This window comes from Danio rerio, chromosome 14, assembly GCF_049306965.1.
Source record: "Danio rerio strain Tuebingen ecotype United States chromosome 14, GRCz12tu, whole genome shotgun sequence".
Lineage (NCBI taxonomy): Eukaryota > Metazoa > Chordata > Actinopteri > Cypriniformes > Danionidae > Danio > Danio rerio.
The window spans coordinates 10,876,861-10,948,949 of NC_133189.1; the positions used below are offsets into that span (position 1 = coordinate 10,876,861).

At 36.3% G+C, this 72,089-nt stretch overlaps 2 protein-coding genes across 7 annotated transcripts; both read right to left on the reverse strand.

The window, feature by feature from the left end:
• Nucleotides 1-9,775: 9,775 nt before the first annotated feature.
• On the reverse strand, nucleotides 9,776-43,000 carry fam199x (family with sequence similarity 199, X-linked). Of its 6 annotated transcripts, XR_012389481.1 has the most exons (9): nucleotides 42,874-42,992; nucleotides 36,702-36,875; nucleotides 28,026-28,245; nucleotides 27,761-27,913; nucleotides 23,684-23,845; nucleotides 19,249-19,497; nucleotides 14,998-15,824; nucleotides 13,849-14,809; nucleotides 9,776-10,871 (listed from the first exon to the last, which is right to left on the reverse strand). XR_012389481.1 is itself a non-coding variant. In NM_001003766.2 (7 exon segments), coding segments are annotated over 6 exon segments (1,125 nt in total). In that variant the 5' UTR covers nucleotides 36,869-36,875; nucleotides 42,874-43,000; the 3' UTR covers nucleotides 15,364-15,650.
• Nucleotides 43,001-45,905: 2,905 nt separating this feature from the next.
• Nucleotides 45,906-58,110, reverse strand: commd5 (COMM domain containing 5). The gene is given in 7 exon segments (NM_001003553.2): nucleotides 45,906-46,458; nucleotides 49,677-49,752; nucleotides 51,070-51,165; nucleotides 53,400-53,450; nucleotides 53,551-53,579; nucleotides 54,613-54,767; nucleotides 57,970-58,110. Coding segments are annotated over 7 exon segments (618 nt in total). The 5' UTR covers nucleotides 58,079-58,110; the 3' UTR covers nucleotides 45,906-46,356.
• Nucleotides 58,111-72,089: the final 13,979 nt, after the last annotated feature.

Here is a 72,089-nt window from a genome sequence, read left to right on the forward strand (position 1 = left end):
ATATGTATCTTTTGAAAGGTTACTGCCCCAGTGACAGCTCCTGCACCTTTATTTCTGAGAGTATACCATCTATGAAATATTGGCAAACATATCAATAAATCTAAATAAAAACATTGTAATGTGGCCATTTGATTGGATGACAATCGTCCACTCTCATGGACTGCAGTTTTTTAATTAAATGAAATGGTCAGGAACCACAAAAAACAGACATGTGATGTCCATTGTAATGGACACAGGGTGCGAATGGGTTAAATAAAAAATAAAAAAAAATTCAGGTTAATATTATCAGCCCCCGAAGCAATATTTTTCCTTGCTGTCTACCGAACAAACCACTGTTAAGGCCTTAAATTGCACTGAAAGCTGAATACTAGTATCTTGAAAATATCTAGTCTAATATTATGTACTGCCATCATGGCAAATTTAACAGGAGGGCAAATAATTCAGACTTCAACTGTATATAGGTTTTAAGTAGCTATTGAGCACTGAATAGTTTTAAATGGACATGATAGTAATGTCAAAATGTCTAGTGCCAAATTTATCAAGGCACTCTCATTACTACTCATGAACACTGCCACTGTAGGCTAGAAAAATTGGTGATTTAAACAACTGTCCTATTCTACATTCAGAATTCTGAAATTCAAGGGTAAAGATAATTGGATGACTGGTAAACCGTACGCTAGATAGACAGGCATGTGGTTTTATAGAAGTCACAGTTGTTTATTTGTACCTCCTATGGGACAGTAGATACAGTAGCAGCAATGTTGACGTGGTAGGCTGCTGTGGCAGAGATAGCCACGGTGGCTCTTGATGGCAGTTAAAGTACCACATTAAAGGTTGATGACTCAGTGTGCATTCGTAAGAGTAGTCTGAGATAGAGTATGCCGCTGAGACTGCCTGTGGCAACAGGTGGAATGCTGCAGTGGATGGTAGGTGATGGCTGAGGCATCCCAGGGTCATCAGGAAGAATCTCTTCAGCTGGACAGTATGGATGGTGTTCTAGCTGGTAACTGACAAGAGGGATGTTCACACAGAGGATAAAAGATGAGGATGTAGGGACTCATGTGGTTTAACCTTCTTTTAGTCATACCTTAAGCTTTTGATATTCAACATTGGCAAGTGAAATGGTGTAATGCCAACATAGGCTCATTCGCTATATACATTTCTAAAGATATAGAATTATGGAGCCAGAAGTATGCATGGCTGCATTTCCTCTTTAAAACGAACACTATGGAGCAGTATGATGCCTTTCCATTTCATGCTTACCAGCTGATTGCTTGCCTCCATTTACATTTCCCAGTTTGTCCAGTAGCTTGGCGCATACTTCGGTGGACTTTAGACGCAGAGAGGAGTTGAACGCAACGACGTGGTTTGAGTTTGGCGAAGAACGGTTCCAGAAAGCATGTAAAACAAAAACATTCATTCATTCATTTTCTTGTCGGCTTAGTCCCTTTATTAATCAGGGGACGCCATAGTGGAATGAACCGCCATCTTATCCAGCAAGTTTTATGCAGCGGATGTCCTTCCAGCCGCAACCCATCCCTGGGAAACATCCACACACACATTCAGACACACTCATACACTACAGCCAATTTAGCTTACCCAATTCACCTGTACCGCATGTCTTTGGACTGTGGGGAAAACCGGAGCACCCGGAGGAAACCCACGCAAAGGCAGGGAGAACATGCAAACTCCACACAGAAACGCCAACTGAGCCGAGGTTCGATCCAGCGACCTTCTTGCTGTGAGGCGACAGCACTACCTACTGCGCCACTGCCTCGCCATTAAAACAAAAACAAATAAAATGAAATAAGCAAGTAAATAACTTGGTTATTTGGTAAGATCTGCAAATGTGATCAAAATCAGGTAACTGCGAGTGCTTTTCTTTTTCTGGATTGCTTTTGGAAACACTGTCTGTTGGGTTTAGGGAAGTGGGTGGGCAGGTAAATCTGTGCTTTTAAAAACACTAATGGTTGGGTTTAGGTAAGGTTGTCACAATACTGAAATCCAATACCAATCGGTACTGAAATTCCATTTCCCGCAAACATTTGAGCGATGTTGATCATTCTTAAACAGCGCTGATTTGCAATTGCGTTCACGTGGTCAACAGAAAGTATGGCCTTGAAGGTCATCGGTTCACCAAACTCTCCGCTGTTTACTGAGTGTAACCACAGGAACGCTGAAGCTTTTTCAAACTACAGGGACATTGAAGCGTTTCAAAGTCACGCTGATTAGCTGGTTAGTCTTTAAGCTGAAATACAAGCGATCCTCTGATGAATCACGACTTTAAAACGCTCCAGTGTCCCTGTATCTTTGGTTACACTGAGTAAACAGCAGTGAGTTCTGTGAACCGATGACCTTCATGGTTAATCACAGTCATTTCTCTTGAGCACGTAAACGCAATAGCAAATCAACGCTGTTTAAGAACAGGCTCCACAGTGCTCAAATTTTCACAGGAAATTAACGTTTTTAAAATTTTTGTACTGATTGGTATCGAATTCCAATATCGTCACAACCCTAGGTTTGGGAAAGGAGGAGGGTAGGTCAGTCGGTCACTCGGCCATTTGGTGGATTTAACAGCAGGCACAAATGGCACTCACAAGAGAATTTTGAGATCTGAAAAACGTAAACAGCAGCCTCTGGTGGATTCGCGAAAACTAAAACTGCAAAAAAACATACCTCCTGGGTTGTACTTTGCGCTCTCCAGAAATGTATACAGGGCTACATTTTCAGAATGAGCCTGTCAAGTATATCATTTAACACTGCAGTCCTGATGATTCCTGCATATATGTTGTTACCTTTTTCCCTTTTTTTAAGTATAGACAAACATCCTAATAATATTGTGAAATATCCAATAGTCCGATTATGAAATATGTATGAAATATGTGTAAGAACATGACCTTCATTTTTTAAACAGGTTAAACTGCTTTTTTTGTTGTTTTAGTTGTTTGTTTTTCCCCGTTTCTGCAAGTATTGACAAACATTCCAATAATATTGTAAAATATCTGAAAGTCCGATTTTCAAATATGTGTGAGAATGTCACACAACCAGCGATCGCTTTCCAGAGGATCGCTGGTTCTCACACGAACTCTCATGACTACATTTCTGCATTTTCCAGGACTACATTTTCATACATGCACTGCTCCCAAACACGCACGCCTGCTCATTCATCTATCCTGATTGCAATCACCAGCTGGACCTTGTTCACAGACTGATATCACTCCATTCATAAGCCACTCTCTCATGCTTTCAGCTTGCCGAGTCTTGTTTGCTTTCTAGTAACATTACATAGCATTTCTCTGTCTTGTTTCTCCGTGTCTCGATCCTAGCCTTGTACCTTTGTTATCCTGTTTTTGTTATCCTGTTTAGCCACCTGCCTTTCGACCTTTTGCCTGTTTATATCGGCTACGATTCTGGACTGTCTATACATACCCGTTTGCACCTGATTTGACCACTGCTTGCCTGACATTGAATAAACTGCATATTGGATCTTACCTCCTGTTGTCCTCTGTCACTCCACCCAGTCGTAACAGAGAACATGACCTTCATCATATAAACAGCTTGATAATAGTCATATTGTTTGATCTATGATGGATGATAGGTGTCTCCATGTTAGTGGAGTGATCGGAGTTGCTGTATTTAAAACTTCTCCTCCATTACATTAAATTGGCTGTTTAACTAGAAGAAGAAGAATCATGCTAGTAACCTAAACATTGTGTATGTGATATGAAGAAAACACATCTGATTATGTGTAAAGTGATTAATATAGCCATCTCCACTGACATCAGCATGTATTTTACAAACCATAAACCTAATTTACAAACTATGTATGTGTATATTTGAAAACAAATATTTTAATTTATGACAAGGCTGTAATCACACCAGTGTGATTGTATGGATCAAAGGTTTAAAAGTGGCTTACTTTTTTTTTTTAGTCAATCCTCTGCATAACACTAGTAGGAAGCTCGTGTACCACTACACTGTATCAGTTAGTCATGACAGTGTATGTTTTTAGTTCATTGTAACATATTACAAGTTTATCATGTTATAACTTTTTTTAAGTTACATGACCTGTTTTAAGTCAGTTTAATATAATATAAGTTCAAAGGTCTCATAAAGTTTGTTTGATTCAGATTTAAAATGTAAGGCAACATGAATGTATGGAATGAGCTATAACTGAACATACTAGCAAATGATTGTCATGTTACTTTAAAATTGTTCTTGTTTTTTTCATTGTCACTCAATTTTGACAATTTTATTTTACCAGTCTCATCTGCAAAATAGTTTTGGCCATGGGAAAGACATTTTAACAGCTTGAATATTAGATGCAGTTTGGGACAAAGCTTCATGTGCCTGTCATCTCCTAATTAAAACCCAAAATGGGTAATTGTTAAGTCTGCTTTTTAAAACAAAGAAGCACGAAGATGCACATCTTAAACTAGCAGGGGCACTCAAACTGACATGCTGTGTGAACATGTCAAAAGTTCAAATCTGAAGGCTTTGACATATTAAATATTATGCACATAAATTTATTTTGCATTTACAGTACGTAAAGCATAAAAAATGTAGATCCTTCTGTAAAACTTATGTCTTTCCTAATGAAACAAAAGTGTCTATTGTTTAAAAAAAAAAAAAAAAACTATTTTATTAAAAGCAATTATTACTAATCACTATTGTCCTAATTACTAATCACTAATAATCATTCATATCACTAATAATCTCAAATAAATAATCGAGGGTCATTTTTTAAATGATTAGTTTAGGTTGATCATTCATGGTTCATCATTAGAACACATACAGTATATCATTTTCTGCTAACAAATGGTTGGCATAGTTTTAACAAAACCAGATTTTTTAGACCACAAGAGGGTACTATGACTTGATTTCTTATTTTATGACATTTCTTATTTTCCATAATTGAAAACAACAGTCAGCTAGTTACAATATCAGCATTGTTATTTGCTTAACTATATATTTCATAACAATATATCTCACATCAAACTGGATAAAATGACTGTATATAATGGCAGTCTTTTGGGTAAATGCTATTGAATAAGAAAAATACTACGCCCATGATGACTGTATCGCACATTCAAACAATATCATCTAAAAATAAGTGTATCTAATTAGGCAAATTTTAACTGAATGCTCTTACAACAGCACCAACAAATGAACTAACCAAATAAATGATTAGGTGAATGTCAGAGTCCAACTATTGCCGATTACCAGGTATTTATTGACTTTTGCCATTTCAATAAACTATTTACTTAATGAATATAACTGCATTTTATTTGTACACAAAGTTGTGTTCAGTGGTTAGAGTTCAAAACATGTAAGGTAATAATTAAGGATCTACAGGATTTTGGACATCATAGATTTCTTTTCAAAGTACAATACCATTTTTTTTTTTTAAATTAAACAACATTTTCCCAGTACTGGGTTGCAGCTGGAAGGGCATCTGCTGCGTAAAACATACGTTGGATAAGTTGGTGGTTCATTCCGCTGTGGCAACCCCTGATAAATAAAGTCACTAAGCCGAAGGAAATTGATTGAATGAATAATTAACAAAGTGCACAAAATACCCCAGAACCTGCTTATTTATTTAATTGTTATTTTTTTACTTGTTTATTCAATTAATTTATTCCCTCACTCTTAAATATAACAATCTACTACAATTCTAATTCTGAAAAAGTTCCAGGATATTATGCTGTAATATCAAGAATCTGTGATTTGGTAATTCTCTTTAACTCTTATTGACAAAAGTACAATGAAAAGACATCCAGTGTTTTCACTTTTGTAAATATCAGCCCATTTTAATTTTAACAAATGCAATACTGTCCAAAAAAGCTGAACTGAAAATGAGGAACTGTAATGGGTTTCATGTTTGGCTGTAAAAGGAGCATCTCAGTCTTGTGCTGCATCCATCAAAATGAAAACTGGCATATAATTATAAAACACATTTGAGTTTCTCAAAGTTTAAAATGACAGATTCTCGGTGAACTGCATTGTACAAAATATTTTTGGAATCTCAATGTTAAAAAAAAAAATCTGTGATCTCCAAAGACTTATTGTTATGTTTTTTCCTTGACTGCTATGTATCCTATTTTATGTAAACAGTTAAATAAATATTACTTATTTATATTGGCATACAATGTTTGCAAATTTCAATCATTCATTAAATCAGTCGTTTATTGGTGCTGTTTTATGAGTATAAATGTTATTATTTTTACATATATTATATGTATTGGGGCTAGTATTAACAACGAGTACTAGCCTATTATTAATATTAATTTATTATTATTATTTTGTTGCATTGACCGCAGTAAATGATTCTCTGCTGCCCTCATGTGTTTGGATATAAACTTACAGCCATTAAATGAACGGGAAAAAAATAAGATAAATGTCAGAAATCATTTTGCCTATTAAAGCGAGCCAAAAAAGAAAATAGTGTGGCTCCAGTGTAGCTCATAGGAAAAAAGTATTATTCAAAGACGATTCCTTGGATTTACTCAATTTTTTTTTACGTTAAGTGGTTGTAAACAATTTATTTGGGCTGAATTTAAACAAACAAATTAAGTTGAACATTATTAAACTTAATTTTGTTGTTTAAATTCAACACAAATAAATTGTTTACAACCACTTAACTTAAAAAAATTGAGTAAATCCAAACAACAGTTGCAACAGTTCTGCATGCAACACTTTTTTTCAGTGTCGACTCGCAGTTGTTTTGCTCTTTCCAATCAAAATACATATCTGTATTTTCATATGCATTTGTACATTAGAAAAACCTGGTCAAGATAAATTGATTTGTGCGAGTACCATTTTGTCGAGGTGGTTTCTAGTTCCCAGCATGCTTTATTGACACATGAATGAATCTCCATTATGAACGACTCCTTCACTTAGCCGACAATAATACAAGTTTCTGGCACCGCAGCCTCTAGTTGTCATATTTCTTTTGCATTGTTTGCTCATTTTTTTCAACAAAACTAACATAAGCTGAGTGTTTTAGTGTGAGTTGGTGATACTTTGCCTTATGATGAATGCTGTAAGTGACTGTATTATCATCAATAACGTTACCTGTTTAGCACAAAAGTTCATAACATGCGCTTGAATGACACTTGTCCAGGGAGCACTGTAAAAATATGGCAGCGCTATTGACGCATGCTCAGGGCCCCTATGCGATATCTTGTGTATGGAACAACATAATGTAATTTTAAGGCTTTTAGTCGAGAGTGTAGTTGTTTAAAATGCAACTATGTAGTTTATTTATAAGGATAGTGCCTATTTTACAATTTTTTTTAATTTCGGGGCATAGAATTCAGTGCATCGGCCACCATCAGCCTTTCTGAGCAGACCAAAGAAAGTGACCGTTGACGTTCTGGCAAAAGATGGTGACAGAGACCGTATAATAAGTGCTTAATGGAGAAAAACAGCACTTTCTCAGCGTAAATTTCAAACTACAGCTGAACAATTTATTATAAATTAGGTAAGTGACATTCCGAGTCCATCTCTCTCTTTTGTATATTGTAGTGCTGTATTTAAACCACAGAAACTGGTAGTGTTTGCTTTGCTCTGGCTTTTTCGGGGAAAGTATTTCCTCGTACAAAAAAGTTTTTGAGAGTCTCCGTGTTTGATTTTCTTTTTTATACACACAATTACGTCGTTGAGCTGTTGTATAAACACAATATCACACTCGTAGCTGTGCGATATGGCTGTATATCGACACTGGAGGGGAGCCTAAGGCACTCAGCCTAAGGCCTAGAGCCAACGCACGCCCCCCACCAGTGCTGATATGCAGCGATATATATTGTGTTTGTGAAGTATTTTAGGCTAAATCATTTAAATATATTTTACTGAAAGTAGGTTGTATTCCTCTTTAAAAAAAAAAAAAAAAAAAAAAAAAAAAAAAAAGGGAACTGGATGAGGCTCTTGTAGACATGGTGGTGAAGGATCTGTATCTCTTCACAATTGTGGAGGATATGGGTTTCAGGGCCTCTGTGAATGGTCACTGAAAGATACAACAGCACCAAAGAGAAGACTATGAGGGACCCCAGAAGGCACACTTTTTTTAGCATAACAGCAGATATGTGATCTTCTATTAATATGGATGGATACCTTGGTGTGACTTGTTACTATATTACACCAGAAGCAAAGATGGTAAGTGTTGTACACACACAGCACAGCATCTCATGGAGGCTAAAACTGAACTGTTCATGTGGGGTATTACCTCCAAAGTTCAGTGTATGGTAACTGATAATGCATCCACCATGATGTTAGGTGCCTGACTACCTAACCTATTTGACACATGTTTTGCACACAATCTTAATTTGATTGTAAAAAAGGCCCTAGATCAGTGGTCTTAAACTCAATTCCTGGGCCACAACTCTGCACAGTTTAGCTCCAACCACATCCAACTCACCTGCTTAATAGTCTCTAGTAGTCTTGAACACTTTTATTAGTTGGATCAGCTGTGTTTGATTAGGTTTGGAGAAAAATTGTGCAGTTGCGGCTTTCCAGTAATCGAGTTTGAGACCTATGCCCTAGATCAGGGGTGTCCAAACTCGATCCTGGAGCACCGGTGTCCTGCAGAGTTTAGCTCCAGCTTGCTTCAACACATCTGCTAGGTAGTTTCTAGTATGTCTAGAAAGAGCTTGATAAGCTGGTTCAGATGTGTTTGATTAGGTTTGGAGCGAAACTCTTCAGGACACCAGCCCTCCAGTACCAAGACACCCCTGCCCTAGATCAAACCCCACTAGTCAGTGAAATTCTTCAGCAAGCCAAAAAGATTGTGGGGCTGTTTAGATCAAGCTGCAAAGCAAAGGACAAACTTGCAGAAATGCAGGTCTTGATAGGTAGACCATCTCCAGAGGTGGAAACCAGATGGAACAGCACCTTAGACATGTTGCAACGCTTGCATTAAAAATTTTGTAGTTTAAATTCTGATACTGCTCTATTGTCGAGTTCAGAGTACGACATAGTTCAAGAAACCATAACATTACCCCAACTTTAACCTTGCAACAACAGAGCCGTCAGAGGAACAGAGAGTCCCCAAGCTAATACCACTGTACTGGATGTTGCAGCTCAAGCTAACTGAGAAAACAGGCCTTCCACAGCAGGAATGAGTTGTCTAATGAGGTAAGCCACAACAGTCATACTGTCACTAGCCATAAGTGTCATATCTTTGTCAGTAATATAATTAATATGCTTTGTTCCTGCTTTGCACAGACTCACACTTGCAAGAAGGTCTGCAGTCAAGATGTGGTCGGTCTTTCAAAGCGTTGGCGTTGTACTGCTTGACCCAAAGTTTAAAATCGTAGCATTTGGAAATACTGGAAAAGGCCAGAAGGCTGAAAAGACTCTCACGATGGAATGCGCTTCACTTATGCGTAACCAAACAAGTCATGGTGAGCCCTTTCAATGTGATGCAACTTCATATAGTTATGACATGAGTTTAGGCGTTGTAAGTAATTGCCATCAGCTGAAAGGCAGGACAGTTTATGGGAACTTTTTGATACTTGTCCTCATTTGTAAGTTTGTCCTCATTTGTAAGTCGCTTTGGATAAAAGCGTCTGCTAAATGACTAAATGTAAATGTAAATGATAATCGGGTCTGTGTATCCCAGTGCTTAATTTGTGTATTGCGAGGTCCCAGAACAGATCGGATTAATGGATCCGGCATGTTACCCTACGATGGAGAGGTGTCATTAAGGGAGGTTTTATTTTGTCGTAAAATACCGAACTCGATGAAATCGAACAACGATCAAGCTTCAACCACATCATATGTTCGTCACTACATTTTATTCAATGAAATAAGGAATATTCAGACATTTCAGCAAAGCATTTAAGTCATACTTAAATGTCAAGTCAGAGTTCACTTTATACATTTATATGTCTGGATCAATCTATGTAGTAGTCTTACAAATAGTGTTCCTAACAATGAAATGGTCTCCTTGACAAAATGTTATTTACTGCTACTAAACATTTTTGCAAAATAAAAAAAATGTCTGAATATCTGCACATTTAGAGATCAAAGAAAAAAAGCTTTTAGGATAACTTAAATTGTGATTTTTTTTTTCTGCGCATTGCAATAAAAGGAAGCTTCAATAGATAAAGCTTAAATAACATGTCAGGTTTAAGAAAAAGTTTTGCAAGCAAATTCTTACATTAATTGCAAAATGTAACAACCAAAAAGTGTGTATTTTTAAACTAAAAAAAGCATCACCGTCACCTCCGATCTAAAACACCGATTATATAAACCATCACAATAAAAATGAGGAAAATATTACTTTTCTCCAGCTTCATTTAAAGAGAAGATACTCTAATATTTTCAGGAAATATCTTTAAATAACTATTAGTGTTTTAAATCAAATGTAATTGTCAAATGGTTCTGAAACGTAACTTTACGACGTTTTTAAAATGAATTTAGAGTAGATACAAAATATATGATATGACGTCAGTGTTCCCTCTATGCCTGAGTTCAACATGTATGCACATTTACAAGCAATAATTTCACAATAAATTATATACATCTCATGAACAAATGATGAGAAAGGATGATGAAATACATTTGCAAATGTTTGTCCTCTCAATGTTTTTTAAATACTAATAATTTCTTATGGTAAAACACAAATATATAACAAATGTACAAAAAAAGGTGTAATAATGTTTAATCTCCTGGGCAAAAAATTTTGTTTTTTTTTTGTTATTCTTAATATATTTTTTATGTACATGCTCTCCACATTTACACGATTATCATCTTTACAGTATATACCTCTAGCTAAAATAAGATCATTAAAGGGGACCTATTATGCAAAAATCACTTTTTTTGAACACAGTTGATAAACTCAATCTGTGAACATGTATGAAGGATAAAACCTGCCATGAGAAACACTGCGCTAATTTTAGTTTGGGTTGAACACGAGCAGAGGTGAGTGGCTGTAGCGGTGAAAAACGAAAGTACTCGCCCCATTTTGTCAGTAGTGATTCCAGGTCCAGTGCTGACGTCATGGGGGCGGGTACTTTCACTTTTCACTGCTACACCCCCTCACTTCCGCTCGTGTTCAAACCAAACTAAAACGGCACGGTATTTCTTATGGCAGGTTTTATCCTTCATCCATGTTGAGAGATCGAGTTGATAAGGGAATATGTCTTGACATAACCCACACACAGACATAAATTAGTAAAGTGTGAAGTCATGTATGATTGTAATCGTTGCATTAGTCTGAATGTAAATGCTCTCATCAGGAAGAGCTGGAGCAGCGCGAGAGAGTGGACCACAGCGCATCAAAAGAAAGGTATTAACAAAAGAAAAATAGTCAACTGAAGACACTTAAATGCCTGCCTTTGTTGTATTTGCACCAGCTCTGTGATGCTCGTCCACAACTTCACGGATTAGGTCAATTTAGGTTGTCCAATGTCTGTGTTCAGTCCGTTACAATCACAGACAGGCAGTCAGGGAGCGTAATACAGCAAGTGGAGCTAAGCGCATCAAATGATCGATAATTAAAAGGAGAAAAAAAGAAAAATAGAATAAATATCTATACTTTTATATTAGACACACATCTAATGCTTGTATTTGCAGAAGCTCCACGTTCACAACTTCAAGCATTGGGATAAATTAGGCTTTACAGTTTCTTTTTCAGTCTCTTTACTTTCATTGTATCGGTTCTGCTAAGCGAACGGAACCAACCCTGTGACGTCAGACACAGCGACATTTCAAGGTGGCAGCACCCTAGGTCTAAAATCTATGGTAAAACACGCTGTTTTCTTCTAAATGGTTGCATTAATCGAGTTTGTTTATTATATTTTCATTAAAGTGGAATCCAATGTGCAAAATAAGGTAAACTTGACTGAGTGCTTCATTTCCCCTTTAAAGATCCAAACCCCTCACTGCACGACAGCTGCACCTTCAGCAAACCTAATTCCAGCAGATTGTTTAAAAGCGTCAAAAGTTGCTGATCTGTTCGGCAAAATATTTGACTGCGTCACTGCATCCCAAATGACTTAACAATATAACTAAAGAAATTTCCACTGTGCTGAGGGAAACCGCTTACTGAACAGCGCATCATCGATGACGCAAGCGTGCCCAGGCCCGAATGTAATGCGAGTGTGGGCTGTCAGGGGAGACGGGAGGTGGGACAAGCATGCTTGTGCCTGCTTCAAGGCAACTGTACATAGTGTGAGTACGCCCTTATTGCACCATCAGTCAAAAGTTTGGGGTCAGTAGGATTTTCAAAGGTTTTAAAATAAGCTTCTCCTGCTCATCAAAGCTGCATTTATTTAATCAAAAATACAGTACAAATAGTAAAATTGTGAAATGTTATTGCACTATAAAATTACTGTTCAAAAGTTTATAATTTAATTGAATCATTTATTCCTCTGATTTTAAAGATGAATTTTCAGCTTCGTTACTCCAGTCTTCAGAGTCACATGATCCTTTAGAAATCACTATAATATTATTATTATACAGGATGATGTAAAAAGAATACCACAACTTTGACAATCTGTATTTAATTGGAAAAAAAAACATGACAACAGCGTTTCTTGCAACCAAATGAGCAATTAAATGAAACTTCAGAGCGTCCTTAAATCAACAACAGAAAGAGCTTAGCTCTCCTTTTCTTTTTTGCAGAGTTCTCAATTTTCAAAGTTGTGTCATTCTTTTTGAATCACCCTGTTTTATTATTATTAATGGTAATAGTAATAAAAGCAATAATGACTGGAGTAATAATTTCATTTGAAACAACAAACAATAAGCAGTTATTTAAAATTTTGATACATATTTAACATTAACACTTTTATAAATGCCGCAATGATGAACAGAATTACTTTCTTTAAAAACAAGAAAAAGAATAAAAAACTGACTCCAACCCCCTGGTTGTAAGAGCAACAAATAATACATTGACTTCTAGTTGATAATTTAGAAAAGTGTCAGAAGCTAGATGTTTCCGATAAATCATCTGTTGAACTGCATCCCAATCATCACAAATACTGCAGAAGACCTATAGAAACCCGCATGGACCCAAGATTTTCACAGAAATCAGTCAAGTTTGGAGAAGTAAAAATTGTGATTTAGGGTTACATTTAGTATGGGGGTGTGCGAGAGATCTGCAGAGTGGATGTCAACATCAGCAGCCTGATGTATCAATACATTTGTGCTGCCCATTACATTACAAACCACAGGAGAGGGCAAATTCTTCAGCAGGAAGCTGCACCTCCTCAACAAAAATAGGTCAAGGTGCTGCAGGAGTGGCCAGCCCAAACACCAGATATGAACAATATTGAGCATGTCTGGGGTAAGATGAAGGAGGAGGCATTGAAGTTAAATCAAAAGAATCTTGATAAAGTTTGGGAGTCCTGCGAGAATGCTTTCTTTGCCAATCCAGAGACTTTATCTACAAGTTATTTGAGTCATTGCAGAGATGTATGAATGCAGTCCTCCAAGCTCATAGGACTCATACACAATATTGATTCTTTTTTCACTGCACCAAGACTTTATATTCTACACATTATGTACATTATTTCTGTTAAGGGACAAGACTTTTGTCTTAACATATTTGATCAGATTTGTCGGATCATATATTATTTTGGTATGATACGTAATCTAAAGGCCTTTGCCTTTCATATAAGCCCCTTCTGATACCAAATGATCAACTAGAAGTCAAGGTATTATTTGTTGTTCTTAAAACTTGGATAAGCGACAAGACTTTTGTCAGGTAGGGTGTTTCACCTGCAACAACAAAGTGAACTTTACTAAAGACAAAAGTTTTTGGCCATTAACATCTGTTTGTACAATTACGCAAACACCTATGGAGATTTCTCAGCATGACAGACTCACGGATGGCAGATTAACCTGCTGCTGCTTCTTCAATGTGCTAGCAAATTTAAGATGAAAGAAATGTGGATGATGTGACGAGATGATTGACAAGCCACGTAGATAACAACATTACCATACGTTAATGAAGAAGTAGTATGTTTTAGCCTGCACACTCTTCTGTTACACACTCAAAATGAAGTACTTTTTCTTTTAGGATGTCCTATAAAAACAGCAATTGGGATTCAGTATATGATTAGAACAAATGTATGCAAATTAAGATAGTAAAATAATAATAACTAGATTTGGGAAACTTATCTGGCACTAGTATTACTGTAACCGCTAGCATTTTGGTCCCCTTTTTAAAACACAAAGTTTTACATCTCTGAAGGCGGGTGCACCAGCTGTGGATTAAGTTACAGCTTTGTTTGATGTAAAAAGACTTATTTTTGAATTGCATGAATAAAGTTGTATAGACTGTAACTCTTAATATTCACAAAAGTGGAACAAAAGTTTAAATGAATTGCCTCAAATCTGTTTGACCTGAAAGACTTCATTCCTTTAACCATGTTTGATGCCAACTGTTGACATTTATACTACTCCGGAAGAACATTATGTGAGTTAATTAGCTTTGTATGAAGCACTTCAACATAAACCAGTCCTTAAGAGCGCACCTCTGTGTGCATCAGTCAAATAAAACTTTAAATCTTAACCATTAATGCCATTTCTTATGGGTTTTTTTTTACTTATTTGTCAGCAATTAAACAGAGCTTTTTCATTTTAAATACAGTTTTTGTATGTTGTTTACAGTACATCGGCCTATAATAACTACTGTGTAAATAAATCCTGATTAGGTACTGTCAAATTTCAATGGAAACATTTTTAGCATTAGATACGAGATAAGTTGGAATCAACTTTTGAAGGATACTATTGTATGGTAAATGTCACATTATGACTATGCATTACTTTTAGGGCTTACTCACACTATGCTATCCGAACCGTGCCCAGGCCCGTTTCCCGGATCGTTTGAGAAGTGCGAGTTCGTTGAATCGGGCACTAGCATGGTTCACTTGGCCGGCCCTGGCCTGGTTGGAAGAGGTGGGCCTGAGCACGGTTCACTTGGGCTTTGGTGCGGTACGCTTATGTGTAAGTGCAAAACATGCCAAAGCCCAAAACTGAAAGCAAGATGTGACTTTTAAGGGACTGTTTGATATGGATTTATTAATCATTCTTACTGTTTAATGAACGTAAACTGTCATAGATTATTAAAGACGCAAACCCCTCACTGCACGACAGCTGCGTGCGACAGAGAACTTTACAAGCGCCAAAAGTGGCCGATCTGTTTGGCAAAAAATTTGACTGCGTGTCACCGCATCCCAAACGATATAACTACAGAAATCTCCACTGTGCTGAGCGAGAGCGCTTACTGAACAGCGCAGCATCGATGACGTAATCGTGCCCAGGACCGAATGTAATGTGAGTGCGGGCCGTTGGGGGAGACGAAAGGGGGGACAATCGTGCTTTGGCCCTGTTCAAGGCAACTGTACATAGTGTGAGTACAGCCTTAAGAACAAATTGGCCAAACAATTTGTTTTTTACAAACTAGCTTGCAGTTACAAAGCCTCTAGTGTGGATATCCAAATTAAATCCACAGCAGTTACAAACAGCTGGTGCAACCCTAAACAATGTTTTCCTCATAACTGATTTTATGTGTATTTAATGTTTGGGTGTTTTCAGGCATGATGTTGCTTTAGACAAGCGAAACACGGAGTTTAGAACAGACAGAGTAAATAATGCTGCATGGAAGAGGCTTAAAAGGAACACTGAATAATTCACTCTCGTCACATCAACACATCAACATCATCACAATGGTCTTCCTCCTCTGTGACTTTGAGTGAAAGCACCTCCTCGTTCATGAAGAGGCCGCTCAATCTCTCCTTGCGAGCCTGTCTCTGCTCCTTCAGCTGTCGCTTGCGTAAAGCCTTCTGCTGCATTTTCCTCTGCTTGGAGCGTTTCTGTAAAAAAATAGGATGATCATATGATTAAGTTCTTATTTTTTAGAGAATAGAAATCAATTAATGTCAGGATGCACAGTTCGAATGGGCATCAATAGTCAATCTTTGGCTAGTACTAATTTTGAAGAGAAAATGGAATTCCCCTGCCCCGCCCACAAACACTGTAGAAAGAAAAAGACACTGTAGCAAATCCAGGTTGAATCATGTCGCGAAGACGCTGTGCTCTGAAGTGTGAGGTAGAGGTCTGCATTCCCGCAGCTGTCCCGATTTCTGCGCGCGGGAATAAATTTCCGAATATAGCGCGGGAGCGATCGGTAACGGGTTTAATTTGGGACAGAAGCGGGCTGTCTAGCAATATCGCGCCCAACTCCCGAGCGGCACGCATATGTATGTGTGTAAATGAAATGGTGCGATGCTGTGTTTAGCTTGTTTGTTGCTGTGTGTATGTGTGTGTGCGCACTCGCGAATGAGAGATGTGTGTGTGTGTATGTGTTAGTGCGCGCGTGAGAGAGAGCTTTGCCTGTGTGTGTGCTTGGTGCTTATGTGTGTGTGTGTGTGTGTGTGTGTTAGTGCGCGTGAATGAGAGAGAGAGAGAGCTTTGTCTGTGTGTGTGTGCTTGGTGCTATGCGTGTGTGTGCGTTTATACAGACAGCTTGTTATAGGCTGTCTGGACTCTGTATAGCTGGGTGGTTTTCGGTTTTGTTCTCCCCCCGCTCTTTCCAGCGGGATCTAGCGGGATCGGGCGCGGCGGGTAGAAAACGGGGTGGGTCGGGCAGCAGGACAACAAATGCTTAATATAAGTGGGTACGGGCGGGTGCGGGCGGGAGCGGGATTCAAAATTTAGTCCCGCGCAGATCTTATTATCAGTCATTTTCTTTTCCCAAAGATGAGGTTGTGAAGAATCAGTGGTTGAAGTTTATTTTTGCAAAAACACCTCAGCATTATAGCCCCAGCCTTGTGCTGTGTTCGTGCCATTTTTCTGATGAGTGCTTCAGCAATCTACACACTTTCAACAGGGCATTCGTCGGCCGTTTTTTTAAAGGAAGAACCAGAAAAGACTATTAATGTATGGGCCAGAGCTTGACAGGAACATTACAGTACACAGTTCATGGATCAGTTTCTTCCTCCAGTTCACAAGTGTAACTAAGTGCGATTAAAATGGTTGCCTCTTTGTTTTCTCTAGCTTTCAAATTGTGTATTTAATCGCATTTTGCTACTTGTGACTACTTGTACTGTATCAGGTCAACTTTTTATTTTCATATTGAGTCTCAAGCCACGTTGAAAACATGATGCGTGCCACTTTGTTTACGGATTTAAATGCATTTGTGAGCTCACGATCCACTTAGTATCACACTAAGAAAGGGTTTGGGAACAAATAAATGAGTCGTTTGGATTAGGAAAATATAAATACATATTATACGACAATGAAAGTGTTTTTTGATCCTACCACTTTTGAAAATCTTCACCCTGACAAGAGTTTTTAAAAATTTGGCTTTCAGTGACCTGATACTGTGTTTGTGTGCAGAAAAAAGCTGCAATACCCGTGTGTGGACAGCAGGGCCTACGGTTGACTGAATTTGGTCGTAGTTTTGTGTTTTTTTCCATTAACAGCAGTAGTTCAATGTTCTCTGTTCACTCAGCAATCTGTTTGAGAGTTATTTTAACACTTAGTAAGATCAGTGAGAGATGCTAATTTTACTCAGAGGATTTTGTGGTGTATCAATTTGGGTTCCAAAAAAGTCTACTTCAAATAAAGATATCAGTTAAATGGTTAGGTTATGTTTAGATGGGGTATTATGAAAGCAAAAATGAACAGTTAACAAAATATACAAAAAAACTATAGATCACTTGATAGAATTGTTTTATTTGGATGAATGTAAAGACCGCCATGAATATGTTGATATACGTTATATATATTATATATAACGTTTGTTGCGGTTGTGTGCTTGTTGCGATTATTAAGTTGTAGGTGGAGTTTTTCCACATGGCTCGTCCAGGATTGGATGACTACCATGACGTCACTGGGGATTCCCAGTATATAAGGCTGACGGCAATGGCAGTCTGGCTGGTGGTGCTCCGCATGCCAGGATCCATGTACATGCCACAGTGTTTTGTTCCTGTTAACTCTTTGATTCTTTAGTTTTCTAAATGTGATCTAGTTTGTTTATTTTGATACTTTGTTTGTTTTTCGTAGCAGGTAGTGGATTATTTTTCATAGTCACGTTTTGGTATTTATTTAGTTTAGTGAGGAGTGGCCCGGAAGAGTCACCTGTTTTTATTCCTTTAACGGGAGTTGTAGGTAAGATCTGTCCAATTAAAACAGTTATAGTCATGGACCTGTTTTTCTGAGCGGCCCTACCTGTCTACATGATTTTTGTTAAGGTTTTGTTGTCTCTTTTGTGGAAACATTTGATTTATGGAAATTAAAGAGTATCGACGGGACGTCAATTTCTTAATTCAAGCATCTGTGTTCAAATGTTCGGCTCAAACCTTGATGTTGTTATTCAAGCCAGTTTTGGGCCGTAACAATATGCTTTTGTGAATAAAAAGTAATTTTTAATATTGTAAAAAATTGTCTTTATTTGGGATGGTTTGCATCTATTTTGTATCCTGAAATCACTTGCTATATTTGTAGTTTATATATAAAATCAATGCTTAGCTTAGTTCACTGTGATCATTATGCAAGGATCGTTATGCATTGCATCCGCTTGTTAAGTGGTGACGTGTTTGTGACGCATGTAATACTGTTTCCGGGTCCAAGCCGCCATTCAGTTGAGTGGAGAAATCATTCGTTTATGATCACGTTTTATTCCTATCACACATTAAAGTTAACTTTATATAAAATCATAGTGTACACAACAATCTCTGGGCTTGCTGCATAACAAATACCAAAAATGTAACAATTTATAAAAAAATTAATCACTTTCTGGCCATCGGATATTAGGCATGGACATATATATTGCGATAGTGATTTTCGAAAGCCTTAAATTGCTTTGTAAACGTTTATTATTACCATTTCATGAGTCTCCCCATTCAGTTGAATAGAGCGCTTGGACCCGGAAGCCGCTTCGCGTGACGTCACACTTAACAAGGGGATAGGATACAGCTTATTCTTAAGTAGGCTATATTCTTTGATTCATAAATTATGTATTTTATAAATGGATTGTTTATAAGCACTAGTCTAAAAAAAAGGAGTGGGTGGTTTGTTAGCTGTAAATATTAAATCATTTAAAACCCTATCTATTGTGTTTATAATGGAGTGATGATTGACGTTTAATTGCTTGTTCGTTTAAATGATGATCGATTACAGGATTTTGTGGAAATTTACATCCCTAATGTTAAGACAGCTCAATAGAAGTCATGCTGCCTCTGTAGTCTCGTGTTATTTTTCTTGATGTCATAAAAGAAAAACAGCCTAAAGTACCTTTGAGTCTCGTATTCGCTCTGCGGCAGTGGCCAGGTTTCCATCGCTGTGTGCACGGCTAATATTTGTGGAGGAATTGGAGCCTGTGGAAGCAGTGCTACTGCTGGTACTGCTGACCATGCTGGCATTACTGCTGCTGTGGGCACTCACACCACTGGTGCTGCCATTGCTCGCCATGCTCCTCTTCCAGTTATCCCGTGTTATGTTTGGACGCTGCCGTGGACTGTGCTCACGGATGTAGCTCCTCACCTAAAAGATCAAAATTTTTAAAATGTTTTAAGATTACTACATCACTGCAAGAAATGCTTTTTCTACTTACGATTTTTTTTTTTTGTCTCGTTTCTACTCCAGATACACACAAATTCTTAAATCAAGACGCATTTATTAGACAAGCAAAACATATTGTCTCGTTTTAAGAAATAATATGTCAAAATTACATCTGTTTTTCCTCAAAACAAGCAAAATATCATGTCAACAGAGTAAGCAAAATAATCTTATGTCTATTGTTAGGTAAGTTATTTTTAAAAGTAATAGATTTACGCATGGGACGATAACCGTTTTTAAGGTATACCACGGTTTGGAAAAGTCAAGATTTAAAACCGTCAAAATTTTCTGCAATAAAGCCCGTAAGGTAGGTAAAAGATTTTTTTTATTGAGTTTTTTTTGTTTGTTTGTTTTTTTTTTTTTTTTTAGGACAACAGTATCTCCAGCAGTAAAGATGTTGTTTTAAATTGTAAAAAAAAAAATCAAATGAAGCAAATCTGTCTTCATTTCAAACAAATGAAGACAGCAAAAGTCAATAATTAATTTAGCCTGACATGTTTACGGCTCCAAAATATTTAAAATGTTTATCAAAATAAAATATACTGAGGTGAAAAGGGAAAAAAGGTTTTTGTTTTTTTACCCAGACATTTAAAAAGAATATATTTTAGAGCAGTAATTGTAATACTGTGAAACCGTGATATTTTTATCCAAGGTTATCATACCGTCAGATTGCAAGTTACTGACTCTTACTGGAAAATTGTAATCTGATTACATTACTAATTACTTTAAAATAAAGCAGTTGGTAATCTGATTACTTTCTACATGAAGCTACTTTGAAAACATAAAAATATACCTATAAAAATACTAAATAAACTGCAGCTCTTTCAGTAACTTAATTTAGTGTCACTGAAAAGCAATACAATGGGTTGATCACAACAGCTTGACATATTCGAAAGACTTAAAGAGTTCACCTAAAACTTAAAATTCAGTTGTGCCGTCTTTTTTTTTACACAACAGAAGACATGGAGAAAACTGGATACCTGCAACCATGTATGCAAAAGCACTGCAGTGTTTGGGTGTTCCGTGTTTGTCTGAGGTAATTAGTCTTACGAAATGAGTATATTCCATACAAAGCATAAAGCGGATCGGTCAGTAACTGCTTAAGGCTGATTTATACTTCTGCGTCAAGCACACGCGTATGCTACGGGGCAGCCTACGCATTGACGCATAGCCCTATGCCTTGGCCGTCGCTGACGCGCACCTCTCAAAAAATTTAACTACACATTGTAATGAAGTGTACTGCAAGCTCTGTGATTGGCCAGCTTGGTAGTGCTGACGAGTCAGGGCGGGACGAGAGCCGCGCGAGCCCGATGGAGCATTTGTTTAAATGTGTGGAGTCCTGTGACGGAGCTCCGGATGGAAAGTTTTGTTTTGTGTTTACCTCATGGTTAAAGTTACTGCACGTCCGCCAGTTCCTTCCTCAAAATGAGCATGTTTGAGCCACTTGTACATTAAGGAAGCATTCAGAAAAAACAAAACACCAGCGAAGAAACTCGACACAGAGGAACATTAACACCTCAACTAGTGTTTCGGAAGTGTTATTGCAGAACAACAGAAACAGCGCGCAGAAGTATAAATGCACAGCTAGGCGCGTTGCATGGGCCGTGGGTCACGCCGATCACTTGACACAGAAGTATAAACCAGGCTTAACACTTTAGTATCTGTAATCAAATTACCCAAATTTAAAATGTAATACCTTACATTACTGCGATCCTCAAAAATTAAACTTTTTGTTACTGTGGAACGCGTTACACCTAGCTTTGCTTATGTCAAAAGGAAAAACAAGATTAATTTGTTGATTTAATAATTTTAGCATATGGTTTCTTAAGACAATATTTTTTGCTTTCTAGAAAATGCTTCTTGATTTAAACTTTTTTTTTTTTTTTGATGATGATGATGATATTTTTGAATTGGAAAGAAACATGACAATAAAAAAATGTAAGTAAAAAAACATTTTTTTTATGCATTACTATTTAGCATTACTATTACTGATGACCGCTGCTCAAATGAATTGTTCATTTCATGTTTAATTGCGTGATTGATTGAGATAACTGGCAAATATTAAGACTGGAATACACACTACACATCTTTTGCAAAGACATGATGAACAAATTACATAAGAGGAAAAAACAATTACTCTGCACAAGAGCATCACAAATAATCCTTGTTTTCTAAAATATAGATTTATATGCTTTGTGTTAACATTATGAACAAATCACAAGACACAAACACAAACTGAATTGAACATTGAATGGTTTATTAATCACTAGGCCCACAGAGAATCTGCAAGTGCAGAAATTCACAAATTTCCGCAGATTTTTAGGCCATCGAGTTTATTTCTATACTAAAGTAAAAGTGTGTATATATTAATAAAAAAGTCTTTAAAAGACAGAACAAAATAGATTCGATATCCACTATTTAGATTTATTTTTAACACTAAACACACAGGACAACAGCATCTATGGTGTTTGTTTTATTTGAACAAAACCAAAGTCAAATCTGAACAAACAGTCGAATCTGGGAGATTTGCAAATGTTGGATAAGATGCAAACATTAATGGATATAACTCATTAACAGAATGAGATCATTCTGTGAACAAAGGGAAAAAGGCAATGTTGTTCTAAACTGTGGTCATTTAATACCACAAAGTATAAAGTTGGCTCCAAATGGCAAATAATTGGTCCATATGCACGTTGCTAAGCACAACTGTGCATCGTGGGGAGGAATGCCCATAACAATTTACCAGTTATTAAAAGACGTTATTAAAGGACAGAAATGATTATTAAAAATGTATTATTAAATAGCCCCTATTATGGGTTTTTGAGAATGACCTTCCATGTAGTGTGTAACACAGCTCTATGTGATGTGAAATATCCAGCTTAAATCTGAAAGAGGACAGTGTTTTAAACTATTGATTCATTTATAAAAGAGTCGACTCATAGTGCTTCAAATGAATCATCTTGATATCGTTCCTACAGACGTGCGGTGGTCAAGTTTCAAAATAGTTCAGCTTTTGCCACTGTGTGGATTAATACTGAATGTGTGTCATGGTTAATAATATAGCAATATGCTGGTGTTTACGATCACGCCGCCCTCAACCCGAAAGTGGAAAAGTAAGTGACTGGGAGGGAGGGGGTGGGTGTCGCCAATTGAAAGTGAGGCTCCCTCACTATTCATCCGCCTATGGACGCGCCGGCCCGGAAAACATTGGAGAGAACTGGGTACTGTGTACTATGGTGTTAGAAACTATTATGTAGAGTTTTTCGGGTGGCCGCCTGGAAGTTTTCCAGGATAAATAACAAAATAAGTGGGGTTTGGTTGAAATAATGGGAGTTTTGGTTGAAATTACAGGAGCTGAATAGACAGTTTGATTGAAATTACAGGAGTTTTGTAGAATAAATAACAAAATGGGTGGGTGGCTGGAGATAGGTCTGAAATACAGGAGACTCCTGGGTAAAACAGGAGTATTGGCAGGTATGCTCGCACATACACTATGCACTCTGACAACTTCTATATTGTTTATAAGCTGTGCTGGTTATTTCACTCAGTCTCATGCTGAACGCTGTTAGTGTCAACCAATCGCAACAGGCTGTCATCGGTCCGATCAGCGCAGATTAGCTTCGCACTAACGAGGGGTTTGGGAACAAATGAATCACTAAACGAATCACATGGGAGTCGCTGGGATAATTAGGTAAAATAAATGCATTTTATAAGACAATGAAAGTGTTTTGATCTTACATGCATATTAGGATGTTGTTGGAGACCCTAACAACCAACATATGACCCTATTTAATATATAATAGGGGCCCTTTAATATCAGAATACGGTTTGTAAAATTTGGGGGAGAAAAGACACAAAAAAGAACAATTGGTTATCTGTCAAATTTTACAAATACAAAAATGTTTCGCCCTGATGCAGTCTTTTACATCTGAGTGCAACTTGACCGCATGAAGAAATTCTTACAAATGCACAAACACCTCATTCAAACACATCGGACATGGCATCATGCGGGATAGTTTTTTTTTTTTTTGTGAGAACTTAGTAGGCTTAACTGAGTCACATGCCCTAACTAATTTAGAAAAGCATTAGTGTAATTAATGCAATTCATTACCTGTTTGAGCTTTTCATCTGTGAGGCAGTTCAGTTCAATGATGAACTCGCTGTCTGTCGGCAATATCTGTGCACTCGGGTCGATGATTTTGATTATATCAAGTTGTTCCCGAAGCCCCATCTCTGTGCTCACTTTTCGACTCAGATATTCAATATATTCCACCTGAAAAACAATCAACAGATGAGTGATTTCGCAACAGTACAATTCACTTAAAAAATAGAATAATACAAACAAAATACAGAGAAAACCAAGGCTAATTTTAAACCATATCATATTATATTATAATTGTGTAATCAAGTCATATTAAAGCCGTTCACATATTGCATCTAAAAAACTATGAAAAGCAAATGGAAAGCTCGAGGCGCATTGCTTCCTTCACCATCTTCAACCCACTCCAGTGGTGTCTGTCATTGCTAAGCAGCCATCAACCATTTTCTCAGAGGATGAAAAACTGAAAAACCATTGCTGCAATTCTGATATCAGTTTTAATGATGGAGAACATTAAAAAACACTGCAGCACACAAAAGCACTGTTTGGGTGCACTGTGTTTTTCTGAGGTAATTATTCTGCCATTATTACTGAAATGAGTAGATTCTATACAGAGTATTGACCTTATTCTTCGTCGACGAGCGGGCGCTGCCATTTGAATCTTTTTGGCTCGAGACTTCAGGTCTCATTCACTTCCATTCATTTTTAGACATTAAAAACTGCTCATTACGCTGCTTGATGTTGCAATTTGATATTTCCTTGTTATATTATTCTACTTTGTCTGTATAGTCATGCAAACATTTGTTTGTAGAGCAAGTAGTTTGACCGTTTTCTGCCGTTTATTATTCCTAGTCATTTCTCCCATAGGCGACTGAATCGGAAGTTCTAAGACAATCGCGAAAACAGGCGCACTTCCGCATTTTAGAATAAGGTCAATAATGCTGATTGGTTAGTTCTAGTCACATAATTCACGGTGCACTCACTGCATTCTGAAAAGTTGACAAGTTGAACCATTTTCTCAGAGGATGACAGACTGACAAACCATTGCTGCAGCTCTGATACAAGTTTTATTTATGGAGAACTGCAGTATTTAGGTGTTCTGTGTTTGTCTGAGATAATTAGTCTACTGTTATTACTGAAACATGTATATTCCATATAAAGTATAAAGCTGATTGGATAGTTCTAGTCACATGACCTAGGTGCGCTCGCTACATTTTAAAAAAGTTGAGATGTTTTCATGTAGGTGTGCCTGGAAAACACATGCGCATCGCTTTGAATTTGCCTCCATTGGGAATAACTTTTCCCATAACTTTTGCAAGCGCAAAACATGCAATATGTGAACAGCTTCTTAGTCATATTATTCATATTTTTCTAATCAAATCAAGGTATTTTGTTTGAATTATAGAGGTGTCTCATGGTTCAGTATCGATTATCATGCCATCGATTCAGTTCGATATCTCTGTGCATCACGGGTGCATTGACGATGCTTTCCATAAACAATTTTATATTTTTCTTCACAGCACAAGAAAAAGGCATGCATATATTTATATTTATCTATTATTTGTGATACAATTTTGTCCTTTTGTACAAGTAGTCAGATATATGAACTGTACCTTTAAAAAGTCAAGTACAGGCACAGAACAACATGAGCATTCATAGCAAATAAACAAATAGAAATATTCCGCTACCTTACTGAGCCATGTCAAGCGAGCTCTTACACCCCTATGGTTGGTCACGCGCTCAACAGAAAGAGCTGCGATTGGCTCTAATGTTCTGGCGCTGTTTACTGATGATAAACACTGATAAACAGCATCGGCTATCACAGCTGATACACGATAGATGCGCAGGGCCGGAATAACGTAAGGGCTAGGTGGGGCTGAAGCCCCAGGGCCAACGGAAGAAGGGGGCCCTTGATTGGCTGAAGATTTAATTTGCGCTATGATGTGGGAAATGCCTCTTTGTGTTATGCTTTCTCTCATTGATAATGCAACGTTTTCCTTTCGGTTCGCTGCTGTTCAAAAACAGTGACGATAGTGCTAAACAGGGGCTCAGAGTGGCTGTAGCCCAATCAGAATATTGAATAGGTAGGCTAACCAAGCTCGTCATAGAACAAAAAATACAATTCAAACAGTCTTCATCATTAATACACTTGTACTTGTAGTAACAGAAGCTTGGATAGGCGGAATCATGCTGAATAGACTCAAAACTGAAGCGCTGTCTAGGCTGGATGGATACTTTTTATAACTGTCCGTTATATTGTGTGATGGAAGGATTGTGCGGGCGCGCGCCGGTTTGAGTCCAGCTGTAACCGACGCGCGCCCGCAAAATCCTTCCATCGCACAATATATTGGACAGTTAAAAAATATCCATCGTTGCGGCGTATCTCTCAAGTAAACACTCGGTTATGTTTTACAGTAAGTCTAACTGAACCAGTAAGAAGGAAAACTTTTTTTAATGAATGTTTACTTTGCCCCTTTTATGAAAATGACATTAATAATATGAAGCAATGACTTTCATCAGACAATACATCTGATTAAAAAATAAATAAAAATAAATAAATTAATTAATTAAATAAGGATGCTAGGCTTCTATAACCCAGAAGACCACAATAGGCTATTTTGGATATTTGAAGCATGGATATTAAAGATATTATATCATGAGGAATTTACGGTCAGCTAAAGTTCTAAAGAAACGTTTTAAAGATAAACCCCTATTTAAAATATTTATTATAAAGCACTAATTTAGGAAGTATTGCAAACGTTTTTTGATTTGCTGATTTTTGCAGCTTGTTTGAACTTTAAAGTTCATATTATGTCATTACTTAATGTTGTATACTTGCAGGCCTATTTTAATAAAATAGAAAAATATATATTATAATCAAATATAAATTAAATGGTGTAAAATTAGATAATAATATTAATTAGTAAATTATTATTATTATTATTATTATTATTATTATTATTATTATTATTATTATTATTATTAATCATAATAATAATAATAATAATTATTATTATTATTATAAACAACAACAATTTATAAATATGTACTTTTGTGAGGTAAAAAAATTTAAAGGAGGGCCCTTGGATTTGCTATAGATCCAGGGCTTAATCTGCTCAGTCCTCAGCAGACATGCTCGTGTGTGTATCCAGAAGTAACGCTGTAACAGCCGAGAAGTGAGGAAAAAGTCACGCCAACAGGTCAGAGGTCCAAAGCGAGAGAAAGAGAGAAAGGGAGTTTACCTTCATTTTCTCAATCGCAGTGAAATAGGGGCTACTGCTGTTCAGAGTCAGTAAAAAGACTGTCCAGCAAACTCAATAGCAGCTCACAAGAGTTTCTGCGTTTTTAAATGTTTTAATGACTCGCGCTCGCCTCCCTCGCCATAGTAAGCTGCCGCGACATAGCGCATATGAGATAACTGACGTCAATACGTGATAACCGGTTATGATTATTACTGAACCGATACCGAATTGTCCACATCTGCATCACGGTGCACCGAAGAAACAATTCATTTTGACAACCGTAATGAATTAAGAAATTGCTGAGAACGTCTGAGTAGAATCATAAAAAAAAAAAAAAAGATTTGAGCTTATAAGAACAAGCAATTCTATGTCCAATGATTGTGATTTATAATTCTTTTAAATGTTTGTAATAATTAAAACTTTTATCATTATTCAAATGTATTTTATTATTTATTTACATATTATTTATATACTTATGCAAATAGCTTCTATAATGTTTGATTTATATATATAATAAAATAAAGAAATCTTGCTTGGTTAAGTTTTTTTTTTTTGTAATATTTCGATACAACATTGAATCGTATCGCTGTAACCCTTTAAGATTAACAAAAAACAATAACTAAAATTAAATTTCTCAGCCTCTGATATGTCCCATGTTTAATTATCCATTCATTTATAATTAATTAATTTATTTATTTTAATTAGTAACAGATGCACTATACAGCACTACAAAATAAAAAAAATATTTTTTTGTTCAATAATGGTAAAAACGTACAGACTCTCACATAAGATAACACATACTGTTGCATTTCATATTCTTCACTATCTATAAATGAAATAAACCAACCTGTTCATCATTAGTCATGGCACTCCAGGGCAGCTCGTCCAGATTTCGATGGGGTTTACTTTTTCTTTTGGAAACAAGGCAGGGTGAACTGGGAACGCTGGGTATGATGTCTGACAACACATCACTGCCACTGGCGATGTCACTGCCTGGTAACTACAAAAGACAGTGTTTTATTTAGCAAAGTCTTCAACATAATAACCAACGGCTATTCTATAAGTTAAGAAAATAACATCAAGCTATATATGAACAAAAACATTTGGCTTACCTGCCACTCAAATTCACTGTCTGACCAATCCCAGTAAGTGCTAATGGAGGAGGACACATCACTGCAGACACTGCCTTCCGGGAACAGGTCGAAGGATGTGAGTTCCTGATCATCCAGGAGTGAGTAGCAGTCATCCTGATCGCCCACAGAAACAGAGGAGAAGAGCTCCTCGCTGCACTCTGAACTAGCAACACTGGTGCCGCACGATGTCAGGTTCCATCTGCAAAAAGGTGACCAATGTTGACGAAGCTGTTCACACATGACACTGACAGCTCATTTTTATTCATTTTACTGACTAAATAAGTCTATACAATACACAAGACATGTCACTCGTATTGTTTTAAATGGGGAAAAGTGTAACAGTTAATATGGTGAATGAAGCCCCTCCTACTAGTACAGGAGCCAATCAGGGATTGTTTTAAACTGACGTTGCTCGGGGGGGACACCTCAGACCAGACATGTGCTTTTACGATAGCTGGGTGGTCAACAAACACAGTAGAATCTCAGCGAATACTTGATTCACAGACATAAGAAATATATCAACATAAGCTTGAAATCTGTGCTTTTCAAAGAAACAATTACACTTGAAAACAAAAGTTTTTTGCGTTTGTAATCTGTATGAAATGAACGTGAGGTACAGTCCATCCTGTCAAACGCACATCACATGACAGCAATAACTACTCAAACGGCCACAAACTTGTAAACAAAGAGTCACTGTCATTTCTGGAGGAGATTCGCCATCAAGAGCAAGTTGTGAATTACTTCAGAAAAGGAAGTGGATCAAAATCTTTCATTAAAGTTACTTTAATTTGGTCTGTTACTTGCTGGTTTCTGTACGTTTCAAAGTTTAAGGAGATTACGTATTCAATCAATATTATAGATTAATACTGGAGTAATTTAAACCCTTTTCAAACTCACTTTCTAGATGCTCCTAAGACCTTATTTAGCATTCTCCGGTGTCTTTGATTAGGGCTGAAGAGCTAATCCCAGAAGAGCAGTTGACCGCATTTGTTAAACCTTGAGCCTTTAAGTGTCTAATGCTATGTCTCGCTGCAAAGGCTGTACCCTCCAGAGAGTTGAGCTGATGTTATCCCTATAGGATTTGTAGGGTACCTTTATTCACAAACGCTGCCAGCAGAGCAACTGCCTGAAGAGACAGTGATGCAAAAAGTTAGCTGCTTAAGCTTTGGAACAAAGGCCTGAAATGGATCAGAGGTGCAAACTACTCAGGGGTGAAACAAAAACAGACAAACATTACAAAAAGGAAGGCAACATGTTTTAACTTCATCTATCAATATGTATGTATTGTATGTACTGTGTGTTTGTGTTTAAAAATCAGACATTGCAAAATCTTGTTTTTCTCTGATATCTACTCACTGGCCACTTTATTAAGTACACCTTAATAGTACCGGGTTGGACCTCCTTTGGGCTTCAGAACTGCCTTAATACTTTGTGGCATAGATTCAACAAGGTACTGGAAATATTCCTCAGAGATTTCGGTCCATATTGACATGATAGCATCACGCAGTTGCTGAAGATTTGTTGGCTGCACATCCACTATGCGAATCTCCAGTTCCATCACATCCCAAAGGTGCACTATTGGATTGAGTTCTGGTGACTGTGGAGGCCATTTAAGCACAGTGAACTCATTGTCATGTTCAAAAAACCAGTCTGAGATGATTTGCGCTTTATGACATGGTGCGTAGGGCTGTGAAGGTCACCGTGCCAACCGCGTTACCTTGGTGGTCATTTGCCACCGCGTTTTTTTTTTTTTTTGAACAGCAAATATACAATTTAAACATGACATCCAAAAATACAAAAGTAACTAATGACATAAACTAAAAAATAAATTACATAAATCAAACAAATAAAAAGACAATTCAACATGGAGATCTTTACAATGATAATATTTTAACTTAGCCAATTGACAGCAAGAATACTAATCAATTAACTTCAGCTCCTTTGCCACAATAATTGTATTTATACATTTTTCACTCTTAATATATTGGAGCGATTCTATATACAAATGAAAATCTGTAATAGCAACATTTAAACAAGGTTGAGTGTCGTTTAACCTGCATTTATGAACATGAAATTTACTGAACAAAATCAAAAGATTCAATAAAAATTCCACAGATATATTGTTTGAAACAAAATAAAAAAATAACGTCAAATTGCAACTAAAACCTGATTTTTTTTTGACATACAATGAAAGACCTTCCCAAAATGTTTTGGAATATTCAAATCATAAAAAAAGATGAATCGCCACCGCGGTTGTCCATTGCCACCGGCGGTAGTACGTGACATCACGCACTTTAAAACACAAATTACCGTTATGTTGCCAAGTATTACATATCTGTTAAAATATCAATAGGCACAAGAGATTCAGAGATTAACATTAGATTCAGCAGGTTCAAGTTCAACCATTAATCTTGTTAGAAAACAAAATCTTATATCTGGGAACATTTTGGATTTGTGCCGACCCAGAAAGGTGAATGAATTAATTTGGATTAAGCTTTTTGTACGTTTTTTTAAGTGTTAAAGTGTGTTTTAATATTTACTGCTTAGAATCCAAACACTGAAGAGCAAATCCATCAATACGCAGATCCACGGGTCCCGAACCATGCAAGCCAGTGGCGATTGATGGCGAGGGAAAAAAAGCCACGCAGGCTTTAATCAACTCCTGTCTTCTAAACGCTAAAGCCCAGCTCAGCCAGGTATGGCAAAGCATTTCCAAAATTGGCCAGATACAAAAGAGAAAGTGATAAATGGAAGACATTGACGAGAAATGGAGCAACATATTTGGTAACTAGTTAAGCCGCTATGCAGTGTAGAGAAACCTGCTTTGCGAGAAATGCAGGCGGCGGAACAGAAGCAAGAAACCCTCTCTCGCATGGTTGTGAAAAAGTAGCCTATATGTGCATTTGCGCTACAAGCACACCATCTGACAGTGTTTTGCTGGAAACATTATAACCCCATTCTTCAGTTAAACCGGACAAAGTCAACATGTTAGTTTTTCTGGCAAATAATTTAAAATATGAATACAAAAGGTGGAGAGAACCTACGCTGTTTAAACATCTGACTTATATTGTTACTAGTAGGTTAATATTTTTTTTTACTTATAATTATTAATATTTATATTATTAGTGATTAGTAAAGTGCCATTTAGGCTATTTGGTAAGTTCTTAAAAATGTAACGTTTAATTGTTATTATTATACGGTTTCAGACCAGTGGTTTAAATTATATTTTATTTTACTGATTTCTTTTTGTTTTACTTCAAAAAACATAAATGTTTAAAGTTTTGTATTGCATATATATTTTTAAAGATTATCCTTCAGCCTACCTGCAGTGCATAGAGGTTGTGTGCTGGGCAAATCCCCTTAACTCATGCTACCCATTTTATTTATGACACTGTAAACTTGACTTCGCAGGCTGATCATCTTTAGACTCAAAAGCTATTTTTAACTTGAGACGGCTTCTGCTTTATGGGATGTTTCTTATTACAACTTGTTAGCGAAAATGAAAATGAAGTCAAAATGAAAGCAAACATAAAAAAGGGTTTTGTTTCATCAATTGTATAGTTTAGTTTTAATAATAATGAATATAATAAATTATAATATTGATTATAGTGTAGACTACTGTGCAGAGTCCAACAAAACATTTTTATTAGGTTACTCTAATGGACCTAATCCCTAACTAAAAAGGAAGTTTTTAGTTTTCGCGTGCGCATTTTAAAGGCTTCAGGTGCACCCTGACCTGACGTGGGGACCAGGGGCCTCATGTACGAAGACTTGCGTGGAAATCATACTAAAACATTGCGTACGCACAAAGCTGTAAATGTGCGTACGCAGAAAAAAATTCAGATGTATGAAACACTGCGTACGCCGAATCTCACGCATATGCTTTTGTACATCCGAGTGAACGTGAAACTGAGCGCGCAACATGCACGAGCGCAAAACCCCTCCCTGCCTCCTCCCCCGTATGAATATGCTAATGACTATGTAATGGTAAAACCCAACGAAAAAGCAATGGCAACAGCAAGCAAAAAGAGAAACTTTGAACAGAATGTGAATTGGAGGTGCTGCTTACGGAGGTAGACCGGAGAAAAGCGGTGTTATTTGCAAGTTTGTTCTCCAGAATTAACAACAAAAGAAAAAAAATAGAGTGGGAGAGTTTAGCTGATGCGGTTAACACAGTTGGGTCTGAACATCGCACTGAGTGAATTAAAGAAGAAATATTGTGGTTTATAAATGTAAAATGTTGCGGCACCCGTAACAGTCTCAGTGGTGCAGCTTGTAAGACACATGCCAACATATTTTGACACGTTCAAGCATGAACTCGGTTCGAATCCAGCGTCTGATGAACTCTTTCTTCTTTTTTCCCCTGCTACATATCAGATTTTGCCAACTATTTATCACGAGAAAGACAAGTAGGAATCATTAATAAGTTTGTGCATCATATTTTATTTGCACATCTATTGAATGGAAATGTTTCTGATTCACGCATGCAAATTCATCTTCAGATAGTGTCTTTATAGCAATGTGCGTGCAGTAGATCGGTCTGATTACATTGGGAAAACAGGCGACCGCTGCAAATTGTGCTTTAATGTTTAGCTGGTCAACTGTATGGTATGGAAACCTTATATACCTGCTAGATGAACCCGTCTCATACAGCTGCCATTGCAAGGCTCAAAGACACTTTGTAGAGAGGAATTTAACACAACTGCCTATAGGAGTCGCCAATGGAAATAAAACAGACACACACAAAAAATGTGCGTACGCCAGCCAGAAAGCTGCCGTGAAGCTGCGCACATTCCCACGTTCAGTTCATTGTTAGTAAATCCAAACGTGAGCGATTCTGAGCGTGAAACCTGGCGTACGCAAAGTTTTTGTGCGTACGCAGCATTGATACATGAGGCCCCAGGTCTGCACTATTGCTTTAATTTCATAATTGCATTGCATTTTCATAAGGTTAAATATCAAATTTTATGTTCTAAAAGTAGTAGGAATGACGGGAGTGTTAGTAATTAATGACAGAAAGAACTTTCACTTTTGAGTGAACTTCTGTCACGTGTTATTTTAGTATGATAAAATAGAATAGATTTTATTGAATAGAATAAAATTATGAAAAACGCATTCAAGACTACACACATGAAATAAAACATTCTTAAAACTTCAGCAAGCCAATTTCAGAAATCTCATTTGCAGTCAAATAAGCATTTATTTTTGCAAATAGAAAAAAGATTAAAGCTATCTGGATTGACAAGAGAGCCTTCTACTTTATAATCTTTTAACTTTCACAACAAAGTTTAAATCTGTCTTTACAGCATTAATGAACAAGTGGCTTTATCAGATCTGTTTAGCAATCTGTCCAATGCATTTGATAGCATAAACATTATTGAGCAAGTCTGGGGTAAGATGGAGAAGGAGGCATTAAAGATGAATTCAAAGAAACTTGATGAAGACTGGAAGTCCTGCAAGAATGCTTTCATTGCCATTCCAGATGACTTTATTAATAAGTTATTTTTAGTCATTGCAGAGATGTATGGATGCAGACGTCCAATCTAATGAAGGTCATAGACAATAGTTTTTTTCACTGCACCATGCCTTTATAAAAATCAAGCCATGATCACATTTTGTTTTAGTAAAAAAAAGCTTACTCTAGAGGCCTTTTCCTTTCATATAAGCCACTTCTGATACCAAATGATTGACTAGAAGTCAGGTTATTATTTAGTTTCCTAAAACTTGGATAAGCAACAAGACTTTTGTCAAGTAGTGAATGGGGTATATGCCGAGCTAGTGTGTTTCACATATTGATAAACTTCCGGTGACCTGTTATTGTGAGTTTTTTTTTTCAAATTCATACAATTCCTTTTACACCATCGATGTTGTAATGTAATTCAAATACAATCAGTTAAATAGACTTTGGCATTCATTTAGTTGCTCAAGCGTAAAACAAGACAAAAAGCCGTTGGCTCACACCCGCCTGTCAGAATCGGCAAGCTAGCGCAGAAGCTCCATTGAATACACTGGGGTAAAATAAATGGTCATAATTCAAAGACATGGCAGGGGAAAATGTAATTTAATAAAGTGCTTTTTGTACAATCTGAAACCCACTTTATATCGGACATCACGTGGCCAGTGGAGATCGCTGATTTTTAAAGAAAACAGACCTTAAACGTGCTGATTTTGCATTGGCACACAATTCACCAGAAACGATTAACCCAGGTTACTGGCAAATTAAAAGTCCTATTAGCATGCTTCGGCATATACCCTATACCCCACTAAGTCTATGATCTTGTAACCACAACCTTCTTCAAATTTCGCAAAGGATTATAATAGGTTTGAATGATGCTCAATTTATTGTTGGTTTTATTTTGAAATTGTATGCTTCGTACTGAGAAACTTTTATTTTGAAACTTACCTCCCTGCATTGTTAGTTCCGGTGAGAAAGCTCAGAAAAAAGTGTGCAAAAGAACGGAAAGAGATTGCTACTTTACTGATGACAGAAAGTCTCATTTCATGAGAAAAGGGTCATCATTGAATGCTTTAGCACTCTCCGAAGACGCACAAGGTTAGTGTTGGCAGAATGTTTTGTGTGTGTTTTAGCCTTGTGTGGAAGTATTTAGAATATAATGGTGAGCAGCTAATGCCGAGTTCAGACTGCATGATTTTCAAAGTAGTCGTGTCACAGATATTTTCACACTGCATGACTATCTGGGCTAGCGTTTCGTCGCTGCTTTGCTTACACTGCAAGATGGATCTGCGACAGGGGGTTTCACATTGCATCACTTTACAATAGGAAAAATCGCCGACAACTACGTTCAAACTATGTCTCACAGCCAAAAACACGTAATATCTTTTGTTATTAACTACATAGCAAGAAAGAAGCCTTTAGTAGGGTAGAAAATTTACATTGTTTGCTCACCTGGGTTTCAAGGGAATTATCATATTTCTCCTCAACTTATTTTTATTACTTTCTGTATAAAACGTCAAACAGACACAGATGGTCCTGTCAAACCTCCATTTCTTGGTTCCAAATAAACCGAAAATTAGCGCTTTTAACTTCTCCCTCAACCTCCCGCTGTGATTTCAGGCACTTGTCGGCGATTTCTCAAAACCTGTCGGTGAGTCAAAATCGGGGCTAAAATCATGCAGTCTGAACTCGGCATAAGTTTACATTAAGCTAATACATTAACTATTGTAATAATGTATTTTTTGTTGTATTCTGTTTAGCTCTTACGTTGGTGTTTTATTTAATAAAACAATAAAACTATCAGTTAAATTCTTGACCATCTATTGGGGAGGACGCTACAACCACTGATCAACACAATTTAATCGAATGACCTATTTACAGCCGGAAATGGAATATTTCGCCTAAAGGTGACAAGCTTGCACCCCTGTAGATGAGTCAGATAAGGAAGTCATTCAAAATCTGTACTGTTAAGATGCTTCAAAGAACAAGGTTGGGCAACACCGGTCTGTCCTGTTATTCCCAAAATAAAAGAGATCTCTAACCCAGCTACAATCTTGCATGCCTCGGTTTCAACCTTACTCTAACACAGCTCATCAAAGTGCAAAATACAAAGACTACAACATACACAAGACTTGTCACACGTATAGTTTTAAATAAGGAAAAGTGTAACAGTCAATATGGTGAATAAAGCCCCACCTTCTTGTACAGGAGCCAAACATTGAGCACTATAGACTGAAGGCTGATTTATACTTCTGCATCAAACGCCGGTGTATGCTACGGCGCTGACGCATAGCCCTTCGCCGTGGCCGTCGGCGTCGCTGACGTGCACCTCTCAAAAAAATGTAACTACACGTCGCAATGACGCATAGCGCAAGCTCTGTGATTGGTCGGCTTGGTAGCGCTGACAAGTCTGGGCAGGACCGAGAGCCGCGTGAATGGTGCGAGCCTGATGGAGCGATTGTTTACAAGTGTGGAGTCCTGTGAAGGAGCTCTGGATGGAAAGATTTGTTTTGTGTTTACCTCATAGTTAAAGTTGTTGCACGTCCGCCGGTTCCTGCCTCAAAATGAGCGAGTTTGAGCCACTTGTACATCACGGAAGTGTTTAGGAAAAGCAAAACAGCACCGAAGAAATTCGACACAGAGGAACATTAACACCTCACTGCCAACTAGCATTTCGGAAGTGTTAATGCAGACCAACAGAGACAGCGCGCAGAAGTATAAATGCACAGCCACGCGCGTTGCATGCGCCGTGGGTTACGCCGGTCACTTGACGCAGAAGTATAAACCAGGCTTAACAATTCTCCGGGGGAGGGGCTTGGATTTGAAAGTTTATTATTAAAATTAAAGTGACAATTGCTTAATTTTATTGGCGATTCCTAATATGAAATTTAATCAAAAGCTTGGCAAAAAAATTTGGTTAATTTGATGTTTCCACATTCAAACAGAATGCTCAAGTATTCTGCCTGAGAGGCGTTTCAAAGATACCTGCCGAGTGAAATGACTTGCCTCACAGGGACTTTAGTATTAATCAATAACCCTGAACATCTTCATTCACATGTTCTTGACTTGGGTTGAAGCTAAAATTGTCTGTAGCTCTTCAACAGCCAGGTTGGAAACCCAATGTAAAAGAACATCTGTACAGTACCAACATATTCATGGACATTACTAATATATTCCAACCTAAATAACCAGTGTCTTACCTGCTGCTGTGAAAGCGGTGCAATGGGTCAGTCCGGTGGCATGATGACAACTGACATCCAAAGTCACTAACATCCAATGTGGCATCCTCGCTGAAGTTTCCTCTCTGTGAGAGCAGTGGAAATGGCTCTTCCGGAGCAAGAAACTTCTCATAGACGCCCTCAGACATCTGTAAGCTACATCACAGATACTAGCATTAGGAATTCATGTCTTCCAACAGACAGCCATCAAGCATTAAAGCACATGAGATTGTTAGATGTATTTTGGCATAATTATTCTTAAAATTATGCTGTTATGGGAGATTTGCATACTTTGATACAGTAACAGTATTCAGATTGGATAGTTAAAGGCACAATAAGTAAGAATTTTCCATTAAAATATACAAAAACCACAAGAACAGTGTTATATTTTTAGGTGATGTATGTACATAATATTCTCCCAAATGTTTCAAACATTGTTCAAACTAAGGTTAGGTCGATAGACGATGCCATCGTTGATGGCCGATAGACATCACGATGCTGAGCCGGCATCGCAATCCTCTGCCCCGTCAGCAGCAGCAACCCGCTCGCAAAAAAATACACACTAAAGGCTCATACACACTGGGACGCTTTTTGTCTGCATTTATTGCCAGCGTTTTTTGAGATGCTTTTCCAGATTTAAGTCCGAGATTTTCACTGGCGACGAGCAGAGGAGTATGCAAAATCACTCCTTGACGTTAGATGCCGCTCAATGAGAAACTGAAAGACCCCGTTGCACAGGTTGCTGCTACACAACTTTAAGCTTCTGACACCCGCTTGTAACACAGAAGAAGAAGAGAGAAAGTTGACACGCTTGTTAAAGTTACTGGCGATTCGTTTGCATTGAAAGTTTTGCACTTGAGCGGCTCAAAGTGGTGTGTACTGTAACTTCAGCAGCTCAGTGCACGTGAACATTAGTGCCAGTCTGATTTTACACCTGACGCTTTGTGAGTTGGTGTGCACGATCGCATTGGTGCCCTTTATTTAGTCACGAGTCATCAAACGTCAACAAAAAACATAAGCAAAAAGCATTCCGGTGTGAACGGGCCTTTAGGCCCTGTATACACTAATACGTCTTAGTTTTAAAACGGCATTTTAGAACGAAAATAATCAATGTCCACACTGGTGTTTCACTTAGCATTTCTGAAAAGCCCTCCTTCTACACCAGGGGTGTCCAAACTTGGCCCTGGAGGGCTGGTGTCCTGTTGAGTTGCTAGCTCCAACTTGTTTCAACACACCTGCCAAGAGGTTTCTAGTATATCTAGTGAGGAGCGTTTAATCAGGTTTGGAGCTAAACTCTCGAGGACCTCCAGGACTGAGTGTGGACACCCCTGTTCTACACTATACCATTGAAAATGAACATTACATGGCCACACACACCAACGCACGCATGCACGCACGCATGGACTGCAGCATACATGCAAGCAGTCAGCCGGTGCTTGGAGCACAAAACCACAAAGAGCAGTGCACCTCAGACAGTAGGGCTAGGCGGTATATAGGGTTCTGGGGATATGTAGATATGATTCCACAACGCGATGCGGTATTATCCAATATCATTTTTATCGATATAGTTTGAGGCCACATGTGCGCATTCTGCGCGAAACAGACCACTCCAAGGTAGCACGCAAGCTAAACTTACACAAAAGTTCGCATGCGCAAATAATTGATTCACTCTATGAGTCATAAAAACGATTTGTCCAAAATGCTATCACAGCGTTTTTTCAGAAACCTTTCATCGATCATGCTGCAATTGACAATTGACTACAAGAACGAAAATAGAAGCCTTGTCAAATTGACAAGCAGCACCTGAATAGAAAGTGAAACCAGCTCATACTCACTGATTATAAGTTCAGTATTTATTACATGACGGTCTCATCTTTACATTTACGCTTTAACACATTTACCGTTCTGGTCTGTTATAATGACTGTTTACATTTATATGCTTAACCAGCATTTCATTACAGTTGAAAGATTACGTGCATTTTAGTTCAGTTGCATTTACATTGATTAAACTCTGATGTGATATGATGGGTTGACCTGTGCCTCAACCCCCACAAACTGATGGGTGTGAACTAAATGACCCTTTAACAATCTCAATAGCCGCGTTTCCACTATCGCGCCTAAAGCGAGCGAGCCAGGGCGAGCCAAGGCCAGTGGCGTTTCCACTGTCACTTCCGGGGCAAAGCGGGGCTTTCTTGGGGCCAGCGGCCGGCTTTTTTCGGCCCGCCGAATACCTTGGGCCAAAGAGGGCCAGCCGGGGCTTCAGGGCGGAGTGAAAGGAGAGGCGGGCACAGTTTACCGATCGCACACGAGAACAAATAAATAAGAGAAAGAAAACATCTGGAACAAATTATAGGCTGGGGTCTTTTTTGCATATGATCGCCCTTATGTTTCTCTTTTAAATGTAAGGTTGTTGCATAAAATGATAGTTTTAATAAGTCACTTTTCTTTGCTGCATCTCTTTGATGTTTCAATAACGCATACTAATCTTTACACCATATTAAAGACACAGCAGACAGTAAAGGATTTCAATAGGTTTTGCCAAGTTTAATAAGTGTGTTTTTGCGCGATTAGATGCCTGTGCGTGTGTGAGACCGAGGAAAAGAGCGCTCCATTCATAGCTGATGCCGCGATCGGCTTTTTTCTTTTCTTTTTATTGTTTTAATTTATTTTGGAGATAATACACTATATGAATACAACAGAAAGACATTAAACTTTACAATTTTCATGTCCGCTTTTGTAGGCTCAAAACAATAGTGTCATATCTAGATAAAATAGCCTAAGCTATATTTAAATAATTTAAAGAATTACAAATTTTAGATAGGCCTATAATAAAATCACATTAAATAAATAAACCAATATAAAACTAACAAAAGCTATAGCTATAACAATTAGGTACTATATCAAACTGTTTCAAATTTATATTAAACTTTCATTTTTCAAAAGCCTCTTTGAAAAAAAGATTTTCTAAAAAATAAATAAATAAATAAACACCGGAAAATGTTTTAAATATTATTTATAAAGTATTTGGATACGATGAAATTAATTAAATCATGCAAACAGAGCATTTTTGGGGTGAGTGAACGCAGAAATAGGCAACCTTTTTTTCTGTCTGCAGCTGCGCAGCACTTTTTTAGACGGGGAAAACTGCAAGTTCAAAATGTGTTCTGTGTCCTCAAACAAGTGTGTATGTTTTTATATATTGTGGTAAAATTAAAAAAGGAAATTTAAAATACATAAAGAGCTTTATTAGTGCATTGCTGCTGAGCGCAACGAAATATAGGCAATATTTTATTACGTGCTGCTCTTATGTGCTGAAACACTGAACACTTTCCTTTACTTTAGATATAATAAGCAACATCTTTAAATAAAGGGAATCACCTATTAAGTGTCATAAAGCCTATAGGGGAAAAAAATCATGTTTCAGTTCTCTCCGAGCATTTGGGATGAATGTTGGACACCGTCTGTCTAGAGGATGTTATAAAATACATTTTATATCGAGTTATTAACGGAGAATTTTATATATGTGGTTTTATATTATGGATGTGTGCGCTCCCTGTGCTGGGTCCCTCCGTTGGTGGCAAGACCACTGGATTTCGATGCGAGTCGGTCGGCGAGTAAATGAATATGATGAATGAAAACACACAGGCATGTGCGTATAGACATGCGTTGTACTGCTGTACAGTAACGTGTCATTTGTTTGTTTTGGTTGTCCTAATTTTAATAGTTTCGTGACGATTTGCTTTATCTGCATGATTCTCGCTGAAGTGGGCGGTTTGAGTGACGTTCGATTCGGGGGATGTTCTGGGGGCGGGGTTTGCGTGACGCGCTGCAAGCTACTAGCCCCACAGTGGAAACGCGACATGATTTCGGCCTCACTGCTCAACCTCCCGGGCGATTGGCCCGGCCTGGCCCGATATAAGCCCTGGCTCGCACTGGCCTGATAGTGGAAATGCGGCTAATGGGTATTAGCAAAACAGCTGAAACATCTGAAGAGGGTCCTGCTGAGCCTCGTAAACAGAATGGTTTGTTTGATGCTAGTATAAAGTACTGTCTCACAGACAGTACTTTGGGGATAAGTTACTTGAAGACCGACGGGTTAACATCACTGCTGAGGAACTGCACTATTGATTGTCTTCAATAAAGTCTTCTCTCCGTAAGAACTTTGGTCAGCTTACTTATTTTATGTATTAGAGTAATCTAATACATTGGCGAGCCACCCAAGAACGGTTAAGCCAAATACAGCAAAATCTAACACAGTACTCAACAATTTCATTACTTCTCATATTGATAGTCTATTCATTTTCATCTCCGTATTGAATATTTAGTAAAACAAGTTTAGTGAACATAAAAGAAAAAGTGTAGGATTTTTTACATGGAATGAAAGACTTATCTTTAGATATTTTCAATAAGTGCAGTGTTTAATAATTGTGCGCAATACATGTAAATTTGTAACTAAAAAACACATATGCAGCTGATTTAATCGTTTATAAATCACACAACTGTGGTATACAGAATTACTTATACCAACACTGTAATTGTGACATAAAATACTGCGTGTTTCATTTTTACATTTGTTGTGGTTGTTTTCTATCATATAATATTTTTTGTTGCGTCATTATTCAAAGATTTTGTGCAGCTGTTATTTTTTGTGCAGCTGTTTATTTGTAAACAGGGAGGGAAATCCCTGTGTTTGTGGGTAAAACAGACACTCCCACTAACCACTTCGGCTGGTTGTAAATAATTTTACCAGATAAAAATTCTTAAACGCAGGGTTCAACAATAAGGATGGTTCAATATGCATGCAAAGGCGATCTTAGAATTGAGAAGCAACACGACTGACAAAAATAATTTAGTTCACGCGAGCAATAGAAAGCAGGTGAATACAGAATGAGAGGATGATCACTCGCGCTAACAGTGATTTAAAACATGTGCGCGCTCCCGTTTCCTTGCATGAAGCAACCGTGCCTAAAAACACAACTGATGTGATCATTTCTCTTTCAAATAGACTACACAAAAAGTGATGAACATGCACCCACATTCTTCCTGTGTTAAAGAGTTCCAAATTTGTATTTTTGTAGGCAGCAATGATTGCTTTCGCTTTAAATATTCTTTGAACAGATTATTTATGGGTCTAACGTTAACCGTGTTTGTGTGATCATTCTTTCATTATCACACGGTATGTTTTCTTTACCTGCTCATTTTTTTACAATAACATTGCTTTAATGGGAGATAAACTCAGCAGCATTTTGTGTGTAGTTAACTGGTGATCTAGGACCTTTAGCCAGGACAAAACAGATTACTGTGCATATGTTTTTTTAATAAAAAGAATAGTATACAGGGCTATTTTGCTTGTTTTGACACATTTAAACTTTGTGGCTAAGAAATAATTAATTGTTTATATTTGGTGTGGTCAGAGATAAATTTGATAAATCCTTCATTTTGAGCTCTGAAAATTATGTGAAATAAAAACTAATGTGTAATACTATGAAACCATGACCCATTTGCTTATGATTATTAAGCAAGCCCATACGAGACATACAAAAAAGTTAAATGAATGAGAAGGCATGTGGAGATATTGTAAAATGTAAATCAAGTCATTTTAGCAGGTCAAAGTCATATTTATGTGTATAAAATATATTTTCCTAACAATAAAATTGTGGCTAACGTTAGTGAAAATGGCGAGTGGCTAGTTATGTTGGAAAACTACTAGCCCCATTGGCTGGTGATCAAAAAAAAGTTAATGTCAAGCCCTGGTAATAACACATAACGTTACATACTTAGTACAATTCTGTGATGTTTTAAATTAAATTGTGATACCAGTAACTTAAGTTACATACAATCAGAACTCTAAGTTAACCAACGTTACTAAAATTAGCAGGCCAGCTATCATGCTAAGGTACACCACAGCCTCTCTAAATAGGAATTAGGCCTTTATCGAAATACGATATTCTCTGTTGCAGGGAGATAAACGAACTCCTTTATTTAATGTAGGGGGGAGTTAAATAACACCAGTACACGTATTCGTTGTTAGCAACTCGCATCGTTAGCGTTTAACCACCGTAAACCACTTCACTTTGTAATCTGCCTAAAAGCTGATCCCGGAATAAAACAAGCATTGAATTCAATTATATTAGTCGTTATATCTCACACATACCTGTCGTGTTATCTATTTTAAGGGTTTAATATGACCAAAACGAACATCGGATCTCAATCCTCTTCCGCTGTTTGCTGTTTTCCTCCGATGTTGTCATTCCTTTTTCTTCTTCTTCTACTTCATCCTCTTTTTGTTTGACGGTAATCCATATCTAAATGCACTGTCGCCACCTACATTACAAGCCAGCGAACCGCATTTGTTACAGGGTGAGGTGATGATCAGGGGCCGTTCACAAAACATTACAAAACTCCCATTTCCTTTTTATTTTCGAAAAGGGTGTATTTTGACTTGCTGAAAAAAACGTCTTAAGAAAATGCATTATATTTTTAAACTTCTTAAAAGCATTCTTTAAATTCAAAACTAAATCCATGGCTGTCCACAGGGTGAGATTGAAATGAAAGGAGTCTATTTCTTTTTTAAATACTTATCATTACACATTTATAAAACTATCTAACTACTACATTATTTTACTTATCTAAATTAAAATTTAGAACATACCTGTCAACATTGGAATGTGAAAATAGCTAAGGCAGGGGAGGCCAAACCTGTCAAGTAGGTATCGCTGCAGCCTGGAGACCTGCAAGTGGGAGGGATTACACCGCAAGTAGGTTGGGTGGCCTCCAAGTGGAAGGGACTTAAACCACAAGTAGGTTGGGTTTAGGGTTGGGTTTAGGTGTAGACGTTCATAAAAATACAACAGGTTACTGTGAGGTTGGGTTTAGGGTTAGGTGTACACATTCATAAACCACAATTTTGAACTCTAAATACGACTAAATTAGGTTTGCACAGCCCACTTGGAGCTTTAAGGTTCACCCACTTGGAGCTGGCTCCGACCTCCGTTTATACCCTTCTCACCCCTGAGCTAGGGTATACACTTTAAAAATGCACAGATCTATAATGAAAGCATTTGACTGCTTTCCTAACTTATTGCTCATTTAAGCTAAATTTGTTGTGTTTAAAAGAAATCCCAAGATAGACATGTTTAGATATTATTATTATGATGATTATGATGATTATTATTATTATTATTATTATTATGTGTGTGTATGTGTTCAAACATGCACCCAAAACCCAGCGTCCACTTTTGCTGCGCTTCAAATCACATCACAGCAACGGCACCTGAAATAGAAAGGAGGAGAATTCCACTATTTTTATATTTATTTTTTATTATTATTTTAAAGTTTTTTTTATGACTAAATAAAATTAAAGCACAGAACAGACTTACATTTAAAAGCAAGAAGCGTCCTCTGGTGGTTCAGCGGTATGGGTTGCGCACAGGGAGGATCTGCTCTTTAATGTTTTTTGCCACCCTTCATAGAAAAAGGATTTAAAATACGGGAGAAATATGGGGGAAAAAATCTTTATGGGATGATATCGGGATAGAATTGCAAAATACAGGAGATTCCATGGGAAAAACGGGAGGGTTGACAGATATGATTTAGATGTCTGTGTTCCAGATACTATCGTCATCCATGTTTATGCTGAAACGTTTTCCTGTGAGTAAATTCAAATTTGATGATAATAATGCTTTAAACTTTACATTAAAAATGCAGCTGTGATATAGCTGCTACTTTAAAATGTATAGTAATTTAATAATGAAAAATAAATAAATACATTTTAGAAGTAACACTGTCTGAAAATGTATGTACTGTTAGTTTTTATACACCGGACACTATATACACTAGTTGGACCCACATTTGATATAAGAACTACCTCAATCCTTCGTGGCATAGATTCAACAAGGTACTGGAAATATTCCTTAGAGATTTTGGTCCATATTGACATGTTAGCATCCCGTAGTTGCTGCAGATTTGTTGGCTGCACATCCATGATGCGAATCTCCCTTTCCACCACATCCCAAAGGTGCTCTATTGGTTTGAGGTCTGGTGACTGTGGAGGCCATTTGAGGACAGTGAACTCATTGTCATTTTCAAGGAAAGATGATTTATGACAGGGTGCATTATCCTGCTGGAACTGGCCATCAGAAGATGGGTTCAATGTTGTCATTAATGCATGGACTTGGTCAGCAGCAATACTCAGGTAGGCTGTAGCATTGACTCGATGCTCAATTGGTACTAACGGGCCCAAAGTGTACCAAGAAAATATCCTCCACATCATTAAACCATCACTACCAGCCTTAACTGTTCATGAAAAGCAGGACGGATTCATACTTTTATATTGTGGACACTAAATTCTGACCCTACTAACCGAATGTCGCAGCAGAAATCGAGACTCATCAGACCAAGCAGGTGAGTCTGTGCGAATTGTAGCCTCAGTTTCATGTTATTAGCTGACAGAAGTGGCACCCAGTGTGGTTTTCCGCTGCTGTAGCCCATCTGCCTCAAGGTTCGGCGTGTTGCGTGTTCACAGATGCTCTTCTGCATACCTCAGTTGTAATGAGGTTTTTTGAGTTACTGTTGCCTTTCTATCAGCTCGAACCAGTCGGGCCATTCTCCTCTGACATCAACAAGGCATTTGCGCCCACAGAACTGCCGCTCACTGGATATTTTCTTTTTTTTACACCATTATCTGTAAACCCTAGAGATGGTTGTGCGTGAAAATCCCAGTAGATCAGCAGTTTTTGACATACTCCAGCTCTGGCACTGTCTATCCATGACTAAAAAGGGCATGTGCACTGCATATGTTGAGCCCTCTGTGTGCACTTGCCTGAGCCTTGGTTTAATCCAGGATTAGAATGGAATAATAATTATCAATCAGGAAAGTGAGTCGATAATTTACGTTTAAATTACTTAAATTTAAATCGAGTTAGTGTGTAAACAAAGTCTTGTGAACACTTTATGAAGACAACATGCTATTATCTGATTTGTGATGTCTGGTGATTGAATAGTATGTTATGATATTTTGCAAATGTACTTTGCTTTTGATGTTTTGAAGAAAATTAAAGAATAAATTTTAACCTCTCTCTCACACACACACACACACACACACACACACACACACACACACACACACACACATGACTTCCAGTCAGAGTAACAATGATAAAAAATATTAAGATACAGAGAAGCCACCATAAAAAAGTCATATTTATTTTGAAAGAATAATGACAACAAAAATGTGATAATTTTATATTTGTTTGCTGTCAAAAGTGAGCCATTAATCAACTTATGACACCTTAAATGTATTACTGCAAACTGCAACAAATGCAACAAAGGAAGTGATCCTTTGGTTCACTTTTTGACAGCACATTGTGGCAAGACAGACCAAGTGCAAAACTGAAACAGTTAGTAAAAAATGATTCCGTACAATTAATCACATTTTCTAAATATTAGAAAAAAGTAGAAAGATTCTGAAAAACTTTACAAAGAATTTTCACATATTAGAAATACATTTAGAGTTATGAAAATGGTTTTTACTGTGGCAGAAATAGACTATTATTATTTTGTACACATAAACATGCAACATGATAAACAATAGATGTCTTGTTTTTAATAGAAAATGACAATTTGCTAAAATGATCTATCAGTCCTGTATTTTGAGAATACTTCTCTTCTCTATGTCATTCATCTCCTTTAAAATTAGAGAAACATTGTACCGAAGCTCCTGAAACTTAGCAACTGGAACCTAGAAAATAGAAGAAGAAAAAAATAACAATATTAATAATAAATCACACAGAAGTTTCAAATCTCAATAGACAAACAAGCATATGCACTAGATATAATAGAGAAATAGAATAACAAAGGGATTCTGCAGGTTTCTTCAAATCAAATTTAAAACTTTTTAAGGCCCTTTTAAGATCATGTTATAAAGTTGAGAAACTGTTGAGAAACATTGATATGAAGGGATGCATTGCTTTAGTTTTTCTTCCCTGATTAGAGAATTTAATTTGGAGAATTTGCTGTAAAAATTCTAACAGCTGTTTATTGTCTCTTTGCTATAGAAAACTTTAATATTTATTAAAATAAGTTTTAAGATCGGAATAAAGCCCACACAATTCATCTCAACTACTCAATCGATAAATATTTGATTTATTTATTTTACATTTGGTGAATACTATGTACTTGCTTAAATCTATCTGTACATTTCTGAATTCGTAGCTGCATTACAAAACAAACTTTTCATTCTTTAAAGGGCACCTATGATAAAAATCAACTTTAATAAGCTGTTTGGACATAACTATGTGTATGTATAATGTATCCACAGTCATATATACATGTATACACGTCAATTAAATATTCATCAAAGGCGGCAATACCAAAGCTCCAAAAATACAAATTAAATTCAAAAAACGTTTCGAGCCGCACGGCTCTTCATCAGACAGTGACTGTCTGATGAAGAGCCGTGTGGCTCAAAACGTTACACGCTTTGTGTCAGCTTTTTTTTTGGAGCTTTGGTGTTGCCACTTTGATGAATATTTAATTTGCACCTTTTGGGTTTTTTGGCTAAGCACCCAGTTAAGAGGTATGTGCGTGCTTTTGTACAGTTTTATCATGTATACACAGGTTCACGGAACATTTCTTTTTGCAAATAAACCAGTATTTAAACGTTAAAAGTTTATGGGTAACTTTTTAAAACAGCATGTTTGTAATAAAGACAGCAAAATCCGTATGTAATTCTTCACTGCTATAATCACCACGGCCACACGCTTTCAGTAAACACTAATATGTGTGTACTGCAAACAGCATTTGTGTGTCTCATCATATCAGAAAGGTTTGAATAAACATTTGAATTGTTACTTTGATTACAGTGAATATTGTAATTAGGGATGCACTAATATGGATTCATTGGCCGATACCGATAAGTCTTTAGACTTCGAGGCCGATAGCCGATATGTATAGGCTAATTATAAAAATTTCAAAATGTTATATTTTTATACAGCAAACTTCATAAAAGATAGAACTGCTCTTATGAACTGAATAGTCTATACTCAAAGTAAAAAAGCTATCATTTCAAAACTGCAAGGTGATTATATAGACCTATATTCATGAATTCACATATATCAGCATGCCAAAAAATACATTATTCGCTTTTCTTCATAGCAAATGAACATGCAACTGAAAAATAGGTTAAAAAATAATAGGTTAAATAACAAAATGGGATTTAATCAACAAGCAAGTTAAATATATTTTAAATAAAATGAAAGAACTACGGACAGAAATCAGCTCAAACTATCTTGAATAAAACGTGTTACAGTAATGTACATATGTACATATGTCATGTCCGAAAAAACTTTTTTTAGAGGTGTTTTGACAGTTCAGAGCCACTGTACAAGCGAAAAGCTAGATACAGAATGTATTACTTAACATGCGGCATAGATTCATCCTATTAGCCGTTTTAGATTCTTTTGAACACATGTAGCTGCTGCTTGTCAATCAGACAACGCTTCTGTGTTTGATCTTGTTGTCAATTGCAAGAAAAATGATCGGTGAAAAGTTTATGATAAACCGCTGTGAGTTTATTTTGACTTATTTTAAAGATTATGACTTGAGAATATGATTTTTGACCTTAGCGCTTCACTTTTCTCCTAAACTCCTTCTCCCTTGCACTGAGTTCAGGTGACGAAGTGTTGTGGAGTAGTTAAACTATCCACAGTTTAATTTACAGTGTCAAACTGGCACAGGAATATGCATATATTAATAAAGGCTTTGCTAAAAGGCTGGTCAAATAGGTCAAATGTAGGTCTTTTTTTTACAGAAGGCAGAAGCTATAAACAGACACGCACGCTGCGACTGCAGTGATGAGACAATCATCGCATATATGTTGACTTATTTAAACTAGGCTATAAGCTATAGCATATAATAATTTTGTATAAAGAATTTTATAAAAAAAAAAAAGTAGCCAGGGGTTTGTGTAGCAGCAATTACAATGGAGCATTAATTAAATCATTTTTTCCCGAAAATTAAATCATCTACAAAATAAACAAGAATAAAAAAATAAAAAAAGACCTACATTTGACCAGCCTTTTACCAAAGCCTATATTAATATACTGATATTCCTGTGCCAGTTATACATTGTAAATTAAACTGGGGATAGTTTAACTACTTCACAACACTCTGTCACCTGAACTCAGCACGAGGGAGAAGGAGAAAAGGAGAAAAGAGCAGCGCTGAGGAAAAATCATATTCTCTAGTCATAATCTTTAAAATAACGACTTTTATTAAAAATATTAATAAAGGGTTTGAAATATAGAAATTACAGCAGTGCATAAAAATGCTCATTTTCCGTAGAGCGATTGATTTAGTAAGTAGGCCTGCTTTATTAAAATAAACTTTAAATAAAAACAGCCTATGCCTGTAATTAAAAAGGATTCAGTCAGTGTTTTAGTTTCGTAATCTAAATTTGTAAGTGGAAAATACTTAGGGCAGGCCTTTTATTCAGTTTATTATGTTTTTCTATACTATCCTGAAAGATTTACGAGCAAAAATAAATAATAAACTAAAAATGGGTGGTGATGACGGTAATAACATTACTGCAGTTGACATCTCATTATGGCGGTATACAGTTAGTCACACCCCTAAATGGCACTCAATCAAACATATCTACATTGATAAGAAACATGGTTAGTTGTTCATGCACAGCAATACCACACAAAGAAAGGACAGGTTTTGAATGAATAAACAGTGTGAGGAGAGCTCCATGTCTAAACAAGTTCCGCCCACGCATGCGCTAGGCATTCAGTACTGTACAATTACGTAATTCATCGGCTTAAAGATATCGGTCTAATTTAGACATCGGATCGATAATGATAATCTTAAAAATAGCATTTATCGGCCGATAACGATATGGCCGCCGATATATCAAGCATCCCTAATTGTAATCAAACGGTAATTAAGATTCATTACCTCAAACTGATGTGTATGGCCATCTGACAGTTTCATCTGCATGAGAATGGAGGGCTGCAATGCTCGAGACAGTGAGCTAAACCATACAAACATAATTTTTACATTTGTTGAAACCTGTTTTTATTGTTAAGAAAAATTATTGTCTTAATCAGGGGTGTCCAAACTTTTTGGGCCGAGGGCCAGATGCAAAAAAAAAAAAAAAAAAAAAAGTCCCGGGCCAAATTTTACATACATCACCCATACACGCATATATATATATATATATATATATATATATATATATATATATATATATATATATATATATATATATATATATATATATATATATATATATATGTGTGTGTGTGTGTGTGTGTGTGTGTGTGTGTGTGTGTGTGTGTGTGTGTGTGTGTGTGTGTGTGTGTGTGTGTGTGTGAGTGTTATGGAATTATTTTAATTATTTCAACTGTGTTTCTAGAAAGACTTACGTTTTTAAAATTTTGAATCTTCTCCAGGCAAATTACAGTTGAACACTCATCAGACACTCCTATATAAATTCTCCTTCAGTGAAGGGTTTCCTGTGCATAACTAGCCAGCTTAAAATGTTCTTGCACTTTAGTAGCATGAAAAAACTGCTGTTGTTAAGCTGAAGGGGCAGCTGCTAATTGTTTTACTTTTTGATCTCGTACGGCACCAGTGTAAGAGCTGAAGACCTGATGTTTTTTTTAATAATGTCTTCTAATATTATATTCCTTCATTACTGCAACTGATTCCTGGCAAATTAAACAGACACATTTTCCACTGACCTCTGAAGAAATATTTTTTGCCCCAACGTGACTAAAATTTCCTGCTCTCACTGTTGATTTTCCTTTTTCTTGGTTGTACCATGGCTCGCCAAAACGTGATTATCGATTATGTTTTCTTCGGTTTGTTCGGTTCGTTTTGCTTCATTACAGGAACTGCTGCCTGATTGAAGGCGTGTCATAGCGACACCTGGTGGTTATTTATTGAATTACGCTCATTTTTGTATAGCGGGCCAGATTCTATTAACATTTATAAAAAGCCTCGCAGGCCGCCACAAAACGGGCCGCAGATGGCCCGTGGGCCGTAGTTTGGACACCCCTGGTCTTAATGATACGAGTGCTGCAAAAATTACTCAAAAGAGTACTCAAAAGTAATCATAGTTATAGCTGTCATAATAAAACATGGAAAAATGTAATGTGTTTTTTACAAAGTAAAACAAAGGAGACAACCATCGACACATTCAAAAGTATTTAAATCACTAGTAAAATTTCAAAGCAAATCAATGCATGTCTTACACTGTCTATGTATGATTGCATGTTATACAAAAAAAATAAATAAATCTTATTATTGAGACCTTTTAGTTCTGCAATAATCATCACTAGTGTACCTTGTTGAAATGGCAACATCAACTCTCCATTTAAGATCCTCGATCTTCGCCAGACTTGGCCCTTGATGTTTATCGCCAACATTCATAGAGGTTTGCCTGGAAAGAGCATTGAGAAATTAAAAAACTTGTCAGGATAATACTGCAAGTGTGGAAAATGAGACCACCACTGTGCAGTATGACCCAAAAATCCAAATCACATTTATTAAAGTTTGTAGAGTCTATAACTGCAAGATCAGGAATATGAAACAAACCATTTACTAGGGCTGGGGGATATGGGCAAAATATTAGATCCTGGTATTTTTAGGAGGAATGACGGTATACAATATATATCCGGTATTTTCCCATAAATGGTTAGTTGAGAGTTAAAGCTTTTATTAAAACATTATTAAACATTTTTTAAGTAAAATACAATTCAAACACAGGGGTTTCCTTTTCTGCTTACAAATAAACAGCTGCACAAAAAGTAACAGCTGCACAAAATCTTTGATAAATAAAACACAGTACAGGTTTTTCTCCTGCTTAAAATGGTTGTGTATAAAAATGTTTTGTGCACAATTATTAAACAGTGCACATATCGAAAATATTTAAATATAAGTCACTCCATGTGAAAAATCCTACACTTTTTCTTTTGTTTTGACTAAACTTGTTTTACCAAATAATAAATACGGTGATGAAAACGAATAGACTATAGATTTGAGAAGTAACGAAATTGTTTCAAAGTACTGTGATGAAATGCTGGTTAAGCATATAAATATAAACAGTCATTATAACAGGGCAGAGCACAGAGCTAAATGTGTTGTAACTTATAATCAGTGAATACAAGGTGGTTTCACTTTCAAAATGTGGTATAAATTCATTCCATTTTGCCATTTAAAATTGTTTTTTTAACACATTCAGGTGCTGCTTGTCAATTTGACAAGGCTTCTATGTTTGTTCTTGCAGTCAATTGCGGAAGAAATGATTGATGAAAGGTTTCTGAAAAAACTCTGTGTCGGCTGCAGGCACTGTGTGACATGTGTGCATGCGAGGGGGAGTCAGATTTGTCTGGCCAGTCAGATTTCGATACACCGGCACTGCATGTTCCTCCATGTCGCGTCAGTGATGGGTCATTCTTGAACGATTCGTTCACTTTGAACAAATCTTTTGTATGACTCATGGAGTGAATCATTCATTTGCACATGAGCACGTTTGTGCAAAGGGAGCTCGCGTGCTAACTTGAAGTAATCTGTTTCGCGCAGAATGCGCACGTGTGGCATCGAACCATATTGATATGAATGTTATTGGATAATACTGCATCATGTTGGGGAATCATATCGATATATCCCCAGATATACCGCCCAGCCATATACTATCAAAAATGAATCAGTTTTAAATATTTCATAAACATTTTTATTATTATTATTATTGTTATAGGGCGAGGCAGTGGCGCAGTAGGTAGTGCTGTCGCCTCACAGCAAGAAGGCCGCTGGTTCGAACCTCGGCTCAGTTGGCGTTTCTGTGTGGAGTTTGCATGTTCTCCCTGCCTTCGCGTGGGTTTCCTTCGGGTGCTCCGGTTTCTCCCACAGTCCAAAGACATGCGGTACAGGTGAATTGGGTAGGCTAAATTGTCCGTAGTGTATGAGTGTGTGTGTGGATGTTTCCCAGAGATGGGTTGCGGCTGGAAGGGCATCCGTTGCGTAAAAACTTGCTGGATAAGTTGGCGGTTCATTCCGCTGTGGCAACCCCGGATTAATATAGGGACTAAGCCGACAAGAAAATGAATGAATGAATGAATTATTGTTATATTATTAGAAGTGTGAAATTTATCAAAGCTGATTATCATGCACATTTTGTCAATAAAGTTGGTTTTAGTAAAAGCTCCAGCATGGAGCAGCATTTTCTAAAAAGAGTCGTAGTTCACTAATAACCTACACAAAATGACGTTCAAAATTGAAAACAATTTAACTGGAACAATTGTGAAATCAAGATATTCATTCTGTGATAATGACAGCTGTTTCCGTAGATTCTCACTATCAGTGTTTTCAGCATTTTGGAAATCATAGTTCCAACATGATATTTGTCATACTAATTAGACCAAGTTCTGTGTGTTTATAATTGGGCTAAAAAATAAACATTATGGAGTAAACAGAGATTTCCTCTATATAGTGTTCTCTATGGCAACTGAATGGAAATATGCATTGCTGAATACTCATACGAGATCTGTAAGGCAGCAGATAAGAAATATATTATGCATCACTAAAAAATTAAATGGTTTAAATTTAAATGGTTATACAGGATAAATGGATCTATTGCCCAGCATTAATGACACATTTGTTCAAATCATACTGTACCTGTTTCCAAAGACAACAACGACTATGTCTGCAAGTAATTCTTCAGAAATCCTGTTAATAAACAACATCAATAAGTCCAACTTCACACTTTGTTTAAGAAATATTGAATAACAAAAAACTATCACAAAATAAGAAAAAATAGATATCTCACCGTAGAGCTCTAAGATCATCACTAAAAACCTGAAATAAAAGTAGATTTTTACTTAGTTAATTTGTGTTTTTTTTAATGCCTAGCCTAGGTATGTAGCCTAATAATGGCTACAGTCTATATACAGTTGACGTTAGAATTATTAGCCCATTTGTTTTTGTTTTTTTTCCAATTTCTGTTTAATGGAGAGAAGATTTCTTTAACACATTTCCAAACATAATGGCTTTAATAACTCATCTCTAATAACTCTGCCATGTTGACCGTAAATAATATTTTACAAGACACTTCTATACAGCTTAAAGTGGCATTTAAAGGCTTAACTAGGTTAATTAGGTTAATTGGGTGGGTTTGGGTAATTAAGCAAGTTATTACATTTTTTTAAGTATAACAAAGGTTTGTACTGTAGAGTAATAAAAACAAAATATATAGCTTAAAAGGGGTTAATAATTTTGATCTTAAAAATGTCTTGAAAAAAAATTTAAAACTGATTTTATTGTAGTCAAAATAAAACCAATAGGACTGTGAAAATGTCCTTGCTCTGTTAAACATCATTTGGGAAATATTTCAAAGAAAACAATTCAAAGGGGGGCTAATAATTCTGACTTCAACTGTATATAAGCTAAATGTAACCATTTTAAATACAAAGGTTATTGTAAATATAATTCAGAAATATGATAGTATCCCATTTTTGCAGGAAAATTTATTTCAATTCGCTTTGTAAAAATGTAAATAAAAAAAAAAAAGGAAAGAGAGAGAGAGTTTTAATGTTATTGCCATTTCAACTTCTATGGCTATGTCATGGCAAAAAAATAAATTAAACAGATCAAGGTTACCACATTTTATAAATACTACTTTTCTATTGTTATAAAAATGTCCTAATAATTAAAAGTCATTAACAGCAATAAATAATACACAAGGTAAAAAACATAAATAATAATAATAATATATAAGATAAAAATCTAAAACAGTTTTTAGGGATTCCTTTTGATAAAAATTCTACAATTTTAGAAGGATTTAAAAACAAGGGAAAAATAGTTGTCAGAACAGTAAGAATGTTAAGCAAACCTCTTGTTTTAAAGAAGGCTGGCACAAAGCTTCTTTCAGAAGAGCATATAGTCCAGCCATCACATGGTTCAAGCTCTCTTCTGAGATTAAACCGCTCTCTGAAATCACTCTCACAGACTCACAGCAGTCCTGACCACCAATGGCATCCACCACAGCTGTGCACACAAGACAACAGAGTCAAATAGATTAAATCATCCAATTAAATTAAAACAAAGTGCAATACAATAATTTAAAAAGAGGGTACATTAAGGCTCCACAGCAATAGAAAACAACTGTAAGTGCAATATTTAGTTTATATATATATATATATATATATATATATATATATATATATATATATATATATATATATATACATATATACATATATATATATATATATATATATATATATATATATATATATATATATATATATATATATATATATATATATATATATATATATATATATATATATATATACAGTTGAAGTCAGAATTATTAGCCACCCTTTGATTTTTTTTCTTCTTTTAATTATTTCCCTAATTATTTTTAACAGAGCAAGGACATTTTCACAGTATGTCTGATAATATTTTTTTCTTCTGGAGAAGATGTTATTTGTTTTATTTTGGCTAGAATAAAAGCATTTAAAAAATTTTTAAAAGCCATTTTAGGGTCAAAATTATTAGCCCCTTTAAGGTATAAGTTTTTGCATAGTCTACAGAACAAAACCTCATTGTACAATAACTTGCCTAATTACCTTAACCTGCCTAGTTAACCTAATTAACCAATTTAAGCCTTTAAATGTCACTTTAAGCTGTATTGAAGTGTCTTGAAAAATATCTAGTAAAATATTATTTACTGTCATCATGGCAAAGATAAAATAAATCAGTTATTATAAATGAGTTAATAAACTATTACGTTTAAAATTTGTGTTGAAATAATTCTGACTTGAACTGTATATTGCAATATGTATACGGTTTCCACGGATTAATTAAACAGCCTTATTTAAAGAAGAATTCATATTTTTGTTGACTGGAAAGATTTGTAGGGGAGCGCATAGCCACATATGGATAAAAAAAATTAATTAATTAAAAGCGTAAATAAATAAATATATAAATAAATAAATTTTAAAAAATTAAATAAATTAAATATAAATAAATAAATAAATAAATAAATAAATAAATAAATAAATAAATAAATAAATAAATAAATAAATAAACAAACAAACGAACGAACAAACAAACAAGCAAGCAAGCAAGCAAGCAAACAAAGCTTCACAGTTTTCCGGGGAGTCTAACAGCAATCAGGTACCAAAATAATATAAGCAAATCTAACACTTCATTGTGTAGAAATTATTAAATACAATTAATCTGTGTTAAAGCTACAGACTCCTTTGCCCAAGAGTTATAAAATCTCTCGTGAAATGTTTAAAGTAGCAGGTCTTGAAACACTTGTCAACACACGATAAACGTTCACTCTAATTTCCTCCTGAGACCCCACCCATTGACTTGTGTCCTCTTTAGTGGACATTGTGTTTTCATCAATTTCCTTTGAATTTTTTTTTTTTTTGAGCTACTCTGTCAAGTCCTGTTGTACTGTTCAAAGGACATCCTGGGCTTTCTAGTGATATGTCATTTGATTGGCTGGCATGCTAGGAACCACTTCTTATACTGCATTCAAAATGGCCGGCATAAAAACAAACACATTTTATAGGAAGGAGAGAGGTATGTAAATTTTTGCTTTTTAAGTGTTTTTTAATACTATTATTATTACATTTATGTTTGTTTATTAAAGTGTCAAGAACAATACATTTAGCTTTTAAAGCTGTTAACTTGTTTGTGTTTCAAAATATCATCCCTTTTTAAACGTAATTAATGACTGCATGTTGTAGAAGGCAGAACTGAAGCAGAGAGGATTGTTTATAAGATAGTTGAGGGAGACTCTGACTTAGAGTCTCTGACAATAAGAGAATTAGAGACAGTTAGACAATGACAATCAGTTTTTAATCGCTTGTTTTGTTTTATATTAGCATCAATTCTTTTTTTGAGTTCGGCTCTCTTTCAGACTTAACTGTTTCAGGAATTTCTTCACAAAAGGAAAAAAAAGGCTTTTGTTTAGCTTTTGTTACATTAATATTGGATTAATATCCCTTTACAGCCATATCCTGTACAGTTTTGTTGTCTGAGTCATTTCGAACTAAAATGGTCCTGCGGTCCACTACAGTGGACATGCTGTAAAATAAAAAATAAAAACAAAAAGTAAATGTAAAAACTCTAAATTGTAGAATTTTTGTTTAACCCAAAGGATCTAGGAATTCACAGAAAAAAAGAAAAAAAAAGATTTAAAAAAATTATTTGGGTCTCAAGGGGGATATGGTTTGTTTGTTTGTTTGTTTGCTTTATTTATAGAGCACATTTAAAAACAACAGATGTTGACCAAAGTGCTTTACAAAACGACCAGCATACAAAATCTATACCTATATATAAAAAATTTGCAAAATATATAAAACAGATTAAAATTAATTACAATCAAAGGCAAGAGACAGAAGGTGATTTTTTAGATGAGACTTAAAAGCACCAAGTGAAGAACATGACCGGATCTGTAAAGGCAGACCATTCCAGACCAGACCATTAAAAATGTATTATGACTCCTCAAATCACATGTTCTGAACTGTGGTTCCTGGTTAACCATAATACCGACTCAACATTGAACATCATGTGACGTGACTACTGCAGATGCACACAGTGGATTATCAATGCTTGAATTATAAATTGTGCAGCCCAAGTAAATGTAGAAAGAGCAGAGACAAACAATATATTGCGGAATACACTGGCTATGCAGTTAAACTCATCAAATAAAAATGCAATATTGTTTTTATGACTTTATTTTAAGAACTGCACAATAGACTGTGCAATAAATTGTTAGTGATGCTAAAAGGAACAGTATTCCAAAAAATATGAAATTCTGAAAACTGACTTTTAGAGTCTATGACTTATTTACTTCTAAAAACAACAGCATCAATAATTAATTTATAATTACAATCATAAACAAACGTAAAATACAAATACTAGCTTTATAAAAGTAAGCTAATTCCCTAATATTTCATAGACCTATTGTAACGTAAATAAAATTTAGAGTCAATCGATTTGGGAAACCTTGACACATGCATTTATTCGTGAATACAGATGCTTCTGTTTCCAATCTGATCTTTTAGCCAGAATAAATACATTCTTCATGTCTTGTAATTCGTTACAAACGAAGCACAGCTTTTTCACTACACGACTTTAGGGGTTTCTATGTGGTGGGTTTAAGATTACAGATCAGTCTGTCATGTCTTTCAAATCACTACTAACGTTAAGAAATGAAACTCACCTCTGAGTATCTGCGTGAAAGTCTCTCTGTTCACATTTTTCAAATGTTTATATAGCATGTCCACCTCAGCAGGCACTCTGCCTCCAAATAAACTGACAGTATCACTCATCTTTACACTAGCACCAGACATCTTTATTTACTGTCTTCCTGCTTCTGCTTCTTCTGTGGTGTATAACCGCAGTTGTCATCCAAAATGGTTCGTTACCGCCATCTGCTGTCCTATTAGCACCGCTTCTTCCTTTCCAGATAGCTGAGATTACTATTAGAATAATCTATCAATTAAAAAAAAATCACCTTTAAATGTAATAAGAACAGAGCTTTAAAAAAGTTTGACAAAGTTTCATAATTACTTGAAAGATAATTTTGACCAGCACAATTTAGCCTATTTTGGCTATAGCAACATTGGGTCAGACACAGTTTTAACTGCAGATACAAATGCTCTATTCTTCACTTGTTAGCACATATATAATACACTTAATGATTGTATTTTCATACTTTGTTAATAATTATTTTTTTCATTACTAAATTAAGGATTGCATCATTTACAAAACAGTTATGTTAGAGAAGTTTTTAAAGATTTTTCAGAATGTTTAAGTAAATGATTAATAAACTAATTAAATTACCATTTTTAAATCTTATTATTCAGGCATATATGAATAGTTAATTTGTATGTTAATAAATGCTTTATTAAGTCAACTTCATCCAGTTTTGTGACCTAATCTAAAGTGAGGACTATTTATGCATTATAAATCCTTAAGTGGCAATTAAAGGCTCAATAATATTCTAAACAGGAAAAAATGACTTTATTAATTATATTTATTTGAAGATACACAAATCAAACTGTATCAAATTAAAAATAAATCTTTGCAATCTTAACTAAACTAAAATTATTGTACCGTTTAAACATCACTAAATTACTTTAAAATGTTGTATCTTAATATTTTGTTCAATTATTATATTGCTGTTTTTTTAATTCTATGTTATATTTTGACACTCCTGTTTTTACAATGTTTAAAATTTACAGTAATTTTACTTTTTAGATTGCAAAGACTTGTTTATTTGATATTGGATTTATAAAGCATAATTAGTTCTTTAGATTAGGTCACAAAAGTGGATGAAGTTGAGTTAATAAAGTATTTTTTAACATACAAAGTAACTGTTAATATGCCTAATCAATAGGATATATAAATGTTGATTTTAATAGTTTATTAATTATTTACCAACTCATTATCTTAAAAAAATGCACACACTCTTAAATACAAATGATCTGTAAAACATTAATCAGTAACAATGAAAGAACAATTATTAGGCACATTTCAACATTTCAGTGGTATTCAGCGATGTTGAAACAGAACTTTTTAGAGATTACACAGACTAATTTAATATATGCTTGAAAAATAAGACGTAAATGTATGCAAAATGGAATATAAACATACAAAAGTTAGTCAAATTGAGAGTCAAAGTGGCTATTATCTATATATTTGAAAGATACCATTACAGGTACCTAAATCCTTTTAATATATATTATTACTGTTATAATCTACGTGCTTCATGAAAATCGCACACTTGACCTTTACAATAATTTAATATGCGCGGTGACGTTGCTGTGGTTACCATAATCCGTGGCATTCTAAAAACATATGTGTGTCCGATGACGAAGAGAAACTTCATTAAGTGTCTGACCATCGCTGGACATTGGCGGTATGTAAAAAATTTTTCTAAAAGTATAATTTTAGGTTATTATATATGGATGTTTTAGCATGCTTTTGCGGAAGGAGGTCAAAAATTTTAGTATTTTTATTGGTCATATTGTTTTAGATTATCATTATTTTAGTGTTGCTGGTCAAAACTGACCGGTCTGTTTTAACTGATCTAATATTCATTCATTCATTTTCTTGTCAGCTTAGTCCCTTTATTAATCCGGGGTCGCCACAGCGGAATGAACCGCCAACTTATCCAGCATGTTTTTACGCAGCGGATGCCCTTCCAGTCGCAACCCATGTCTGGGAATCATCCACACACACACATTCACACACACTCATACACTACGGACAATTTAGCCTACCCAATTCACCTGTACTGCATGTCTTTGGACTGTGGGGGAAACCGGAGCACCCGGAGGAAACCAACGCAAAGGCAGGGAGAACATGCAAACTCCACACAGAAATGCCAACTGAGCCGAGGTTCGAACCAGCGACCCAGCAATCTTTATTGCTGTGAGGCGACAGCACTACCTACTTCGCCACTGCCTTGCCCTATTTTAAAAGTTTTTCCACATAATTTTTCGGTAAGACCAACGCAATCGAATGGCAATTCGTATCTTTTTGTTTTAGTGGCTAATTTGTATGAATTCTTACAAGCTAATTCGTACAATTTAGTATGATTTGCTCATCACCCAACGACGGTTGGGGTTAGGGGTGGGGTTGGGTGCCTCGCCTCCTTTTTAAAATCGAACATTTTCGTACGACTGAACTCGTACAAATTTGTATGAACTAGCCACTAAACTGACAAAATGTAAAAACGTAAAATACGTTTCCTCGTGAGATCAGGCTGGTTAGACGGTAGCTTATAATGTTGCTGAAAGTTGGTTGGAATTGAAGATTGCTATATTATCAATTTTAGGATTTTGAATTTGTATTCCGTACTAGTTTGTGTATTGTTACCTTTAGCTTGAAAAAAAAAATAACTGCAGTTAACTGAAGTAAAACTGCAGTACAACAATGTTAACTACAGTTAAATTAAGTACAGTTGCAAAATTGCAATACAATGAAGTATAAACACAGTTCAAATACAGCACAATAAAGTTCAACAGCATGTTGCAGTAAACTGAAGTAAAAATGAGTAAACTCTTTCTTTACTGCTGTTGTCTAATTTGTCAATGGTGTGGTAAGAACTGTACTGCACTTGTGTCCCAAGGGGTTTGTTCTTTAACATTTTTTATTCCAAGAATATTTTTTTTTTTTTTTTTCAGGGATGTTTTTTGGATCCAAGTAATTTTCTAGTTCGAATTTAAAGAGTTTATTTGCAAATAAATAATAAAAAATAACTGTAGTGAACTGAACAGTACAACAGTAGCCTATATTATACAACTGTGTCAAAATTCAATACAACTGCAAAATTGCAGTATAATGAGGTATAAACACAGATCAACTAATGCAATAAAGTTCAACAGCGGTAAAACTTGCAGTAAAACTGAAGTAACATTGAATTCTCTGACTGAGAGGGGCAATATAGTGATATGTGTTACAATTTGTTGCACTTATACGTAGTAAAAGTGCACTTTAGTTTTGTTATGTAGCCTATTGCAGATGTAGATAATTGGAGATGTATTTCTAAAGTTAGTTCTACATCTGAAAAGCGCCATACAATATATTATGGTAGCACTTCAGCAATAAAACTGAAGTACTAAAGCCTCATTTGGAAACTTTTTCCACCGACCAGGAAAAGTTGTTCGGCAGCTGTGTTGTAGAAGTACTTCAGTTGTATTGCAATAGCGGTATGGCAGTTGTACTGCAGTAGTACTTCAGTTGTATTGCAGTAGCAGTACTGCATTGTAGTAGTTGTAGTACTTTAGTACCATTGCATTAAATGTACTGCAATATAGTAGTTGTAGTGCATCAATACAATTGCAGTAATTGTACTGCATTATAGTAGTATTATCAATTCCATACTATTGCAATAGTTACTGCAGTTGTACTATAGTAGTACTTCAGTTGTATTGCAGTAGATGTATTGTAATAATAATTTAATTGAATTGCAGTAGTTGTACTTTAGTAGTACTTCAGTTGTATTGCATTAGGTGTATTGTAATAGTAATTCAATTGATAGTAGTATTAATAGTAATACTGCAATATACTTAATGCAGTTTTTTCATGTCCAAAAGTTAACTAAAGCTGCAGTATTCCTTTAAAAACTGCAGTATTCTTTAAAAAAAAACTGCAGTTTTGTTTAAAAAAAAAACTGAAGTAATTTTCTTTAAGGGATCTTTAGTAGTCTATTCATTCAGTAGAATGCCATTTGTTGTAACCCAGGCTCCTTCTAAAAACGTAGTCCCGTGGACATTTCTGCAGACCGCAAAATACGTCCCGGGAGGTACCAATTTTTGCAGTTTTTGTTTTCGCTATTCCGCGAGAGGCCGCTGTGTCCGCTTTTTTGCATCTCAAATGTCTCTCGAGAGATATGTATATATATATATATACCAACAGGTGTCACTGTTGTCAAACTTTATATATTAATAACAGATTCCACTTTCCTCCAACTTCTCAGGTGTCTTTTTAAAAAGTACAAAGTATTTTTTTAGTATTTAAAATACACCAATAAAAACCTGTTAATAAGATAATAAAGATTTGATTGGAAACTGCTATTCGGCATCTTTATCTATGCTCAATCTTGTATACTTTAAGGATGAATTGACACATGTGTACTGATGAACAAATAAACAAAGTGGTACTTTAAAAACAACATTTTCTGAAATACATACATTTAACTTAGCATGACTTAAGGAAAATGAACACTACCCACTCAAAGCTGAAAATGTGGCCACATATCTGATTTAACTTTAGTCCATATACCTTTCTAATAATCAGTAACATTATTATCTTTAGCATGAATCTTGCCATGTTTAGACATGTTACATCAGACTGGAAGGACTGTCATTTTTGTTGTTGTTAATTTTCTGTTGGACAAGAACAACAGCAACAAAAAGAATAATATTCTTGAAAACATAAAAAAAAACAAATTAAAAAAATAGACACGTATAGCAAACATTTTTGGCTTTGTTGTTGAGATTTTTATACTGTATTTGTCATTCATTTTGTATTCCTCCACCCTAAAACGCTGCTGTTAAAGAAAACTGAACAAGATGACGTAATACTGTACATTACATCTTAAAGGCCATAATTTCTCCTAATGGCCATTAAAAGTGCTTGAAGAAGGACATGACCACATCTGTTTTACTCATTTCCTCTGGTTTCATTTACTCTGATTAATAATTCTGGGTGGGTTCAGTTAATGACAGCTAATAGTTCTTCCCATCACCAGCATCCTTAACATTGCATTTACAAAACCCAGTCTTAATGTTATGTATTTTTCCAATAATGTGCACTTTCTGCACATTATAAGAACTCTGACAGATCAGTCATCACTTAGTAAATGTCAGAGATGTTTGCAATTAAGATTTTTTTAAACTGCTTTAGTACAATAATGTTGTAATCAAACAAACCACTTTAAATCTTGAAAAAGCCATCTTATGAGAAACTCAACATTGTATATTGTTTATATGATTATTATTAGTTGGCCTTCTAAATGCCATTTTTTAAAGAGAGGAGATAGCAATGTAAGTTGACATTACACTGGAATTATACATTCAGTCATTCATTTTCCTTTCTATTAGTCCCTTTATTCAAGAGTCGTCACAGCAGAATGAACCGCCAACTTATCCAGCATATGTTTTACACAGCGGATGCCCTTCCAGCTGCAATTAAGTATTGGGAAACATCCATACACACTCATTCACACACATACACTACAGCCAATTTAGTTTATTTCACTTATGTCTTTGGATTATGGGGGAAACTGGAGCACCCAGAGAAGACCCACAGAAACACGGGGAGAAGATGCAAGCAGCGCTACCACTGAGCCATTGAGCCACTGCTAACCACTGAGCCATTGTGTCGCCGGCATTATACATACAATCATGTGAGCAAAATTCAAGTGTTTAATCATCACTTTAGATATTACGCTAGAGAATCATTCAAACACTAGCTCTAAAGTGACGTTTGTAAATTAGCTAAAGTTTCTGCTGTTCTGACGTCAGCTACAGATGTGAATGAATGGGAGAAGAATGTAGTTCCTCGTACAAAAGCATTTTTGAGATTGTCCATGTTTGATTTTCTTTTTTTAAATACATGATTATGTCGTCGAACTGTTGTATAAATGCACTATCACACTTTTAGCAGTGGAGTCCCTTTTGTTAATTAGGGGTTGCCAAAGCGGAATTAACTGCCAGCTTTTTCCAGCATATGTTTTACGTAGCGAATGCCCCTCCAGCCGCAACCCATCCTTAGGAAACATCCATACACACTCATACACTACGGACAATTTAGCCTACCCAATTCACCTGTACCGCATGTCTTTGGACTGTGGGGGGAACCGGAGCACCAGGAGGAAACCCACGCGAACACAGAGAGAACATGCAAACTCCACACAGAAGTGTCAACTGACCCAGCCGAGGAGGCTTGAACCAGTGACCTTTTTGCTGTGAGGTGACAGCACTACCTACTGCGCTGCCTTATACAGAAAGCGGGCTGCGCAGTGGGTAGCGGTGTCACCTCACAGCAAGAAGGTCGCTGGTTCAAGCCTCGGCTGGGTCAGTTGGCATTCCTGTACTACTTGTTCTCAGAACTACTTGTTCTTCTGCCTGCCAAGTCATGTGTGTAATACGGCACTGTAGAACTGCAAAGCATGCTAGCTACTCACTCAGTCCGCTGGCCTGGCACATGTTGTTCAGACATGCAAACGATGCATTTTGTGACACGTGTAACAAAACAGTGAGGTACTGTGGTAATACCACAAACCGAATCAAACATCTACATATAAATCACAAGACAGAATATGACTACGTCAAGACTAGGCGATCAGAAGCGGAGGAAAGGAGAGGCACAGGTGCTGCTAGGGTGAGACAGACAACACTTTCAGAGTCCTTAGATACAGCAGGCAGGCACTATCCAGGTACAGAGGGACAAAATGTGGCAATGTGGCTGTATTTTGGGGTCTTGGGTTTTTGTGACAATAATAAAACAAAAGAAAAAGGTAAAAAATATTCAAGGGGACCGGATTAACATCTCACTAAACTAAAAGGTGTGAATGTTTATTGTTTTATGTTAAGATGTTCAGGCAGGCTTTTAAGATATACATGCTCAGATGCTGTCAATAAATATGTAAGTTGGCTCTTTTTTGGTATTATAGTTCTTCATCAATAAACAACAATAACCCGCAATGTCTCTTGTTCGGTAGGAAGTGACTTTTTAGTACACTACTTGTTACTTTAATTTCCCAAACAGTCATTTTTAGGCAAAGTATCGGTATCAGATCGTATCGCCAATACTCACTTATTTTACTTAGAATCGGATCGGATGGGAAACCAGTGGTATTGCACATCACTAATAACAGCTCATGAGTTCATTTGGGTTACATTTAGCTTAAACTTAAATGCTAATCATTACATTCATGTATTAACATGTTCTAACAAGTAATTAAGGTAGCCATTATTCACACATGAACTTATGTTGTAGTTAAAGTGAGTTCATGATTGGTGCGCGCCTTAACTCATCAATAATTCATAATAAAGTAATGATTCATTTACATATCATTTTTCATGTACTGTTATTGTCAAGTGTTAGCAAAACATCTATTGCAGGGTACCATTTCCAGTCTCGCATATGATCTTGTGTGAGCATATCACGTTTTGTGTGTGTTTGTGAGCTATTGTTGTTGGCTACTGTTTTGTAGTCATGCAGTGTGTATCCTCCTGTCACAGATCCATCATGTAGTATGAACACAGCAGCAACGTAACGCTACCCTAGATAGTCACGCTGTATCAAAACATTGGTGCAATTATCTGCTAATATGTAGTTACATGTGGCGGAAATGTAAAAAAAAGCTGGAAACATTGACTTCCATAGTTTTTGTTTTTCCTACGATCAAGTCCAGGGTACAGGTTTGCAGCTTTCTTCAGAAGAAAGGAACTCACAAAGGTTTGGAACCGCTTGAGGGTGAATAAGTAGAGAGTAAATTGTCTTTTTTGGGTAAACTATCTCTTTAAGATGTTATATAAGATGCCTCATATTGCATATAAGAAGATATGAGCAGAGAAATGTACAAAACAGCAATAGACTGAACTATGGAGATGAAATAAAGGAGCTAATGAGACAATGACATCCAATTTGTAAATGCCTTTCCTCCTTCAGACAAACCCAATCAGTGTAAATTGAATTGAATAATTTCCTTGCTCTTTCTAGCTTTATAATGATAGGGAATGCTCAATTTCTGAAGCTCCGAAAAGTGCATCCTTCCATAATGACGTAAAAAAAAAAAATACATAGTCCTTCCATAAATCTCAAAGAAGAAAGGCTTAGACAGGGTATTGTCTATAGCAGATGATTTGTTTATAGTGGTTGCACTTCTGGTGCACCGCATTCAGTTCAATATTCCATAGTACAGTTGTTTTCACTCCACTTTTTTTCTCTAGTTCTTTTTTTTATTGTCTTTGTTGTGCATTTGCTATTAGCAACATCAGTGACTCTTGTCTGCTCAAATAAATTATTCAAAAGCCTTACTAATGGTATAGTATCGTGCCAAAGGGAAGTGTGAATTTATAAAGCCCATCTGTCTTGATTAAATTGCCAACCAAGTACAGTATTTGTATCCATGTATATTTCCGTTTATTTAAGTACACATGTACTGTATTTTGAACACTTGAATTGAGATAAGATTAATATTTATAAAAGCAAAACACAATGGGTAAAAGAAACACAGATATGATTTCTTTCATTTATTTATTGGTCACTTTGAGGTTGACTCCCTGTTGTTTTACATTCCAAAACTGTTGTTTCCTAGCTAGAATAACCTGCACCTGATAATGTTATCTGTAGCAACTATTACTATATTTTAAGCCCAACACTGATTATAAATGCATTAAACATAAAATATAATAAGTTACTGCTCATGAAGTACAATTAGCTTTCATGATTTCTTACAGACTTTTCCTGAACTACATGGACTTAAGTGACAAAAATGGACCAAGTAACAACTAAAAATAAAAATAAATCTTGGAATTTAGTAAGACTTTTTAACCCTTAAAAAGTTCACATCCTGATCCTTACTTTAGTGTTGCTGGTCAAAACTGACCGGTCTGTTTTAACTGATCTAATATTCATTCATTCATGTCATTCATGTCATTCATGTCTTGTCGGCTTAGTCCCTTTATTAATCCGGGGTCGCCACAGCGGAATGAACCGCCAACTCATCCAGCAAGTTTTTACGCAGCGGATGCCCTTCCAGCCACAACCCATCTCTGGGAAAAACTGATCTAATATTAGCAAAAAAAACAATTTTTCAACACCAAATTTTCCTTCAACATTCTTTAGCTGTGAACAATGTCTCAAAGTAGTGCTTAACATGACTTTACAGAATTATTACAAAACGACCAATAGATGACAGAAATCAAAATACTGTTTCATTACTAATAGACAGCTCGTTAAAAAAACTATAACAGGGTTTGACCAAAGAAATTTACATTTTAATTTATCTGAATGATTTATCAACCAGCAAAGCAAAAACAAAAAAGTTTACTTTCCTGTTTAGTGAGCGCTCAAATTTTCGTTCAGTCCTTCAATTGGTCTATATTGATGTACTAATGTAGGGAATAGTGACTGAGGGTATAGACGGTGAGTATGGACACAGAACTAGCACTAGTTATACTTTGGGTATTTTTGAGCAAGATACTAATTCCTAATCCAATAAAATAATTAATGCTAAGCTAAGATAAAAGTGCTCCTGCTAGACCCAGAGGTAGGCTGAACAAAGAAAGAAAGAAAGAAACAAACAAACACACATAGATGAGTTTACATAATTTTTTTATCAGGAAGTTGATTCACGTTGGAGGATCTAACACTATCTCATAGCAATTCATAATTTATTGATTTAGAGACTAATCCTTATAAATTGGCAGACTTGGCTTTGCGATTCAGTTCGCCTAACGGTCCCCCAAGTTCACAGGTATTAAACCAGAGTCAGCCCTGTATCCGCTCCTGTATTATGCGTGGACATTGCTGTCCTCCTGACGAAGGACGCAATCGAGCTGGTCCCACAGCCGAAATGAGGTATGGGCTTGTTAGTCTGTACTTCATCGCACCCTAAAGGAGCGGTGGGTTATGACCAATCGTAATTCTATACGTTTTGACCCGCTGCCTTACAAGCAGCCCCTCAGAATGCTTATGCACATCCCCCAGTGCGTTCCTTCTCAGGATTGGTCTGCAGCGAGATACCTGAAGGACACTTATGATCATGTCTCCCTTTTACCACACCATCTGCAGTTTTTGCCGTTGCGTGTGAAGATCGAGCATGGTAGTCTTCCCTTCCGGGCATTCACTTTCTTAAACTTGCGCAGGATGCCCTAACGCCCCTTCAGCTCGCGGGCATCTGCATACTCAATTATCTCAATGACTGGCTTTTTTAGCTTACTCGCGGGATCAATTGATTATGCACAGGGATAGGATGCTCCGGCACCTCAACTTGTTAGGGCAGGGGTGTCCAAACTCGGTCCTGGAGGGCCAGTGTCCTGGAGAGTTTAGCTCCAACCCTAATCAAACAGACCTGAACAAGCTAATCAGGCTCTTACTAGATATACTGGAAATTTCCTGCCAGGTGTGTTGAAGCAAGTTAGAGCTAAACTCAGTACCCCACAACGTTGGGGTACAACATCAATCTTAAGTCATGTTGACGTCTTGTCTGAGTTTTGGTATATCATAAAGTAAACATCCGTCATCTTCTCATCCGTGACATGCATCTAAACAGTCTCTGGGTCAAGGCATGTGAAGATTTTTAACATCTTGGACACTTTTAATGCTTCCATACATTCATTTTCTTGTCGGCTTAGTCCCTTTTTTAATCCGGGATCACCACAGCGGAATGAACCGCCAACTTTTCCAGCAAGTTTTTACGCAGCGGATGCCCTTCCAGCCACAACCCATCTCTGGGAAACATCACACACACACATTTATACACTAAGGACAATTAACCGGAGCACCCGGAATGAAACCCACGCGAAGGCAGGGAGAACATGCAAACTCCACACAGAAATGCCAACTGAGCCAAGGTTCGAACCAGCGACCTTCTTGCTGTGAGGCAACAGCACTACCTACTGTGCCACTGCCTCGCTGCTGCTTCCAAACAGTTTGCTGAAATTATAAAGCACACATGTCTTGAGGTAGTTCATTATGATGCGATTTACCTTCTATGTGTGATTTGATTGGACAGAAAATCAAAGGACTGATTCTTATACCCAAAACAGGCAAAAATTAAGTAGTGACTGCAGGTTGAAGGAAAGGAGCGGAGTAAAAGTATCAATATTGCATTAAAAATGTGATCAAGGGTAAAGTACACATTTTTTTATTCAAACTACTTAGCAATTTACAATTCCTGAGAAAAAAAAACTACTCAATTACAGTAATTTGAGTATTTTTAATTTGTTACTTTACCCCACTGATTATAACATTACTGTAAGTTAATGTAAGCAAACGGAACTTGGTGGGTTTGTCAAATATCACACAGAGTGCACTTATTTATGCTGCAGTTGCTACAGTAGCTCAAAATCTAGTACATGTTTTTTTCTGAAGAGTTAAATGCCATTTGATGTAAATCTTTTTTAACCCTCATTCTAGTTTCACTTTCCTTAAATTTAAAGTGCTGAGTTGCAAATTATATTATCTATGTTATCAGCAAAAATGATCTGTTTCATAAACATTGTTTCCTGAAGCATGTCTTTTTTTCAGACACATGTAGCAACCATGCACAAGCACTCAGGCCACAAAAACGTTTTGATTGAAATAAAAGGTTACAGCACTGATGTTCAGTTGAAGCACTTCCTTCTGTGCTAGATAATGAGATAACACAGCGTTTATCTTGGCCTACATCTTACTGTATTGATTTGTTTTTCTAAATTATCACATGGCCCCAGAAAATGCACTTAAGGCACAATTGAGAACGACTTAAAAGTCTGATTAGAGAAAAAGTAAGAAAGAAAGAACGCAAATGTTTATTAGAGAATAAGACAGCACAGGCAAATGTTTGAATCACAAAAAAGCAAAAATACATGCTTGTTAGTTTTGAATTGTTAAAAAAAGTAGGGGAGAGCAGAGAGGAAAGTAACATGGGATGAAAGTATCAAATACATTTTCTCGAAACCCTGACATTTGCTTTTCAGACTTTAACAGTACATTCTGCATGCAACCCTTGATGGAGCTGCCAAATATTATGCAAGTTTGTAACCGTGTCCCACAGTTAGCTTTCAATAAAAAATTTTTAGGTGCAAAAAGTAAATAATTGTAGCAGGTTTTCTTTCCTTGTTACAAGTTTCTTTTTTCATGTGTCACACTAATGATCAATCTACAGGTTATTTAGAGCAATAACACATCATTGAGTTTGAAATGTCTGAGTATTTCAGTTTAAAGATAAATAAGGTTTAAATGGCAAGAGTTCCTGTGGGGATGAAATTACACTGTAATATGTCTCACTGCTAACAGCCATACCTTATTTTTCACTTTCACATTAGAGTATTCAGTGTATGCACTTTGATGTTTTTAGAAATTTAATGCATATTGCCAATGATAATAATAATAAAATATATTCAAACATTTTTGAAAATGTTAACATGTAGCATTGTTGGATTGCTTTTGAAACATTTGATGGAACTGAAATTTAAAATGAAAATGCAGTTTAATATTTTTTGCAAAAAAAAAAAAAGGACAAAATATGTTTACATTAAGAGCTCTATTTTAACGGTCTAGGCACAAAGTCTAAAGCGTATGGTGCAAAAGCATTAAGGGTGTCTCTGAATCCACTTTTGCTAATTTAAGGATGGAAAAATACAGTATGCGCCTCAGCGCATGGTCTAACAGGGTAGTGCTTATTCTTTTAATATGTTATGGTTGTGTTTTGAGCTTAACGTGCAATAAACCAATGAGAGTCCCATCTCACATTCTCTTTAAGAGTCAGTTGCGTTGCGTTGCGCCATGGTGCATTTGCTATTTACATGGTGGACTTTGTAAGTAGAAAAAACTGAACGCTTCACTAGCAAGAAAACAGTTAAACAGACCGGCAGCATGAGGATAAAGAATGAGCCTCCTCCATTCGGCCTCATTACTTTCTCTTTAGTGCCTTTTTACTGCACTAAAGCAACAAGCAACAGGCACAAGGTTGTACTTTTGTATTCCAGCTTCTTGCAGGCACTGGACCCATATTTATCAAGCTTCTCAAAGTCTTTGTGTTGGCGCTGTTGAGTAGTGAACTGCACAACTATAAAACATGGTGGAAAATGTGGTAATTTTTCCTTTCCGATGTCAAATGTTATTCTGAAAATATTCTTAAAGTAAGAAATGTAATCAGTGATTGGTCTATGCTAATGCTGTCATCCAAAATCCCATTTGTTGTGCATTTACCTCTCTTGAATTACCTCTAAAACTGACATTTAAGATTTAGTTTATATTTCACTTATGATTGTGATGCATAATACATAAGAGCCAATATTTTTTTTCACAGTTATGTAAATGCTTAGGACTGTTTTTATGAATAATTCTCAGAAGCTTCATAAATATGAGCCCAGGATAAGACTTTCTGTAAAAACCCACAAGCCACACAGACACGAAATGTGTACTCAATGCATGCAATTATTTGTTAGTCACCACTAAAGGGTCACGAAACCCCAAAACACATTTTAGATGTTGACAGTCATATATGTGTCCCAAATGCTAAAAACACTATTAGGGTACAAATATGTCACAAAAAAAGTGAAAATTGGTTGTTTTTGCGTTATTTCAAGCAAATTCGTTCTTCTGGTTAAATACTGAAGCTGCGTCACGCCAATGAGATCTTTGTGTAATTTCCAGAGTGGAGACTATATGTCTGTACCAGCAGGTACAAAGTGACATCTTTGATTTTTCAGCATTAGATCATGAGAAGGACTTTGGCCCCGTTTACACTAATGCGTTTTAGTTTGAAAACGCACAAGTTTTGCTACGGTAACGCCATCCGTCCACACTACGCCGGAGTTCTCGAGCGCCGAAAACGGAGCGTTTCGAAAATGCTGGAGAGGCCGTTTTCATTCTAAAACGCTGCTGCTCCGTCTCAGTGTGGATGGGGAAAGACGGAGACATCTGAAAACGGAGGCGGGGCTGCAGACATTCGCCTCTCTGATTGGGGCTTTTCCTCAATATTAAGTAGCCTAACACACAGTTCAGTCCTGAATCTTCTCCGTGTAAGTTCAGCCTTCGCAAGTTTGATCAAGGCTACAACTCTTCTTCTCAGTTTGATATGGAAAACATACAGAGGACACGCGTCAATCT